The sequence below is a fragment of the Mesoplodon bidens genome (genome assembly GCF_964165515.1).
Source record: "Mesoplodon bidens genome assembly, chromosome: 4".
NCBI classification, from domain to species: Eukaryota; Metazoa; Chordata; class Mammalia; order Artiodactyla; family Ziphiidae; genus Mesoplodon; species Mesoplodon bidens.
The window spans coordinates 100041157-100102104 of NC_138160.1; the positions used below are offsets into that span (position 1 = coordinate 100041157).

A 60948-nucleotide genomic window follows, 5' to 3' on the forward strand; every position below is an offset into this window, starting at 1 on the left:
AAAACTTCAGAAATTATGATAATCAAATGGGTCTGCTTTCATACTCAATTTCACTTTTATATGTCAAAGATTGAGTTTCATCATGATATTTTATTCTAAGGAGAACATTAGAAAGTTATCTGATGTAATAATGCATTGATTGGTGTAGTTGAAATAAAGAGATTATCTGTTGCTAAAATGGGTTAACTAACATCACAACTCAGGAATATATGCAGGCAACTAGTAATAGCTCCCTAGTTTTATGAGCCCCCTTACATACCTAGGCTTAATTTTATTCCCTTTCTGACTTGAAACAGCCAATGACAAGAAAGGGAATAGTTGCCCTTGGCTGAAAACTCAAGTTCATTTGCTGCTGGTAACTTGCATGAAAACCGGGCAAGCATTCTCTAGGCTGGTTTCCTAGTTGTTAAGAGCTTGAACTAGGTCGTCACCAGAAGGTCTTCTGGTTTCAAGATTTTAGGAGTCTATAAACATTAAAGTTCCAGTCTTCCTTTGAAACCAGTTATTTCACTATATCAAGTAGGAATAATACTGTATATAGATGTCCAATGAAAACCAGTGATGAAAAAAGAGAATTGGCATAGTCAAAATGTCAGCAGCCTTGGTGGAAAAAAAGTGGTGGGGGCCCAGGTTTTTCAGCCTCTTTGGTCACCTTTCATTTAATATTTAATTCCAAGAGTCTCCATCCTGCTTACAATGCGAACTCCCATGCCCCTACCAACATGTCCAAGTATTCTTGGGGAGGGGAGCAGTGGTTAACAGTTTTTCTAGTCATCTTTTGATATAATTTTCTGACTCCATTGAATTAGCAGTCTCTCATCTCTCCTTATTCAGTTATTCCCTTCTTTTATCATTGCATTGAATCTAAATGCGGAACAGCATTCATTTTTGCTCATATTTTATCCCAAACCATTTACACAAGGTAGTTATGTGTACTAGACCAGGACTGAAGCATTAGAATTAACACAGAGGGTTTACCTCACAGCTTAGCCCAGTAGGCTACTTGTGGAATATACTAGATGCTCTGGTTCTTAGTAGTGCCTTTGCCACTCCCACTGTTGAAAAGCCCCAAATAGGCTGACTCCTCTCACATCTGCCTTCCTTACCTCCCACATCTCCATGCTTAATAAAGCAAATATACCTAGCAGTTTAGCTCTGTTTCTCAACCAGGCCATTGGAGCTCTTTTCACAGCTAGGGAGGATTTCAGCATATATGCCTAAACAAAGATAATTCTTTCTCTAAAAGGAATTCTGCCTCTCCCTTACAAGTATTTTTTCCTTTGGGGCAAAGTAGGATGGCAAGTTAGGGAGAAGTGAGTAGGGAAACTTGGAGGCAGCTTGGGAAGAGGATGCTGGGAAAGGGAACTAACACCTCTGAGTTGCCCACCAGCTGCAGGACCCAGTGCCAAGGGTTTTACAAGTATTATCCCAGCCAATCATCATGACAAGCCTACGAAGTAGATAATATCATCATCCCTATTATAAAGACAAGGAGACAGGTTTGGGGAGGTTCAATAACTTGCTCAACAGTATATAGCTAAGTGGCAGATCTGGGATTTGGATACAGGCAACCTTTGTAAATCACTATGAAACGCTGCTGCCTTATCCATTTTGCTGGCGCCCCACGTACATGATTGCATTCTAGTCCTGTGAGTTATGTGCAATTTTCATCATTTTTCCCAAAGAGTAAACTTTCCCAAAGTCACAGAGTTAGGATTTAGTGGCGCCAGGAATCAAACCCAGCTCACGTCACTAATCTCCTAAGTCTGTGTGGCATGTTGCCTTGATGGGCTTTCCATTTAAAATATTGATATACCTATACTTTTCCTTGGGTTTGACAAGGAGAATTTATAATGATCCCATTAAAATTTTGCCAGGTTGTATAGTAAACATCACAGAGTTGATGCCTAAGGACATTTATTTTCAAGGTTTACAGTGTGAGCAATAGAAAGAATAGGAGAAAGTGCATCAAAGAAGATTAAAGAAAACACTTTCAGATAGTAAAAATACCATTGGGCAAGAAATACACACACTTAGGATTGTCAGGTATGGGTATTGTTCTAATTTTGGAATTCCAAACCCATGGATTCTGGTAAGAAACATTTTACCGGGTACTTCAACTTGTCAAAAATAAGCGAACTGGCAAGTATGAAGATATGCAGTCATTTATGTTAAACATTGCAGTGAAAATACTGAATTTTCATTGTCTTTTAAAATTACTGTGCCCACAGAAACATTTTACACATAAAAATTATGGACATGGTAATAGGGATGTTGAGTCTGTTTTCAAAAACGAGCTTAATAGAGAAATTAAGAGAATTTAAAATCAATAAAACGAAACATCAGTCAATATCCATCCCACTGGATGCTTGAATTCCTTCTTTGATGTACCTGGCGGGTGTTTGTGCGGCCTTTTCTAGGTTACCTCTAGTGATAGAGAACTCTGTTTTTCCTAAGGCAGGGAGGGACTTCCTTAGGAAAACAGGCTGTGCTAAGTGTCACATAATTGAGTGTAATGATGAAATATGTTTTCTGGTATAATCTGTTGATTTTTGTTTTTGCTTAATGAAGCAGGAGAGATTAAATTTCTCCTGTAGAGTTGGTTCAAATTGTTTTCAACAAACTTATGGTTACTGAACGGGAAAGGGGTGTGGGGGAGAGGGATAAATTAGGAGGTTGGGATGAACATATACACCCCACTATATATAAAATAGATAACCAACAAGGACCTACTGTATAGCACAGGGAACTATACTCAATATTTTGTAATAACTTATAAGGGAAAAAGAATCTGAAAAAAAATAGATATATATGTACGTATAACTGAATCACTGTGCTGTACACCTGAAACCAATACAACATTGTAAATTAACTATATTTCAATTGAAAAAAAAAGATACATTGTACAACACAGAGAATATAACCAGTATTTTGTAGTAACTGTAAATAGAAAGTAACCTTTAAAAATTGTATAAAAATTTAAAAATTAAAAAAAGATTTCACAAGAACTAATAAAAATACATACATAAATACATAAAATCAAGCCACCTCCCCCCAAAAAACCCCCACAAACAAATCCTTTCAAAAGGGAGGGAACATGAACTAAGGGGAACAATGTTAGCCTTGGGGTCAGGAGGCCAATCCCAATTTCACACAATGGTGGGTCTGAGAGCCAGTCCTGTGATTCCTGAGCATCCCTCCTCTTGACTGTTTTCTTGGTGCATCTCTTGGGGTTGTTTTAAGAGTTAGATGAAAATGAATATGAAATATGTTTTTTAAAGTAGATCTTTATTGGAGTATAATTGCTTCACAATACTGTGTTAGTTTCTGTTGTACACCAAAATGAATCAGCCATATGCATACATATGTCCCCATATCCGCTTCCTCTTGAGCCTCCCTCCCACCCTCCCTATCCCACCCCTCTAGGTCATGGCAATGTACCGAGCTGATCTCCCTATGCTATGCTGCTGCTTTCCACTAGCTAACTGTGACATATGTTTTAATAAGACCACTTTATAGCTCTGTGCTTTATGAGTCATTAAATTGGGAGAGACAATGCTCTAAATGTAGTCAGATGAGTGTAGAGTTCAGTGATGCAGGCGCTTTGCTTACTTATACAGGGGTTGTCAGGGCCTGGAGCACTTGCAGGCAAGAGTTTGTCTGTGTGGGGTGTGGGGTGGGTCCTGGTTATCAAAGATCTGATGCCAGGAAAGGGAGCATGTGTTCCAGTCTACCTGCAGACGGGTCAGATCTTTCTTTCGGGTAGGAGATGCTCCCAGCTTCCCTTCCCTGAAGCTCTCTGTCCCAGATTCATTCCATCAGCCCCTGGGGACCTCCTACAACATATTGGCTGGTTCCCTTGAGGGCTGAGGTCCTGATCTGATTTCAGCAGGTTTATCATGGCTATGGGGCCCTACCCGGCTCTGTTCACTTTTCCTAGGGTGAGACTTTACTCCTCATCTGATGGTGAAGGGCCTGCCCTTATGGGGCAGATTTCTGGGACTCACCCATTACCCATCCGCTTTCTATCATTGCTAGCTTAGTTGTCTCAACTGTATCTTCTATGTTTCGGATTGGATTCACCTAATACCAACCATTTCCCAAACATGCCTCTGTTTTCTAAACTTCTGAGACAGTATGTCTTAGACCTGTGGTTTTCAAAATATGGTCTCTGCAGGCTCTTCAATAAGTGGTGCTGGGAAAACTGGACAGCTACATGTAAAAGAATGAAATTAGAACACTCCCTAACACCGTACACAAAAATAAACTCAAAATGGATTAAAGACCTAAATGTAAAACCGGATACTATAAAACTCTTAGAGGAAAACAGGAAGAACACTCTTTGACATAACTCACAGCAAGATGTTTTTGACCCACCTCCTAGAGTAATGGAAATAAAAACAAAAATAAACAAATGCGACTTAATGAAACGTAAAAGCTTTTGCACAGCAAAGGAAACCATAAACAAGACAGCCGTCAGAATGGGAGAAAATATTTGCTAACTAAGCAACCGACAAGGGATTAATCTCCAAAATATACAAACAGCTCATGCAGCTCAATATCAAAAAAACAAACAACCCAATCCAAAAATGGGCAGAAGACCTAAATAGACATTTCTCCAAAGAAGACATACAGATGGCCAACAAATGCATGAAAAGATGCTCAACATCACTAATCATTAGAGAAATGCAAATCAAAACTACAATGAGGTATCACCTCACACCAGTTAGAATGAGCATCATCAGAAAATCTAGAAACAACAAATCCTGGAGAGGGTGTGGAGAAAAGGGAACCCTTTTGCACTGTTGGTGGGAATGTAAATTGATACATCCACTATGGAGAACAGTATGGAGCTTCCTCAAAAAACTAAAAATAGAATTACCATGTGACCCAGCAACCCCATTACTGGGCATATACCCTGAGAAAACCATAATTCAAAAAGAGTCATGTACCACAATGTTCATTGCAGCTCTATTTACAATAGCCAGGTCATGGAAGCAACCTAAATGCCCATTGACAGACAAATGGATAAAGATGTGGTACATATATACAATGGAATATTACTCAGCCATAAAAAGGAACAAAATTGGGTCATTTGTAGAGATGTGGATGGACCTAGAGACTGTCATACAGAGTGAAGTAAGTCAGAAAGAGAAAAACAAATATCGTATATTGACGTATATATGTGGAATCTAGAAAAATGGTACAGATGAACTGGTTTGCAAGGCAGAAATAAAGACACAGATGTAGAGAACAAATGTATGGACACCAAGGGGGAAATGGGGGTGGTGGGATGAATTGGGAGATTGGGATTGACATATATACACAAATATGTATGAAATAGGTAACTGACGAGAACCTGCTGTATAGCACAGGGAACTCCACTTCGCTGTACAGTAGAAACTAACACAACATTGTAAAACAACTATACCCCAATTAAAAACAAAAAACAAACAAAAAGACTAAAAGTAAAAAAAATAAAAACAAAATATGGTCTCTGGACCAGCAGTATTAGTGTCTCCTGGGAATTTGTTAGAGAGGCAAGTTTTGGGGCCCAGCTTCAGACCTACTGTATCGGAAACTCTTAGGATAGGGTCTCGCAATCTCCCTCCAGGGGATTCTGATGCACATTACTGTTTGCTCACCCCATCCTGGACTGTCTGGTTGGCCTCCGTGAAGGCAGATTAGGCCACTTCATCTCCCCCTCCTCCCTGTACTAGTCCGAGAGTAGAATTTCTGCCTGGGGTCAGGTTTCACTCTATCTCTACCATCCTGTTGCTCAAATCCATCAAAAGCATCATGATTATTTCTACATATAAATAGTCCAGGTTAAGTAAGATTACCATGGGAGCATAACGAGCCACATATTCTGGTGCTGTGATTTACAGATATCCATCCTGACCTGAACTAACTGGGTACTAATTCTGCAATGGCAGACAGCATACAATTTTTTAAAAAACAAAAGAAATGCCACAGGAGGGAGTGGTGGGGATGGTGGAGGAGCTCAAGTGTTTGAAGTCGGCTAGGATATTACCCTATATCACACTCAGGATAACTTCCCTGTACTTCCTTTTTCTCTCCTCTTATTTTTTCCTTCTGTTCTAGTTCTGATGTTCTTTCTTACAGGAACAGATGAGTAGTTTGACTACTAGCTAATGAAAAGAAGAGAGCATTACCTTATTTATAGACTTTGGGCATTACTACCTAGTGGCTTAAATGTGAAAGCTGAGGTATGTCTTCATGATTGCTACTTAATTTTCTCAGGAATAACTAAGTGGGAGCTACAACATCTTTGTTTAGCAGCTATGGTTTTCGTTAAATTTAATTAAGTCTCCCAGAAGCTTTAAATTTAGGGTAACCTCAAAATTCTGGTGGCTTCTGCTAAGTATAATTATATTCCCTTTACAGCTGCCATGGTTTGGGAAAGCTGGCCTGTCAGACTTAAAAGTCTTTAACAAGTTCACCAGTATTTTGGTTTCAGAGAGTCCATTTCCAAGCTCAGCCCTCCCTTCCCTCTCTCCTTTCCTCCCTCCCTCACTCCCTCTTTCTTTCTTCCCCTTTTTGCAGAAGGCTGTGGCTAATGTGAACTTAACAACAGCTGCTCAGTTATGCTTACAACCTCAGTAATGAGTTGAGGTCAACGTTTCCGAGGTTACTTTTGCCAGAAGGATTCTAAGACAGTCTTGGTTGACCACTGGGGTAAGTTGGCGTCCCTGAGTTCACTAGATTCTGTGTCCAAAGAACCAAGTGGACACAAGGCCTGGAGAGGATGAGAACAAGGGTCTGAGGCTGCCTTAATGGCAAACACTCACTGCCAGAGGGGAAGGAGACTTAAGTGCCTGGAGCTCCCCCTCACCTTCTGTTTAATCCTTTTTCCTTTGAAATAAGTACATCCTTTTTAAATCTAAATTTAGAACGGACTGTGCAAATTTGCTGTGAAGGTAGTGCAGTAACATTGCAGAAAGCCTTTTGATGTAACCATCAGTGTTTTCCAAATGACAGACTGTGTCATGAGAAGGAATTTGCTCCAGGTCGGTTTTCTAAACCCTCACCTGTGCAGTCCTGCAAACTGAGGTGGGCATAGGGAGAAGGAGAAGGAAGAGGAGTTATTAAACAACTACAGTGTGCGAAACTGGTCCTCCAGGCTCCAAGATTTTCATATGAAAAGAGTTCTTCCTCAGAGGTCCCAGAACGATTGCATTTTCCTACTGGTGCTGTAGTTTCATATCAGCGTTTTTCTCGCCTAGCTAAGAGTATAATGTATCATTGCAAAGGTAATGAGAGAAGGTTGTCAGGAGTTTGATGAAGTTCAAAATTTTTTTTGTACTCTTGGTATCAGCTACACTTCCCTGGGTCTGAACGCAGATTATCCAGGTCAATTCTATTTCTTTCGAAGTAAACATTTTCCAAGTTGCAAGCAGATTCCTGTACTACTTGTGTGCATTCCATTTGATTCCAGCTGTAATCCTGGGCACATTTAATGACATGCATAATTGTTATGATGATCTGTTGTCACTGGGGATAAATATCAAGCAGTTGAATAAATTGCCTTAATTAGTATTGTTTTAATACAGCTAAACAAACCAAATGTTTTTAAGTTTCATTTCCCTTTGATAGTTGTTCAGTATCTATAATCATATTACTATAATCATTTTTTCTATATCATTAGTTTTCCTGCTATCCATACAAAATAAAAATATTTCTCTCCAGTTCAGGATTGAATATGGACTGGATGTTAGATGATATCAAGGAATTTTATCAAGGGTAGCAGTGGTGTTGTGCTTATGTAAGAAAATGTTCTTACGTTATAGAAGTGCACACTGAATCATGTAGGACTGAAGTGATATGCTAGTTGATTATACTATTCTTTTGTGCATATTTGAACATTTTCATGATAAAAAGCTCATGGATTGGAAGAATTAATATTGTTAAAATGACCATACTATCCAAGGTAATCTACAGATTTGATGAAATCCCTATTAAAACGCCACTGGCATTTTTCACATGACTGGAATAAATAATTCTAAATTTTGTATAGAAACACAAAAGACCGTGAATAGCCAAAACAATCTTAAGAAAAAAAGAACAAAACAAGAGGTATCATGCTCCCTGAGTTCAAGCTAAACTACAAAGCTTTAGTTATGAAAACAGTATTGCGCTGGCACAAACACAGGCACATAGATGAATGGAACAGAATGGAGAACCCAGAAATGAACTCACACTTATATGGGCAATTAATCTATGACAAAAGAGGCAAGAAGATAGAAAGGGGAAAAAGACAGCCTCTTCAATAAATGGTGTTGGGAAAACTGGACTACTTTCTCACACCTTATACAAAAATAAACTCAAAATGGATTAAAAACTTAAATGTAAGACCTAAAACAATAGAGCTCCTAGAAGAAAACTTAGGTATATGTTCTTTGACATTGGTCTTAGCAATATTTCTTTGGATATGTCTCCTCAGGCCAGGGAAACAAAAGCAGAAATAAACAAATGGGACTACATCAAACTAAAAAGCTTTTGTACAGTGGAGGAAACTATCAATTAAATGAAAAGACTGCCTATTGAATGGGAGAAGATATTTGCAAACGATAGATCCAATAAGGGGTTAATATCCAAAATATACAAAGAATTCATACAATTCAATATCTAAAAAACAAACCACCCAATTAAAAAAGGGGCGAGGACCTGAACAGAAATTTTTCCAAAGAAGACAAATAGATGGCCAACAGACACATGAAAAGATGCTCAACGTCACTAATCACCAAGGAAATGTAAATCAAAGCCACAATGAGATACCACCACCTCACACCTGCCAGAATGGCTATCAAAAAAACAACAAATAAAAACTGTTGGCGAGGATGTGGAGCAAAGTGAATCCTTGTGCACTGTTGGTGGGGATGGAAATCGGTGCAGCCACTATGGAAAAGAGTATGGAGTTTCCTCAGAAAAATAAAAATAAAAATACTGTATGATCCAGCATTTCCACTTCTAGGTAGTTATTCAAAGAAAATGAAAAATTAGTTCAAAAAGATGTATGTACTTCACTGTTCATTGTAGCATTATATACAATAGCCAAGTTATGGAAGCAACCTAAGTGCCCATGAATAGATGAATGGATAAAGAATATGTGATATATATATATACACACACACACACACACACACACACACACACACACAATGGAATATTACTCAGCCATAAAAAAGAATGAAATCTTGCTATTTGTGACAACATGGATGGACCTAGAGGGTATTATGCTAAGTGAAAAAAGTCCGACAGAGAAAGACAAATACTGTATGATTTCCCTTTATGTGAAACCTAAAAAACAAAACAAATGAACAAACATAGCAAAACAGGAACAGAATCATAGATACAGAGAACAAATGGGTGGTTGCCAGAGAGGAAGGAAGAAGGGGGATGAGAGAAAGAAGGAGATTAAGAAGTATGAACTTCCAGTTACAAAATAAATGAGTCACAAGTATGAAATGTTCAATGTGGGGAATATAGTCAATAGTAATGTAATATCTTTGTATGGTGACAGATGGCAACTAGACTTATTGTGGTGATCATTTTGAACGTATAGAAATATTGAATCACTATGTTGTGTAATGGGAACTAACATAGTGTCGTAGGCCAATAATACTTCAAACCCAAACAAACTCATAGAACAGGAGATCAGATTTGTGGTTACCAGAGGCGGGGGTAGGGAGAGGGGGCATCTGAAGGTGGTAACAAGGTACAAACTTCCAGTTATAAAATAAATAAGTGCTAGGGATGTAATGTTCAACATGATACATATGATTAACACTGCTGTATGTTATATATGAAAGTTGTTAAAGTAAACCCTAAGAGTTCTCATCACAAGGAAAAAAATGTTTCTTTTATTTTCTATCTATATGAGGCGATGGTTGTCACTAAACTTATTGTGGTAATAATTTCATGATGTAGAAGAGGCAGATCTTTACGCTGTACACCTTAAACTTAGATAGTGCTATATGTCAATTATATCTCAATAACATTGGAAGGAAAATAAAATTAGCCCCCTCATACACATGCACGCCATAATGCAAAGCTACCGCCTTTGATCCGCACACATAGAGTGATCCCGACCCCCTGTGCCCAGTCTGGAAAGATGAGCAAGGAAGTCTAGAAAATGCTAGGGTTACTCCGCAGTCCTTGTGACAACGAGAAACACCCCCATGTGTCCAAATGAGCCTAGGAGGCTGGCATCTGAGTACTTGGTGCAGGGCTGGGTGGGGTCAAAGGGTGGGAAAGGAAAGGAAACCCTCTGCATTCAGGCTGAGACTGCACGAGATATTCGTGCTGGGGAAAGAAGGGCTCCAGTCCCCGAGGCTGTGTTTCTGGGGCACTGCTGTCCTGTGGCTCTTGCCTCCTACCCATCACATTCCCCTCCATTTCCAGAAAGTGGTTCTTAGGTGCTCCCTACAAACTCCATCTACTTGCTGATGGCTAAAATCCCCGTAAGGCGAGAAAGCATTTCAATCTCTAACCCATGATAAGCTATATAAAAGTAAACACCTGGTTGAGATGAAGCATTGGCATTCATTTACCCTGAGGTCTCATCAGTCAACAAGTGTTAAGTGTTGAAATGAGAGCTTTGCCTAACGAGAGGGGAAGAAGGTGGTGAGGAAAACGGAAGAGGCCGCTCCTGACTCATTCTGGTCTGTGTGTGGACTGACAAAGGCCTTTCTTGCTTCTGTGGCCTCTGGTGCCTGAGGTAGGGAAGACCCTGAGGGAAACCCCGAGGTGAGCTTTTGAAGCAAGAAGGCTTCCTGTTATATTTGGCCAATGGAAATCAATTTCATTGCTCTACAGTATGAGGTTTTCTTTTTTCCAAATGTGACAGGGGAAGAGGCCTTAGAGGTTCAGAGATGGCAAGTGTAAATTAGGGAGCTAAAACCAGACAATAGCAAGCATGGCTGACACGTGTTCTCCGTCTACTTAGGCGCTAGGATGGCCACATCATTTTGGATATTGTAACAACTGAGTTTTCCTCGCGGACTCTGTTACATGGAGACTGGGCTGCACAAGTGAAACAGGTGATCTCTGATATCTAATACAGTGTGTTTTTACCTTGTATTAACAAGGTGCTTTTAAATCCTTGCTTTTTACCATAAATTAATTGTAGTTGTTAATATGCTTTGTCATTGTCTTAAATCATTGTGTTAGCTGTGAGAAGATCATTCAGAAAGGGTTTGTTTTTTGTTTTTTTGCTTTGATAACGATTACTCATGACTGCTCCCTGAACTATCTCACATACAGTATTAGACATAAGGTAATCAGTACATGATTTTGCTCCATGACCAAAAAAACCGTGCTTTGTGCAAACCTGCTTTGTGCCAGGGACTCTAATAGAGCCTAAGCTATGTTTTAAGTGTATTGTAAATGGCTTGGAGTGCAGAGGAATAAATTAAGATGACTGTAAGGGGATGTGAGTCCAGCCACATTCCCACCTTTCCTGCCCTTATGCTGTCTCTATTGCAGTCGTTAGTCTACTGAGGATGTGTTTTTACCTCTCAGAATTGTTCACAAGCTATTAAAGTGTTTGCAACCAGAGAGGCTAATACCAGGTTGCCCCCTCCCTCTGAGTATGGAGAGATTTTAAAATGAAGAGGGACTTACTGGCTTGCTAATAAGTGTTGAACTCTTAAAAGTGCTTTAGAGAAATCATGACCTGGTGAGCAGTTTGCATCTGCCTTCAGAAAAGGAGCTAAGTTTTTCCTTCACTGGGCTTTTATCCGAATCAGAAGATCAGTAACAGTAATGTGATACTGAGACAAGGGCAACAGTGGTCTAGTAATGAAGCAGAGGGAATGTGAAAAATTCTGAAAATCTTGGCAAGGGAAGAGGATCCAGAATCCAGAAGGCCATAGAATCAGTAGCAGTGACTTTAGCAAGTGATTATGGAATCCAGGATCTCTAGAGTAGGTGAGGGCTGCAAACGAATTCTTGAGGGTTTTCGCTGTTTTTCTAATCTTTTTAACCTTAAAGTTGGTGTGTGTTGAGAAAAGTCAGTATCTTTCCAGATTGGAGGTTAATGCACAGGGATTTTATGCAGCGGTTTTCAGATCATGGTCATGGAATCAGCAGCATCAGCATCATCCAGGAAATTGCTAGAAATGCAAATTCTTGGGCCCAGATCAGACCTACTGAATCAGCAGTTTGTTTTAACAAGTTACCAGGTGATTCTGATGCCTGCTTAAGTAGGAGAGCCACCTGTCTACCTCCTTTCAGTGGATCCCACCCACAGGTATGTGGGATTTCCAGAACTCTTTGTGAATTGGTGAGATTAGAGCTTGGTTTGTAAGCTCTCCTGTAGTGAATGAGTAAATAGGAGGTTGAGTTTTGGCAGCTAAAGTTGGCCACAGATTTAAGAACAAAATTTCTTTTTCTAAAAATCTTGGAGATATTTTGCCTCTTCAGTATAAAATATTCCTGAAGCTAAGAAGGAAAGTACTGACTTGAAAAGGAAAAGGAAAAAAGGGTGATTCTGGGAAACACCAAGACACACACCTGACTGGTTATTAGTTGACAATGTGAAAATCACTGTGCCCCAAAGAAAACTTATTTGATGATATTAAATGAAATTTTATCCAAATGAAAGCAAATAAAAAGGAAATATGGATGGATAATTACCATGAAATTGTTGAATTTCAGTAAAGGCAATTTTTCATTTGTAGAAATTACATTTTTAACTCTGTACCAGCTCAGAGAAACCATCAGCAGGAAGAGTCATGGGAGTTTTAGTCATTTTTAGCCTTGGATCAGTTATATAGCATGTTTGTGATGAGAATCAAATGGTATAAAGAGTAGATATGAAGGCCCTCTAGCAAATCATTATATGTGTAACGTGTTCTTCACGTTAAGGTCAATTCATTTGGTAGTATAAGGAATTCCAATTGGAATATGGAATTTTATGAATATTTTCTTTCATCAGTGTAACCAGAATTTAGGTGGCTACCATGTGGACAGAATAGTAATAGTGTTCTCACCCCTCCTCCAAACAATGTTAGGAAGAGTCAGCCACATTCGGGAGTGGTGGTGGTGGGATGAATTGGGAGATTGGGATTGATATATATACACTAATATGTATAAAATAGATAACTAATAAGAAAAAGCTGTATAAAAAATAAGTAAAATAAAATTCAAAAATTCAAAAAAAAAAAAAAGAGTCAGCCACATTCATATGAAGGGTGAATAAGATTTTTTGACCACAGAGTTACACCGCTATGGAAAAGATACAAAATTAAAAGTAACCGAATTTTACCTCAAGCCAAACCAAGGCTTTTGAAAATGAGAACCCTTATGTGCATAAAAGAGAAACCATATACAAAACTAAAAATATCACCTTAGGAATGCCTTACCTTTGAGATACGGGGCTCTTTTTTTTTAAATTTTTTTATTAGTTTCTGCTTTATAACAAAGTGAATCAGTCATACATATACATCTGTTCCCACATCCCTTCCCTCATGCATCTCCCTCCCTCCCACCCTCCCCATCCCACCCCTCCAGGCGGTCACAAAGCACCAATCTGATCTCCCTGTGCTCTGCGGCTGCTTCCCACTATCTATCTACCTTACGTTTGGTAGTGTATATATGTCCATGCCTCTCTCTCGCTTTGTCACAGCTTACCCTTCCCCCTCCCCATATCCTCAAGTCCATTCTCTAGTAGGTCTGTGTCTTTATTCCCGTTTTACCCCTAGGTTCTTCATGACATTTTTTAAAAAAATTCCATATATATGTGTTAGCATACGGTATTTGTCTTTCTCTTTCTGACTTACTTCACTCTGTATGACAGACTCTAGTTCTATCCACCTCATTACAAATAGCTCAGTTTCGTTTCTTTTTATGGCTGAGTAATATTCCATTGTATATATGTGCCACATCTTCTTTATCCATTCATCCGATGATGGACACTTAGGTTGTTTCCAGCTCCGGGCTATTGTGAATAGAGCTGCAATGAACATTTTGGTACATGTCTCTTTTTGAATTATGGTTTTCTCAGGGTATATGCCTAGTAGTGGGATTGCTGGGTCATATGGTAGTTCTGTTTTTAGTTTTTTAAGGAACCTCCATACTGTTCTCCATAGTGGCTGTACCAATTCACATTCCCACCAGCAGTGCAAGAGTGTTCCCTTTTCTCCACACCCTCTCCAGCATTTATTGTTTCTAGATTTCTTGATGATGGCCATTCTGACTGGTGTGAGATGATATCGCATTGTAGTTTTGATTTGCATTTCTCTAATGATTAATGATGTTGAGCATTCTTTCATGTGTTTGTTGGCAGTCTGTATATCTTCTTTGGAGAAATGCCTATTTAAGTCTTCTGCCCATTTTTGGATTGGGTTGTTTGTTTTTTTGCTATTGAGCTGCATGAGCTGTTTATAAATTTTGGAGATTAATCCTTTGTCAGTTGCTTCATTTGCAAATATTTTCTCCCATTCTGAGGGTTGTCTTTTGGTCTTGTTTATGGTTTCCTTTGCTGTGCAAAAGCTTTGAAGTTTCATTAGGTCCCATTTGTTTATCTTTGTTTTTATTTCCATTTCTCTAGGAGGTGGGTCCGAAAGGATCTTGCTGTGATTTATGTCATAGAGTGTTCTACCTATGTTTTCCTCTAAGAGTTTGATAGTTTCTGGCCTTACATTTAGGTCTTTAATCCATTTTGAGCTTATTTTTGTGTATGGTGTTAGGGAATGATCTAATCTCAAACTTTTACATGTCCCTGTCCAGTTTTCCCAGCACCACTTATTGAAGAGGCTGTCCTTTCTCCACTGTACATTCCTGCCTCCTTTATCAAAGATAAGTTGGCCATATGTGCGTGGGTTTATCTCTGGGCTTTCTATCCTGATCCACTGATCTATCTTTCTGTTTTTATGCCAGTACCACACTGTCTTAATTACTGTAGCTTTGTAGTATAGTCTGAAGTCAGGGAGCCTGATTCCTCCAGCTCCGTTTTTCGTTCTCAAGATTGCTTTGGCTATTCGGGGTCTTTTGTTTTCCAAACAAATTTTGAAATTTTTTGTTCTAGTTCTGTGAAAAATGCCAGTGGTAGTTTGATAGGGATTGCATTGAATCTGTAGATTGCTTTGGGTAGTAGAGTCATTTTCACAATAGTGATTCTTCCAATCCAGGAGCATGGTATATCTCTCCATCTATTTGTATCATCTTTAATTTCTTTCATCAGTGTCTTATAATTTTCTGCATACAGGTCTTTTGTCTCCTTAGGTAGGTTTATTCCTAGATATTTTATTCTTTTTGTTGCAATGGTAAATGGGAGTGTCTTCTTGATTTCATTTTCAGATTTTTCATCATTAGTGTACAGGAATGCCAGAGATTTCTGTACATTAATTTTGTATCCTGCTACTTTACCAAATCCATTGATTAGCTCTAGTAGTTTTCTGGTAGCATCTTTAGGATTCTCTATGTATAGTATCATGTCATCTGCAAACAGTGACAGCTTTACTTCTTCTTTTCCAATTTGGATTGCTTTTATTTCCTTTTCTTCTCTGATTGCTGTGGCTAAAACTTCCAAAACTATGTTGAATAAGAGTGGTGAGAGTGGGCAGCCTTGTCTTGTTCCTGATCTTAGTGGAAATGGTTTCAGTTTTTCACCATTGAGGACAATGTTGGCTGTGGGTTTGTCATATATGGCCTTTATTATGTTGAGGAAAGTTCCCTCTATGCCTACTTTCTGCAGGGTTTTTATCATAAATGGGTGTTGAATTTTGTCGAAAGCTTTCTCTGCATCTATTGAGATGATCATATGGTTTTTCTCCTTCAACTTGTTAACATGGTGTATCACATTGATTGATTTGCATATATTGAAGAATCCTTGCATTCCTGGAATAAACCCCACTTGATCATGGTGTATGATCCTTTTAATGTGCTGTTGGGTTCTGTTTGGTAGTATTTTGTTGAGGATTTTTGCATCTATGTTCATCAATGATATTGGCCTGTAGTTTTCTTTCTTTGTGTCATCCTTGCCTGGTTTTGGTATCAAGGTGTTGGTGGCCTCGTAGAATGAGTTTGGGAGTGTTCCTTCCTCTGATATTGTTTGGAAGAGTTTGAGAAGGATGGGTGTTAGCTCTTCTCTAAATGTTTGATAGAATTCGCCTGTGAAGCCATCTGGCCCTGGGCTTTTGTTTGATGGAAGATTTTTAATCACAGTTTCAATTTCAGTGCTTGTGATTGGTCTATTCATATTTTCTATTTCTTCCTGAGTCAGTCTTGGCAGGTTGTGCATTTCTAAGAATTTGTCCATTTCTTCCAGGTTGTCCATTTTATTGGCATAGAGTTGCTTATAGTAATCTCTCATGATCTTTTGTATTTCTGCAGTGTCAGTTGTTACTTCTCCTTTTTCATTTCTAATTCTATTGATTTGAGTCTTCTCCCTTCTTTTCTTGTTGAGTCTGGCTAATGGTTTGTCAATTTTGTTTATCTTCTCACAGAACCAGCTTTTTTTTTTTTTTTTTTTTTTTTTGGCGGTATGTGGGCCTCTCACTGTTGTGGCCTCTCCCGTTGCGGAGCATAGGCTCCAGACGCGCAGGCTCAGCGGCCATGGCTCACGGGCCCAGCCACTCCTTGGCATGTGGGATCTTGCCGGACCAGGGCACGAACCCGTGTCCCCTGCGTTGGCAGGCGGACTCTCAACCACTGCGCCATCAGGGAAGCCCCAGAACCAGCTTTTAGTTTGGTTGATCTTTGCTATCCTTTCCTTCATTTCTTTTTCATTTATTTCTGATCTGATCTTTATGATTTCTTTCCTTCTGCTAACTTTGGGGGTTTTTTGTTCTTCTTTCTCTAATTGCTTTAGGTGCAGGGTCAGGTTGTTTACTCGAAATGTTTCCTGTTTCTTAAGGTGGGATTGTATTGCTATAAACTTCCCCCTTAGAACTGCTTTTGCTGCGTCCCATAGGTTTTGGGTCGTCGTGTCTCCATTGTCATTTGTTTCTAGGTATTGATTTCCTCTTTGATTTCTTCAGTGATCACTTCGTTATTGAGTAGTGTATTGTTTAGCCTCCATGTGTTTGTATTTTTTACAGCTCTTTTCCTGTAATTGATGTCTAGTCTCATAGCATTGTGGTCGGAAAAGATACTTGATACAATTTCAATTTTCTTAAATTTACCAAGGCTTGATTTGTGACCCAAGATATGATCTATCCTGGAGACTGTTCCATGAGCACTTGAGAAAAATGTGTATTCTGTTGTTTTTGGATGGAATATCCTATAAATATCAACTAAGTCCATCGGGGCTCTTAATTTTCTAAAATTACCCCTTCCCTTGTGTGGATATTATATGCTGAGCTAACGATTCCTTATTGAGCATCCTTTTTGGCTGAATAGCTTCCCTATCAAACTATCCCAGAATGGTCAAGACTGAAATTGATTTTTAGAAGATTGGGTATATCAGACACTGACTAAAAAAGGATTCCCCAGTTCCTCATATGTCCACTCTATGACTTATTTTTCCCACTATAATGTTTAAGAAATCAATTTTGAATCAGGTTTCTGTGAGTCTTTTTTTTTTTTTTTTTTTTGCAGTACACGGGCCTCTCACTGTTGTGTCCTCTCCCGCCGCGGAGCACAGGCTCCGGACGCGCAGGCTCAGCAGCCATGGCTCACGGGCCCAGCCGCTCTGCAGCATGTGGGATCTTCCTGGACCGGGGCATGAACCTGTGTCACCTGCATCGGCAGGCGGACTCTCAACCACTGCGCCACCAGGGAAGCCCTCGTGAGTCATTTTTGTAAACAATAGTCTTTTGAATCTTTTTAATAAAATATGTGCTTTCTGCTACTAGATGTCTAGAAAAAAATGGAGTAATATATCTTCCTCAGAGCTCTAGTGAGGATTCTTTTATGTTAATATTCTTTTAAATAAATGAAGCTTCAGGATAAAAGTTCATTCAGCAATGTCTGGGAAATAAATGATAAGCTACAGGCCATATTCAGAAATGCAATCAGAAAAGAAGGCTAGCTTTTAACTTAGGGCTGGTTTTTAACTTTGTGGGACATAAAGTCATGCTAGAAGGCTGGTGATAGAAAGCTACATACATACATAATATTTATATATCCAACATACATATCTAACTAGGCAAAAGTACTTCTTCCCATGGCAGGCCAAACAAAGTCAGTATGGGAAGAAAACCTTCATTATATTTAAACAGTGAGAATATGTGAGATTAAGAATTTGGAAGGCAGAATGTGGGAATAAACTTTAAAATGAGAGGAGGAGGATCTATTATTTCAACTATAAGCCGAGTGCATTATATCATATAGTCCTCGAAAGAAGCATCAAGGATAGTATCTCCATTTTACGGATGAAGTACGGATGGATCAGGAATATCCTCAAGATCATGGACTAAAAATAGGGGTTTATTGCAGAAATCTTATCGAAGACCCAAATCTTCGGTGCTGGGATGGTAAAATCCAGGCAATGCCAGAGCCCTGATGGGGTAAACAGTTGATAAAAACATACGTAAGCTGACTGGCACTATTCCTCATTTACTGCCTCCTCTAAATGCTGCTATTCCCTGAGTTTACTCATAAAATCTTGGCCAAAGAAATTGTTCAAAGGAAGTGGATAAAAGTCCAGTATCCAGAATATATAAGTAACTCTTACAAATCAACAATAAAGAGACAAATAACCCAAATAAAAACGGGCAAAGAATTTGAATAGACCATTATCCAAAGAAGATATACAAATGCCAATAAGCATGTGAAAAGATGCTCAACATCATTTGTCATTAGGGAAATTCAAATCAAAACCATAATGAGATACCTCTTCATAGCCACTAGGATGTGGAGAAATTGAAACCCTTATTCATTTTGCTGATGGGGATGTAAAATGGTTTTGCCACTGTGGAAAAGTTAGGCAGTTCCTCAAATAGTTAAACATAGATTTATCACATGACCCAACCATTTGACTCCTAGTTATATACTCAGAAGAACTGAGAACATATGTCCACACAAAAACTTGTACATGAATGTTTGTAGCAGTATAATTCATAATAGCCCAAAAGCAGAAACTCAAATGTCCATCAACTAATGAATGGATGAACAAAATATGCTATATGCATGCAATGGAATAATAGTCCACCATAAAAAGGAAGAGGCACTGATAGCTGCTACAACATGGGTGAACCTTTATAACATTACGCTGAGTGAAAGAAGCCAGCCATAAAAGACTACATATTGCATGATTCCATTTATGTGATTGATCCAGGATAGGAAATTTATGGAGACATAAAGCAGATCAGTGAGCAAAAGAAGGAAATGGAAAATGCTGACTAATGTGTATGGGTGCTCTCTTGGGGTAACAAAAATGTTCTGAAATTAAATAGTGATAATAGTTGCACATTCTTGTAACTATACCAAAAGACCAGTGAATTGTACACTTTAAAAAGGATGAGTTTGTTGGTATAAGAATTATATACTAATTAAAAAACCCTTTATAGCTCAATAAAGCAATAGAAAAATTAACAAAGTCAAAGGCTGTTTCTTTGACTAGATAAATGAGATTGACAAACTCTAACAAAAGTGTCGAGGAAAAAGAAGGTTGATAAAATTAAATATGATACAGAAAGAGAATGGTCAGATAAATACAGATACAACAGGAATATTAAAAAATAGTAATAAAAGATTACAGAAACATCTCACAATAGTATGAGCTTGATATATCAGTATTGATGATGTATCCTGCCCATGTTCTCAAATGGCTGTGGGCTTAAGGTTTTATCTTTTCTGGGAGGACCATGTTGGGGGTGTGAGGGTAGGGTTGGGGGGCAACAGCAATCTTTGAAGGGGCCTCAAAGGGAGAAGTCCCATTAGGCCAAATCTGCAACAATGGGCAACCAGCGAACTGGGAAATTCCTAGCATTTCTGCCAGTGACCTGGAAGTTTTGGCTAGCCTGAGTCCTAGCATTGTTACCATCTATAATGAAGCCCTAGTGGACAATTACCACTAGATGGCATCACAATGCAGCTAGCCAGGATGAATTTGAACTGTGCAACTCTGCAACTCTCCGTCCATGGTTATAGAAGCTCGTCCTGGACATTTCATTTAGTCTCACAATTAAACACCTCTTCATTTACATGGCTGATTTCTAACGTTTGCATTCTACTTATCCAATTATGGCTTTTTCTCTACTGTGAATGACTGTATGTGAGTGAACTCAAAATGTAGATGAAATGGATACATTCCTTGAAAAATATAAAATGTCACAACTAGCACAAATATAGAAAACTGAAATAGAGTCATACATATGAAATAAATTGCAATGGCATTTAACAACTTCCCCTCCCTGGAACCCCAAGCTTAGATTGTTTTACAGGTAAATTCTAAGAAACTTTCAAGAAACAGTTGTTTTCTAACCTACACTGGATATTCCAGACAATGGAAGAGAATAAAAACTGCCTGACTCATTTTATGGATCCAGAGTTAAGAACTAAGCTTCACAGTGTGTCTATGAGCGCACCCTCTGCCAGGAGGGGCGGCTCCCTCAGCAGTGGGCAGACATTGGAGCCTGGCCTTTGCCTACTGAGTCCAAAGGTGTGTCACCAAGGTGCCAGGTTCTTCCCGCTCCCTTCTTCCTCAACCTCCCCAGCAGGCGAGAGCTCTGTGTACTCAGGATTGGAGACCTCGGCTGGTATGTGGAGACTCAATGCCACACCAGGACCTCCCGATTAGAGGAAACTGAGGCAGAGAGAAGGGACTGTACTGCTCCCTCCTAGGGCAGTTGGGTGAGAAAGCCCTTCCTTGGTCTGAGTTGAAATCTGCTTCCCTGGGGCACTCCCTGAGAACAGGACCTGCTTGAACCGCTCAACTGGGAAGGTAAACAACTGGCTGGGAAGAAACAGGGTCTTCTGACCTATCTGTGGTGCTAGAGTTGAAGACTGAGGTCTAGGGAGGTACTGGCTACCACACACTGGGGACCTGAAGCAGATGAAGGACAGACCAAGATAGTGAAGGGTCTTGACTGGAGGAGCCAAAGGCAGCTGGGTTAGCTGTTTAGCATACAGCTGCTGTGGCTGGATAGCATAGGATATGAACGGTGTTGGGAAAATCCCATATTAGCCAGAGGCTTCTCTGTTATACTGATATCATTTGTCTATCGGTGCATATGTAGGAATTTCTGCAAGACAGACTGTATCTAGGAGTTAATTTATCCAAGACTATGCACATGCTCTGTGGGGAAAAAATTAAAATGTAAAGAAAAGGCATAGAAGATGATCTGAATAAATGGAGAAACATTTCATGCTCTTGGATGAAATGACTAATAATATAATGAAGATGGCAATTTTCCCTAAATTATCTATAATTTCAATTCAATCCTGATAAAAATTCTATTTGGATTTTTTGATGAATTTGATAGCCTTTACTTGAACATTTATACAGAATAATGAAAGTCCACAAATAGTAAACCAATATCTTTTTAAAAATTGTAAACACATGAGATCTATGCTCCTAACAAATGTACGGTGCAGTATTGCTAACTATAAGCAGAATGTCGTACAGCCGATCTCCCGCACCTTTTCATCGTAAGCCAATCTTGCAAAAGAAAAGTAAACGGAATAACATTCCCTGGCAGATATTAAGACATGCTACAAAGCCATAGTAATGAAAACAGTGTGATATTGGTACAAGGACAGACAAATTGAGCAATGGAACAGAATAGAGAGCTCAGTGTGATTTGTATATTGATTGGAAATTAATATATCGTAAAGGTGGCACCACAAGTCAATTGGGAAAGAAAGGATTGTGTAGTATACTACTGGATGAACCGGCATATTATACAGAACAGAATAAGATTGACCTTGTTATAACACCATATACAAAGGCAGATTCCAGATGAATGAAAGGCCTAAATGTGAAAGTTTAAACTATACAGTTATTAGAAGAAAATGTACAATTTCTTTGTGATCTTAAGGTGGGGAAGGATTTATTAACTAAATCCTCAAATGTGAAATCTTTAAAAAAAAAGTTGTTTTCGATTCCACCTGGGCAATGTTATTGTTGATACAAAGATTAGAATGTTAACAGACATTATAAATAAAGTGCTAATGCCAACAAGGGACTGATATCTGAAAACTATTGCAAATTAACAAGAAAGAGGTACAAACTCTAGTGGAAAATGGTGAAGTATGGGAAGAGAAAATTTACAGAATACATACAAAATTTTACAAGAACATATGCAAATAAAAGAATATACATTGTTTACGAAGAGGCAGAGAAATGCTGGTGGGCCATGGGGATTTACAAATATACATGTGAAGAGACAAAGGAGTTAATGAATAAATAAGAGAGGAGTCTGTGTGGACCAATAAACTGAGTCCCACCAAGTGAGGCGTGTAATCATCTCAGTCTTTGAAGGAGCCCCAAAAAGCAAAGGAAAGCAAAAAAATTGAAGATACCTGTCTTTTTTAGAGCTCCAAACCCACCCCTTCTTTCTAGTTTTATCCCTTGAGGCTCTGTAAATATCTTCTCATTAATTAGGTAACTTCAGAGGCTGTCTTTTTTTTTTAACATCTTTATTGGAGTTTAATTGCTTTACAATGTTGTGTTAGTTTCTGCTGTATAACAAAGTGAATCAGTTATATGTATCAGAGGCTGTCTTGATGATTATCTGAAGTGATGTATGTAGGGCAGCTGGCACAGAGTATATACTCAAATGCTAGTTTCCTCTTCCTCACTTTAATGCTTTCTTTTTCATCGGCCTTCCCCCTACCAGTTCTTTATTTGAACCTTCAAAAATCTTTCACTGTTGGGTTCATTTCTCTCTGTATTTCTCTATCGCTTTTGAAGCGTGGTCACCTATTCTCTCCTACCGGTGTGTCTCCTCATTAACCCTCTTCTGGAGATCTCATGTCTATGGATGCAGCCTGGGAGAGCACGAGGGGTTTCGGCAGCCACATCACCCTGATGACTCAGGTGGAGTTATTGCCCCCCAGCCCTCCATCCCTACCCCAGAAATCCATCATGTAACTCCTGCTGCTAACGCCCTTTCTCTCCCATCCTCTCCTTGTGCTATACTTTCTTAGCCCCAAGGAAAAAAGGTTGTGGATACCTGTTGGATTTCATTTTGTTCAATTTGTCCTCAGCCTGTCAACTGTGCTATCAAAGAAGCTCTCCGGGTTTGTATCATTCCAGAATTTGATATACGGATTGGGTAGATTTCCATGGTGCTTCTGGGCAGAACAAGGACAAATTGAGGGATGGTACAAAATGCAGGTTTAACTTCAACGTAGGAAAAACCTTGAAAAATCAGAATGGTCTTAACATGGAATGGGTTTCCATGGAGGGTAGTGAATTCCTTGTCAGTGGAGATGTTCCAAGTGTGGCTGCTTGATCAAGGCGAGGATGGTGGAGTCTCGTGGATCTCGACCCTCCTGTCACATTAGAATCATCTGGGGAGTTGTTTAAAGCTCCCTGTGCTTGTGCCTTTCCCTCATTTAGTCTTCTTTAATTGGTTCGACATGGGAGCAGACATCAGATTTAAAGCTTAAAACTCCCCAGGTGATTCCAATGTGCCCCCAGAGCTGAGAGAGTCTACTGTAGAAAAAAAATTAAAGTTAAGAAAGTTGGGTCTGACGACTTAAAACTCTTCCTTTCATCTTGGAAATGATGATATTAACTTCCTATTTGGTATCAAGTCGGTGCTTAGGTGCTTTTTGATGCTGAACTCCTTTTCCTCCCCATGTTTTCTTTCAGCTAAGCTCTCCCCTGTGTCCACCCAGAACATCTTTGTGGAAGGCAGGTGGCTGCCTCTCCTGTGGCCGCTCTTCCTCTTGGGTGTTGGTGTGTTTTGCTCCCTTTGAGATCAATTGCCTTAAAGTGCGCTGTTGCCCTCTCACACTGGAAATCACAGCACTTTCTCCAGAGGGACAGTTTTCTGTAGAACTGACTCTTTTAAATAGTAGCACAAGATTGAAGAAAACACATTTAACTGTGGAAAGGCCATTGACAGTAGCCGTAAGTGTAAATTTTCTTTTTTGGGCCCATATGTTGAACTGGTTTAGAAAGTCCCAGATTCTTGGTAACTTCGTTGGAAAATGCATTAAGGAATGATTACAGGGGCCTCCATTTAGGGACGCTTGTTAATTATCTCCTTCCTGCAGAGAAAAATGAGGTTGGGTGGAGGAAGGGCATAAGGGGAGAGAGAGAGAGAGAGACAGAGACAGAGAGACAGAGAGACAGACAGAGAGACAGAGAGACAGAGACAGAGAGACAGAGAGAGAGAGGGAGAGAAATCAACTGCAGGACCCCAGCCTGTAATAGAGGTAATGATCTGAAGTCCCCTCATCACAGAGTCAACATCCTGTTTTTCTGTCAAGTGAACTTATCTTGAAATCTGAGAGGCCCCTTCCCCTCTGTCCTTTTCAGACTTGCTGTCTGCTCTTTCCTTCTTTTTAGCTGCCCTGAGAGCACTGTGACACAGTGCCATTCTATAGAGTTAATTCTTATGTCTCTTGCCTCCTTTCAAGAAAAAGATCAGGGCTTGACATTATGACAGGTCTCCTCAAAGACCTTTGAGAGGGTAAAGTTCTTTAAAATATAATCATTTGCTTCTAGGCGAATAGCAGCAATTCTTGTTCCCAAACTTTAACCTTCCAACCATTAAATGTTAAATTTAAACAAGATAAACCTTTATATTGCCTTAAATTCCTTCCTTTAAAAAATTTCCTCTCAGATAAATTTTCCCACCTAGTTTCATGGATTTCTTTCCTTAACCTGACAGTTGGCCATATTTACTCCTTCCTAAATTCTTTTTTTTTAATTGAAGTATAGTTGATTTACAATGTTGTGTTAGTTTCAGATGTACAGCACAGTGATTCAGCTCTCTATGTTTTCAGATTCTTTTCCCTTATAGGTTATTACAAAATATTGAGTATAGCTCCCTGTGCTGTACAGTAGGTCCTTGTTGGTTATCTATTTTTTAAAATTTTTGTTTATTTTTAAAAATAAATTTCTATATTTTTGGCTGCATTGGGTCTTCGTTGCTGCACCCAGTCTTTCTCTAGTTGCGGCGAGCGGGGGCTACTCTTCGTTGCGGTGCATGGGCTTCTCGTTGCAGTGGCTTCTCTTGTTGCAGAGCACGGGCTGTAGGCACGCGGACTTCAGTAGTTGTGGCATGCAGTGTCAGTAGTTGTGGCTCGCAGGCTCTAGAGTGCAGGCTCAGTAGTTGTGGCGCACGGGTTTTGTTGCTCCTCAGCTTGTGGGATCTTCCCGTACCAATGCTCAAACCCGTGTCCCCTGCATTGGCAGGCGGATTCCTAACCACTGTGCCACTAGGGAAGCCGCTATCTATTTTATATATAGTAGTGTGTACATGTTAATCCCAGACTCCTAATTTATCCCCCCCATCCCCTTTGGTAACCATAAGTTTGCTTTCTATGTCTGTGGGTCTATTTCTATTTTCTAAATAAGTTGATTTGTATCTTTTTTTTTTAGATGGCACATATAAATCCTATGATATTTGTCTTTCCCTCTCTGGCTTGCTTCACTTAGTATGATCATCTCTAGGTCCATTCATGTGGCTGCAAATGGCATTATTTCATTCTTCTTTATGGCTGAGTAATATTCCATTGTACATTGTATATATGTACCACATTTCTTTATCCATTCATCTGTCTATGGACATTTAGGTTGCTTCACTCTTTCCTAAATTCTTAAAATGGGGTGCATGGGAGTATAGTTTTTAAGCCACAAAGAAAATTTTGTTTGTCTGTCACCTCACTGATAAGTGCTTCTGTTTTTGCTGGGTCGACTTTATTGAGCTAAGGCTGAAATGCGATGCTCTCCACTCAGCCATCTCATTGCCCTCCTGGAACCAAAGTTACTACGTCACCCTTGGCTGGAACTCTGGATTCAGAGGAGGAGAATCTGAAGGATGGTAACAGGGGCTTTGTAGTTATGGAATTATACCCTTTCCTTAAGAGAATAGAGAAAAACACAAGCTCGTGTTTATGTTGGTCATTTTTAACTCATATCCTTTTGGGGGGGACATTAAAGTGCTGCTCATGAAACACAGAAGTGCTAGGCTTCAACTGTGTGCCTTCAGCATAGTTGGCTGACATGCAGTGCCCAGCAGGCTTCTAGAGCAGCGGTCCCAACCATTTTGGCACCAGGGACCAGTTTCGTGGAAGACAGTTTTTCTACGGACCGGTGGCGGGGGGTGGGCAGGAATGGTTCAGGCGGTAACGCGAGCGATGGGGAGCGACAGATGAAGCTTTGCTCGCTGGCCCAGCGCTCACCTCCTGCTGTGCGGCTCATTTCCGAACAGGGCGTGGACCAGTTGGGGACCCCTATTCTAGAGAACAAACCAGGATGATGGGGTTGAGGAGTTTCACTTTTGGCTTAGCTTTATTTGACATCCAAAGATTTCATTTTAGAAGTTTGGTGCCCCAAAGGTCTAGAGATGGATAAGTGTTTATGGCTCCAGGAAGTTCTCAGCGGTTCTGAGCTCCCTTATGAATCATTTGTGTGACTGTAAGAACTAGGCTTAAAGAACTTCCTAGGCAAGAGTCAGTACCCCTTGGCCTGGTGGGGGCTGACAATGTTGGCATGACCATGTGACAGATGCACCACCTCCTTAAAGCTTTTGGGAGCCTTTCCTCAGTGGAAGGTGCTCTTACTCTGGAGAAATAGGGACTATTAAATTAGGAGGAATTGAGGTGTCTTGGCCCAGCATCCAGTAAGAGGTCCTCAGAGCAGTGCAGCTACCCCCGCTCTGGGTCCTGGCTGCCTGGAGCTTTTGGTTAACTTAAAATAAATGACCAGGGGCTTCCCTGGTGGCACAGTGGTTGAGAGTCCGCCTGCCGATGCAGGGGACACGGGTTCATGCCCTGGTCTGGGAAGATCCCACGTGCCGCGGAGCAGCTAGGCCCGTGAGCCATGGCCGCTGAGCCTGCACGTCCAGAGCCTGTGCTCCGCAACGGGAGAGGCCACAACAGTGAGAGGCCCGCGTACCACACACACACACACACAAAATGATGAAACAAAATCACACACACAAATTAGCTCATGCTGAATGGGTGGCAGCTAACAGGAATCATGTTAGCAGATATGATGGAAATGAGTTTTATTAATTATATAATTTTGAACTATCTGAATTCAGCTAGTTACACCAGACCCATCTGATGAATCAAGAGATCATGAGTATGAATAATGCCTTGGTATACATTTGCCTTATTTCTGAGTAAAGTCCATGTTTATATGATAATCATTGATCTTCTCTAGCTACCATTATCAACAGTTCAAACAGTCTTCCCAATTATGTTATTTTCTTGTGACCTACTTCTGAAAAAAATGTAGATGCCTTTGATCTAGACTATGATGGTCTTGGACCTGCTCTGCCTGAGTTCCTTTTTTTGTGTGCTTCTGCTGCTGTGTTCTCTATCACGGAGGGGCTGACCCACGAAGGCTGTGGTTTACCAAAGTCTTGTGTTTGCTAGCTTCTCACTGACTTTAGCCAGCGGAGGCACTGGTGAGAGCCCCAAGGGAGGTTGGGAGAAGCCAGGGTGTTTTCCCTCCTCCCTCGGCCTTGGGCTGATGCTCTGGCAGCAGGTGAATTTATCACGTGGCTCCAGCTCCCACTGTACAGGCTCTCCATGCTTCAGGCTTTGTTGGCTTATGGACCGTCCTGAGTTCCAGCAGTACCACCTCTTCTCTTTGTTCTCCACCCTAAAGGTGGTATTGGCTTCCTGTTGTTGCTGATATCTGGGTTATGACATCATCACCTGTTCAACTCTCCGCTTCTCCATCACCTGTGTTACCCATTCCGTGCCTTCAATCCCCTCTGTTTTAAATACTTGCAGTGGTACATAATCAACCTCCTCATTTTGTAAAGAGGAATTTGAAGTCCAGAGAGATAAAAGTGTGCTTCCTAAGGCTATCTGGAAGTCAAACTTCTAGCATTTCAAGCACTGACAATGCGGTTACGAATCCAGAAGTCAGAAAACAGTAATTTCTTTGATGTGAGTATCTATCTGAAAATTCTTACACTAATGCCCAAACATCAGCCCCCCAAGCAGACACTCATTAAGCCTATTATTTCTGTTTTTTGCAAACAATTATTCAAGTTGTTGTCACTAAAATTCTCCCGGGAAACTGGTGCTCATATTTGCCTGGTGAACAGCATTGCACCCAGGCTGTTGTTTCATTGACTAGAGCTCTCATAGCCTGGAATGGTGGTGAATGTATCTCCCCAGGCACCTAATTTACTGTTAACTAGAGACTCGCCCAGTGGAATCTGAGTTGATAATTTATAGAAACACAGAGAACCGAAACCCCCAAACACAGGACTAAATAAATTAGTGGTTTCATTTCCCTGACACAATGGGAAGCCAGAAATGGGGAGTTGCCGGCAGTAATCCCAGCTTAACGATGTCGGGGCTGAGACCTTCACTGTGGTGGTGGCCATGCAGGTCTACTGCTTAGATCTTTCTTCAAGGAAGACTTTGCCGTCTTGAGAGACTCCAAATGCACCGCTTTCAGGATCTGCCTCAGCTTTTGATGGAGGGCCACACTTTTCCCAGGCAGCCCCCAAGTAATGACTGAGCATACCAGAAGACACTTGGGCATGGCCATTCTCTCTGATATAGGATTCATCAAATGGACCCGTCTCTGCTCTGGAGGCTCCTGTTGGCTTTGCTGAAATTTTGTGAGATTTGCATCTTAATTGAAGGCTCCTCTCGTTCAAAACTGCCTTCTTGCCCCTTTCCTCTCAAAAGCGTGGTCAGATTTTCAAGTCAGAAAATCTGAAGGCCTTTGTGGCCCAATCCCCTACCCTCCTCCAATACCACTTTTGGTCTTTACCCTCCCAATAATGCCAGAGTTGCACTCCTAACTCTGATTCAGTGTCTGCTTCCTGGAGGTCCTGACAGCGCTTCTCTTGGCCCTTCCCTACTATTTTTTTAAATTAAATATAGCTGATGTATAATATTATATAAGTTACAGCTGTACAATATAGTGATTCACAATTTTTAAGGGTTATACTCCATTTATAGTTATTATGATATGTTGGCTATATTCCCTATGTTGTATCCTTGTAGCTTATTTTATCTTTTCATTAAAAAATTTTTTTAAATAAATTTATTTAATTTTTGGCTGCATTGGGTCTTTGTTGCTGTGTACGGGCTTTCTCTAGTTGCAGTGAGCGGGGGCTACTCCTTGCTGTGGTGCACGGACTTCTCATTGCGGTGGCTTCTCTTGTTGCAGAGCACGGGCTCTAGGCACGCAGGCTTCAGTAGTTGTGGCACACGGGCTCAGTAGTTGTGGCTCGTAGGCTCTAGAATGCAGGCTCAGTAGTTGTGGTGCACGGGTTTTGTTGCTCCACAGCATGTGGGATCTTCCTGTGCCAGGGCTCAAACCCGTGTCCCCTGCATTGGCAGGTGGATTCTTAACCACTGCGCCACCAGGGAAGTCCCAAAATTTAAAAAAAATTTTATATTGGAGTATAGTTGATTTACAATTTTGTGTTAGTTTCAGGTGTACAGCAGAGTGATTCAGTTATACGTCTACATGTATCTATTCTTTTTCAGATTCTTTTCCCATTTAGGTTATTGCAGAATATTGGGTAGAGTTCCAGATACAGTAGGTCCTTGTTGATTATTTTATATACAGTAGTGTATATATATGTTAACCTCAACCTCCTAATTTATCCCTCCCCGTCCTTTCCCCTTTGGTAACCATAAGTTTGTTTTCAAAGTCTATGAGTCTGTTTCTGTTTTGTAAATAAGTTCATTTGTATCATTTTTTTTAGATTCCACATATAAGTGATATCATATGATATTTGTCTTCCTCTGTCTGACTTACTTCACTTAGTATGATTATATCTAGGTCCTTGTAGCTTATTTTATACATAACAGTTTGTACCCCTTTGTCCCCTACCCCTATATTGCCCCTCCCCCTTCCCTTTCCCCAGTGGTAACCACTAGTTTGTTCTCTGTATTTGTGAATCTGTTGCTTTTTTGTTATATTCACTAGTTCGTTGTATTTTTTAGGTTCCTCCACATATAAGTGATATCATACAGTATTGTCTTTCTCTGTCTGACTTATTTCACTTAGCATAACATGGATCCAAATCCATCCATGTTGTTGCAAATGGCCCTTACCTTCTATTTACTTGAGGTTGTAGAATGGTGCTCCCACCTCCAGCATCTCAGCACTGTGCCCATGCTTCAGCAGAATGCAGCACTACCAACTGATTCTGTTCTTCTGTTAGGAAATTTTACTGCTTTCATTTCTTAGGCCAGAACTGTGTCGTATAACTATAGCAACCACAAGGGAGGTGGGGAAATGTTTTTTGTTTTAGCTGAACATATCACAGTCCCAACAAAATTGAATTCTGCTACTGAGAAAGAAGAAAAGAATAGGTATTTTGTAGGCAACAAGTAGTTTTTGCCCCACTTTATTTTCATTTCTGGAAAACGGTTCTTGTAAATTGAAACATAGTTGATGTATGCTATTATGTTAGTTTCAGGTTACTACATAATAATTTGACATTTGCATACATTATAAAATGATCACCATAACTCTAGTAACCATCTTTTCATGTACAAACTTTTTACAGTATTACTTACCATATTCCTTATGCTGTGTATTATATTCCTGTGGCTTATATATTATATAACTGGAGGTTTGTACCTCTTATCTTCTACACCTGCTTCACCTCCCCACCCCTCCTTCTGGCAACCACCTGTTTGTTCTCTGTGTGTATGATTCTGTTTTCATTTTGTTTTGTTTGTTTTTGTTTTTTAGATTCCACATATAAGTGAGATCAGGTGGTTTTTGTCTTTCTCTTTTTAACTTATTTCACTTAATATAATACCTTCTAGGTCCATCCATGCTGTTGCAAATGACAAGATTTAATTTTTTTATGGCTGAGGAATATTCCATTATAATTTTGTAATATTCCACATCTTCTTTATACAGTTGTCTATGTCTGTCTTAGGTTGCTTCCATACCTTGGCTATTTTAAATAATGCTGCAATGAACATTGGAGTGCATATATCTTTTCAAATCAGTGTTTTTGTTTTCTTTGGATAAATACCCAGAAGTGCAATTGCTGGATTGTATGGTCGTTCTATTTTTAATTTCTTTAGGAACCTCCATACTGTTTTCCATAGTGGCTACACCAATTTACAGTCCCACCAATGAGGCGTGAGGATTCCCTTTCTATATCCTTGCCGTTACATGTTATTTGTTATCTTTTTGATGATAGCCATTCTGACAGGTATGAGGTGGTATTGGGTTGTGGTTTTGATTTGCATTTCCCTGATGATAAGTGGTGTTGAGCATCTTTTCATGTGGCTGTTGGCCATCTGTTTCTCTCCTTTGGGAAAATGTCTATTCAGGTGCTCTGCCCATTTTTTAAATTGGGTTATTTGTTTTTTTGATGTTGAGTTGCATGAGTTCTCTGTATATTTTGGATATTAACCCCTTGTCAGATATATTGTTTGCAAATATATTTTCCTATTCAGTAGGCTGCATTTTTGTTTTGTTGATAGTTTTCTTTGCTGTGCAAAAGCTTTCTAGTTTGATGTAGTCCCATTTGTTTTTTATTTATTTTTGTCTTTGTTTCCCTTGCCTTTGGAGACATAACCAAAAAATTATTGATAAGATCAGTGTCGAAGAGCATATTGTCTATGTTTTCATGGTTTTAGGATTTTTATGGTTTCAGGTCTTCCATTTAAGGCATGAATCCATTTTGAGGTTATTTTTGTATATGGTGTGAGAAAGTAGTCCAGTTTAATTCTTGTTGCATGCAGTTGTCCAGCTTTCCCAGCACCATTTATTTAAGAGGCTATCGTTTCCCATCATCTTTTCTTGCCTCCTTTATTGTAGAATAATTGTTCATATACATGTAGGTTCATTTCTGGACTCTGCATTCAGTTCCACTGATGTATGTGTCTGTTTTTGTGGCAGTACTATACTGTTTTCATTACTATAGTTTTGTAGTACGGCTTGGATTAAGGGAGCATGATACCTCCGGTTTTGTTCTTCTTTCTCAAGATTGTTCTGGCTATTTAGGGTCTTTTGTGCTTTCATACAAATTTTAGAATTATTTGTGCTAGTTCTGTGAGAAATGCCACTGGTATTTTGATAGATATTGCATTGAATCTGTAGATTGCCTTGGGGAGTATGGTCAATTTAATAATATTCATTCTTCCAATCTATAAGCATAGTATATTGTTCCATTTGTTCGTGTTGTCTTCAGTTTCTTTCATCAGTGTTTTACAGTTTTCCAAGTACAGGTCTTTTACCTCTTTGGTTAGATTTATTCCTGGGTATTTATTCTTTTGATGCAATTGTAAATGGGATTGTTTTCTTAATTTCTCTTTTTGATAGTTCATTGTTAGTGTATAGAAGCACAACAGATTTCTGTATATTAATTTTGTATCCTGCAACTTTACTGAATTTATTTATTAGTTCTGATTTTTTTTGGTGGCATCTTTACGATCTTCTATATATAGTTTTATGTCATCTGCAAACAGTGATAGTTTTACTTCTTTCTTTCCATTTTGGATTCCTTTTATTTCTTTTTCTTGTCTGATTTCTGTAGCTAGTGTTTCCAATACTATGTTGAATAAAAGTGGTGAGAGTGGGCATCCTTGTCTTGTTCCTGATAGAGGAAATGGTTTTAGCTTTTCACTGTTGAGTATGGTGTTGGCTGTAGGCTTGTGATATTTGGACTTTATTATATTGAGGATATTCCCTCTCTACCTACTTTCTGGAGAGTTTTTACCCTAAGGGGATGTTGAGTTTTATCAAAAGCCTTTTCTACATCTATTGAGATAATTATATAGTTTTTGTTCTTCAGTTTGTTAATGTGGTGTTCACCTTATTGATTTGTGGATATGGATCCATCCTTGAATCCCTGGAATAAATCGCACTTGATCATGGTGGATGATCCTTTTAATGTATTGTTGAATTTGGTTTGCTAATATTTTGTTGAGGATTTTTGCTTCTATATTCATCAGTGATATTGGCTTGCAGTTTTGTTTTTTTGTGGTGTCTTTGGTACCTGGTTTTGGTATCAGGGTAATGCTGGCCTCACAATGAGTACCTTCCTCTGCAGTTTTAGGGAATAGTTTGAGAAGGATAAGCGTTAACTCTTCTCTAAATGTTTGGTAGAATTCTCCTGTGAAGCCATCTGTTCCTGGACTGTTCTTTGTTTGGAGTTTTGTTTGTTTGTTTGTTTATTACTGATTCAATTTTATTCCTGGTAATTGGTCTGTTCATATTTTTTATTTCTTCCTGATTCAGTCTTGGAGGATTGTGTGTTTCTAGGAATTTATCCATTTCTTCTAGGTTGTCCATATTTTTAGCATATAATTGTTTATAGTAATCTCTTATGATCCTTTTTATTTTGGTGATGTTTGTTGTAACTTTTCTTTCCTTTCTGATTTTAGTCACTTGGGCCCTATCTTTTTTTCTTGGTTAATCTAGCTAAAGGTTTATCAACTTTGTTCATCTTGTCAGAGACCAGCTCTTAGTTTCATTGATCTTTTGGTTTTTTAGTCTCTATATTTCATTTATTTCTGCTCTGAGCTTTATGATTTTTTTCCTTCTATTAATTTTGGCTTTGTTTTATCCTTTTTTAGTTCCTTTAGGTAAAGTTAGGTTGTTTACTTGAGATTTTTCTTGTTTACTGAGGTAGGCTTGTATTGCTATAAACTTCCCTCTTTGAACTGCTTTTGCTGTGTCCCATAGATTTTGGATCATTGTTTCCATTTTCATTTGCCTCTAGGTATTTTTTGATTGCCTCTTTGATTTCTTCAGTGACCCATTGGTTGTTTAGTGGCCTATTGCTTAGCCTCCACATGTTTGTGTTTTTTTGTAGTTTTTTTCTTGTAGTTGATTTCTAGTCTCATAGCATTGTGGTCAGAAAAAATGCTTGATATGATTTCAGTATTCGTAAACTTGTTGAGACTTGTTCTATGCCTAGCATGTGATCTATCCTGGAGAACGTTCCACGTGAACTTGAAAAGATTGTGTATTCTCCTGCTTTTGCATGAAGTGTTCTATAGATATCTATTAAGTCCATGAGGTCTAATGTGTCATTTAAGGCGAGTGTTTCTTTATTGATTTTTCTGTCTGGATGATCTGTCCATTGATGTATGTGGGGTGTTAAAGTCCCCTACTATTATTGTGTTATTGTTGATTTCTCCCTTTATGTCTGTTAATATTTGCCTTATATATTGAGGCACTCCTATTTTGGGTGCATATATATTTACAATTGTTATATCTTCTTCTTGGATTGATCGATGATCATTTTGTAGTGTCCTTGTTTGTCTCTTGTAACAGTCTTTATTTTATTTTTTAACTTTTTATTTTATATTGGAGTATAGTTGATTAACAATGTTGTGTTACTTTCAGGTGTACAGCAAAGTGATTCAGTTATACATATACATGTATCTATTCTTTTTCAAATTCTTTTCGCAATTAGATTGTTATAGAATATTAAGCAGAGCTCCTTGTGCTATACAGTAGGTCCTTGTTGGTTATCCATTTTAAATATAGCAGTGTGTACATGTCAATCCCAAACGCTCTAATATCCCTCCCACCACCCTTCTCCCCTGGTAACCATAAATTCATTCTCTAAGTATGTGAATCTGTTTCTGTTTTGTAAATAAGTTCATTTGTATCATTTTTTAAGATTTCGCATATAAGCAATATCATACGATATTTCTCTTTCTCTGTCTGACTTACTTCACTCAGTATGACGATCTCTAGGTCCGTCCATGTTGCTGCAAGTGGCATTATTTTATTCTTTTTAATGGCTGAGTAATATTCCATTGTATATATGTACCACGTCTTTTTTATCCATTCTTCTGTCGATGGACATTTAGGTTGCTTCCATGTCTTGACTATTGTAAACAGCACTGCAATGAACATTGTATCCTTTTGAACCATGTTTTTCTCCAGGTATATGCCCAGGAGTAGGATTGCAGGATCACATGCTAGCTCTCTTTTTAGTTTCTTAAGGAACCTTCAAACTGTTCTCCATAGTGGCTGCACCAATTTACATTCCCACCAACAGGTTCCCTTCTCTCCACACCCTGTTCAGCATTTATTGTTTGTGGATTTTTAACAGTCTTTATTTTAAAGTCTATTTTGTCAGATTTAAGTATTGTATTTTGGCTTTCTTTCAATTTCCATTTACGTGTAATACCTTTTTCCATCCCCACACATTTATTCTGTGTGTCATTAGATCTGAAGTGAGTTCCTTGTAGGCAGCATATATATGGGTCTTGTTTTGTTTAATCCATTCAGGTACCTTATGTCTTTTGACTAGAACATCTAGTCCATTTATATTTTAAGTAAGAATTGATAGGTATGTACTTTTTGCCATTTTCTTAATTGTTTTGGGGTGGTTTTTGTAGTTCTTTTTTTTCCTTTCTTCTTTTGCTGCCTTCTCTTGTGATTTCATGGCTACCTTTATACTGTGTTTGGACTCCTTTTTCTCTATTTTTGTATCTGTTATGGGTTTTTGTTTGTGGTGGCCATATATATATATATATATGTTTATTTTAAGTTTATGATCTCTTAAGGTTGAATGCATTCTTACAACCCTGCATTTTTACTCACCCTCTGTTGCCCTGTGCATGCTTAATGTTCTTGACATCATATTTTACATCTTTTTATGTATCCCTTAATTACTTATTGTGGATAAAGATGATTTTTACTACTTTTGTCTTCAACCTTCCTACTAGCTTTATAAGTAATTGATCTCCTACCTTTACTGTATGTTTGCCTTTACCAATGGAATTTTTCCTTTTATAATTTTTATATTTCTAATTCTGGTCTTTTCTGCTTAGAGAAGTCCCTTTGACATTTCTTGTAAGGTGAGTTTAGTGATGCTGAGCTCTTTTAGCTTCTGTTTGTCTGTAAAACTCTTTATCTTTCCTTTATATCCAAATGACAACTTTGACAGGTAGAGTATTCTTGGTTGTGTTTTTTCCTTCATCACTTTTTTTTTTTTTGGCTGTGACATGTGGTTTGTGGGGTCTTAGTTCCCCGACCAGGGATTGAACCCAGTCTCTCGGCAGCAAGAGCATGGAGTCCCAGCCACTGGACTGCCAAGGAACTCCCTCCTATCATCACTTTGAATATATCATGCTACTCCCTTCTGGCCTGCAAAATTTCTGCTGAAAAGTCAGCTGATAGTCAGTCATATGGGAGTTCCCTTGTGTGTAACTAGCTGCTTTCCTCTTGCTGCTTTTAAGACTCTCTCTTTATCTTTAATTTTTGCCATTTAAATTACAGTGTATCTTGGTGTGGACCTCTTTGGGTTAATCCTGTTTGGGACTCCCTGTGCTTCTTGGAACTGGATGTCTGTTTCCTTCACTCAGGTTAGGAAAGTTTTCAGCTATTATTTCTTCAGATAAAGTCTCTGTTCCTTTCTCTCTCCTACTTCTAGGACGCTTATAATGTGAATGTTCGTACTCTTGATGTTGTCCCAGAGGTGTCTTAAACTATCCTCATTTAAAAAAAAATTTTTTTTTCTGTTCACCTTCAGTGATTTCCACTACTCTGTCCTCCAATTCACTGAGCTGTTCCTCTGTATCATCTGATCTACTGTTGATTCCTTCTAGTGTATTTTTATTTCAGTTATTGTATTCTTTAGCTCTCTTTGGTTCTTCTTCATATTTTCTAACTTTTTGTTAAATTTATCACTATGTTTCTCTATTCTTCACCTGAGTTCATTAAGCATCTTTATGATCATTACCTTGAACTTTTTATTGGGTAGACTGCTTATCTCCACTTCATTTAGTTCTTTTTCTGATGTTTGCCTTGTTTATTCATTTGGCATATATTTCTCTGTCTCCTCATTTTGCCTAATTCTCTGTTTATTTCTATGTATTCAGTAGATTGGTTATGCTTCCCAATCTTGGAGAAGTGGCCATATTAGAGACATACTATGGGGCCTAGCAGCACGTTCCCCTCTGGTCTTCAGAGATATATGCTTTAGGAGTACTCTTATGTGGGCTGTGTGGGCCCTTCTTTATGGTGGGGCTGACTATTGTGGGTGTGCTAGTAGACAGGGTTTGACTGCCACACCTCCCAGCCAGGTTGGCTGCCAGGCTTACCTTGTGCAGTGGATGCTGACCTGCTGGTGGGTGGGGATAAGTCTCAGCATGGCTGGCTGTGTGGCCTTGTGGGTCCTGGGGCCAGTGTTGGCTCTCTGATGGTCAGGGCTGGGTCCCTATTAGGCTGGCTGTGGGGCTGGGGAGGCTCGGGGCTGGCACTGGGTGGGCCGGTAAGCCCCTGGCACTAATAAGCTAGCAGATGGACTCCAAAGTGGTGCTTACCAGTTCCAGTGTCCTCATGGTAGAACGAGCTCCCCAAAATGGCTGGCACCAGTGTTTCTGTCCCCAGGGGGAGTCCCATTAGCCTCTTGCCTCTTTGGGAGGCTCCCCAAGATCAGCAAGTGGGTCTGACCCAAATTCCTTTCAAATTACTGCTTCTGCACAGGGATTTGGAGTATGTGAAATTGTGCATGTGCCCTTTAGGCTATTTCCCAGAGCCCTCTGGCTCTCCCATATACAAGTTCTGCTGGTCTGCAAAGCCAGTTGTTCTGGGGGCTCATCTTCCCAGTGCAGGACCCCCTGGCTGGGGAGCCCAATGTGGGGTTTGGAGCTCTTGCTCCTTGGAGAGAACCTCTGTAGTTGTGGTTATCCTTCCAGTTGTGGGTCACCTACCCCAGGGGTGTGGCTCCTGAGTTTACTACATATCCACTCCTCCTACCCATCTCATTGTGATTCTTTTTTTTTTTTTTAACTTATTTATTTTTGGCTGTGTTGGGTCTTCATTGCTGCGTGCGGGCTTTCTCTAGCTGCGGTGAGCGGAGGCTACTCTTCGTTGTGGTGCACGGGCTTCTCACTGTGGTGGCTTCTCTTGTTGCAGAGCACAGGCTCTAGGCACGCAGGCATCAGTAGTTGTGGCACGTGGGCTTCAGTAGTTTGTGGCTCACAGGCTCTAGAGTGCAGTCTCAGTAGCTGTGGCTCATGGGCTTAGTTGCTCTGCCGCATGTGGGATCTGCCCAGAGCAGGGATCGAACCCGTGTCCCCTACATTGGCAGGTGGATTCTTAACTACTGCGCCACCAGGGAAGTCCTCACTGTGCTTCTTTATATTTTTAGTTGGGAAATCTTTTCTGCTAGTCTTCAGATCATTCTCATCAATCGTGGCTCTGTAAATAGTTGTAGTATTGGTGTGCCCATGGGAGGAGGTGAGCTCAGGGTGAGCTCACCTCTTCCTACTCCATCATCTTAGCTACACCTCCTCATTTCTGGAAAATCTTGAGTTTATGAAAGCAAAATGTCTGTTGATAATATAGATGGTAGTCAGGCATGAGGAAGAGACAGCTGACCATTGGCTCTTTGGTATAGTTTGGGGAAAGGTTTTTGCCACTGGAAAGCAGAGGAAAGAAAAAATGATGAGTCTCCATTAGTAAGTTCATGATTATGATAGGAATCTCTTGGTCTAAGCTAATATCCTTCTTTAACACATAAGGAAATTGAGGCCTAGTGAGAGTAAGCCTTCTTACTTGAAGTGTTTATTGAGCACCTACGAGTATATATTGTAAATGCTTGGGATTCATTAATGAACAAAACAGAGTTCTCTACCTCAGGTGCTAAGGCCCCACCAGCAGGGGCAGGATGGATGTTGGAAGCCAGGTGTCTTAAATGCCCATTGCTGTATTGCTCAGTGCCAAAAGGACCATAGCTTTGAGGTTATTTAAAATCCATGTAATGTAACTATTAGGACTGGAAACCATCAGAGGTTTGCCTAGTTGCTTTGAGAGGTATTGGGAGATTCTGAAACAATCCTTTTGCCTTGTGAATCTGATTGACTTCCAGGCCATTAATAATATCTGCTGACTACCTCCCATATCCCCACCCCCAATCTTGTCTTGTCTTTTTCTCCTCTCAGGTTTTTTTCTACCCTGTAAAGGGGAGGGAGCCAGAACTGACGGAGTAAGTCTCACTTCTCCTTTCAAACAATCCTTGAAAGGGAAATAACCCATTTGGTAGGTAGGTAGGTATCTTTAGGAATTTGCCTTAAGTTGACAAGTTACTTTTGAACAAAATGAGAAAAAAAGGATTGAGAACTATTTTGAACAACCATATCTAAATGTTCATACAAAAAGTTTAATTTGTCACATTCTTTTTGGAGAAAGATATCTTTTCTAATGATGCTACCATTATTTAAAACACTTTGGAATTCTTCCTATCTTACTGGTTTTGTAACCACTTCATAAGTTACACAAGAAAGTTGGTGTCATTACTTCATAGGAAGATTCCAGGTGATCAAAAGGCCATTTACCTTATTTTCCAGATCTGGCACTGAATGTCTTTGTCTATTCTCCAAATCAAATCTACCCATAAATGATGAAAAGTTGTCACCACTGAGTCTATGTCATAAACTAAAGGAAAATTTAAAAGAGGTGTTCAGAAATATTTTGAATAAAGGCGATATTGTTGGAGTAAAGTTATAGACTCCTGAGGTGTCTAGTTGGAAAAGGTGTACCCTTTATTTTGTCAGGTATTGAATCACCTACTCTATGAGCAGTCCAAATATATATTCAGGTAATCTTCCCTATTCAAATCTAAGTGAATATTTTTTAAAATTAAAAAAATTTTAACTATTAGTTTTATTGAATGAAAGATTCTTTAAATTCTACAATGCTTTACAATTTGCAAAAGTTTCATACACATGATTTCATATAATCTGATAAGAACCCCATATTCAATCCCCTACCCCTATAATGCCCCTTCCCCCTCCCTCTCCTCACTGGCAACCACCAGTCCATTCTCTATATCTGCTAGTCTGCCTGCTTTTTGTTTTATTCACTAGTTTGTTGAATGTTTTAGATTCCACACATAAGTGTGGAAATATTTACTTTGTTCCATTAACATTTCTCATTTTTTAATGAAACACCTGTTAATATCCTTCAGAACATTAGTTTGAGAGATATACCATTAAACTGATTCTTTATTTCTATCACAGATTGAAGGGGCTGTTCTAGAATTTGATGAAGTTAAGAAATGTTATACAGTTAAACATGTCCATTCCCAGCTCGTAAAAATATTCCAGAGAAGCTAATTCTAATGCTAGAATCAGAATCTGGCAAGGATTAAATGATGTAGAAGTTGGCAAGATGTTATGCTATAGTAATTGAAAGGTTTTTCCATGTTAAGCACAGATCATTTTCAGAAAATGCTGAGAAGTATTTGTTTTGAATTCCAAGGAAAATTAAAGAAAATATAATTACTATATACTCAAAATGTGCTTCAATTTTGAATAATTTCTCTAGGGATATTATATAAATGTAGTATTTGATCTATTGCTTCAAGATACTATTTATTGCTGCTGTGAAAAGAGAGAGACTTATAGTAATGATATCAGTGTTATTTTACATTAAATACACTAATGTCAAATTGGTTATTACCAGAGTCAAATTAGCATACCAGGAGCAGATGGAATGGAAACTTCTGGAAATGAAGACTAAAAACAGCCATGGGAGCTGGCACTCCCTTCCGTAATTTCTGTATAGCATCATTCCTCCTTGGAATCCCCACTCTTCCCCAGTCCCACCATGCTGTTCTCCTTGTCTATGTGGATTGACGTATTGTCCAAAGCCTAACTTTCATCACAGTTACCACCTCCTCCATGGAGTCTTTTCTGATCTTCTCCAGGGGCCTGTTACTGCACTGGGGAGTTTTGTATTTCTGTTTGTCTTATGGCATTTCATTCTGCCTTGGTTATGGTATATGTAATCTTGTCAAGAACCTTTCATGCAACCTGCGCGCCACCTTGAAATCCTTGTTTGCATCTCTTATAGTTAGCCAACACACAGCTAGTGTCCAATATTTATGAAGTGAATAGTGAAAAAAAAAAACCCAAACACCCAGCTACTTCCTGTAAGTACTCTCATACCGAGAGCAACTGGTAAAAACAAAATGGGCATCTGAGGACAGTCCCCTCATTGTTCTGTGTTGGCATTAGCATTAATGGTCTCCCCAGGACACCAGTTTGTACTCGAGGAAGAACTTAAAGTCTGTAATTTCATCATTGTGTCTCTAAGAGTCAGTTCTAATTTAGCCAGCAGAATATTTCTCAGTATTTCTGTGGCAGGGAGTGTTTTTTGTTTTTTTTTTAGTGTGTTATTACCTTAAGATGTGTAAATTCTTGGCAGCTGTCTGGATTAAATAAATAAACAAAAACAAAGGTTGATATGAAATAAGAACATTTAAAAGGTCCATTACCTCTTGACTTTGAACAATTGCCTAATTACCTCACGTTCAAAGCTAATTTATGGAATTCCACATAATAATGACTTACATTTGTCTAGCGATAGGAGGTTTCTAAGGTGCTTTCATCTGTGGCATTCATTCAATCAATCAACTAGTCAGTCAATTAACAAATTAATCCTTCAACAGACATTTCTTTAGAGCCTATTACATAACAAACATTGGCAAGCGTGGTTTGGGGATTTCTGAAATAAATAAGACAAAGGTACTGCCCTGTAAAAGTCTTCAGTCTGGTGAGGGTAGACAGAAATACAGACAAGTAAATGAGGGAATTCCCTGCTGGTCCAGTGGTTAGGACTCTGTGCTTCCACTTCAGGGGGCCCAGGTTCCATCCCTGGTCGGGGAACTGATCCCCACAAGGTGCACGGCCCCCCAAAAAAAGCAAGTAAATGACGGAAACGTTGTGATCGAAGCTCGTATATACCTTAGTTGTGGAGGCAAAGGTGGCGAGTGGCCCATTCTCATTAAGGGAGGGGGAAAGTGGACAGAAGAGCATTCATAGAAGAGCAGTCATTGAGTGAAGTCTTATCTGATTCTTACCAGTGTCACTATTATACATGGTTTACAATTGAGAACCTGACTTGGGTGTGAAGCATCTTCTCTGAGGTGACCCTGCTCTTAAGATTTCAGAAGCAACTTGCATCCCACTGCACAGCATCTCTCCTGCACCCCCTGAGATTCCTGGAGTGTGACTTTCATGTTCTAGTAGTGATGAGAAAGGGAAGGTAAAGCCAGAGAGCCTGAAAATCTCTGGCTTTATGCCAGAGAGGATTATGTTTATGCAAAATGAGCTTGGTTCCCAGAGTAAGAAGAAAAACAACTTGATTGAAAATGTTATTCGTCCATAAAGAAGGGGAGAAAGCCAAACCCAAAGGCAGGGTTTAGACCTGGAAACAATGGCTTTGTTAAGATTTACAGGCCTGTGGGATTTCTCAGTTGCATAGGGTATTAAGGAAAGTTATTTGAAAAATATTCACATATTTTCCCTAGGCAATATGGAAACTCACTTTTTGGTGGTTGGGCCTCTATTAACATAAAACTTCGGAGGAAATGAGCTTTAAAAGGATGACCCACTTCTTCTGCTGTCACCACCCACAGACTCCAATTTAAGTTCTTCCTTATTCTGTTCACTAAAAGTCACTAGTTTTTTTCATGGGATGGACGTTTCTCTCTAGTCGTTCTTTTGGTGTGTGTTGTGGCCACATTTCACTAGGTTGGTGGCATATTGATTTGTATAAAGTGCCTTAAGAAGACACCCACATTCATTTAAGACAACAATGGCAAGAATAACTTAATATTAGCACATATTTTCTTTATTCTCTGAAAGAAAGCTTAATATCGGATGTTAGAATGTAACATCATACAGAGATTTCTAATATGAGCCAGAACTGCCCAGATACTGTGATTGAAGGGGATTTGGTCTTTTTCTTTGCTGAAGCTGGTATTTTAACTTACCTGAAAACAAAGTTCCATTACTCCAATGGACTAGGTGGCCCCTTATTTTTATAGTAATTTACAGGTTAGAAAATGTTTCAAACACTCTCTTTTGGCCCTCACAAGAACTCCAAGGGGAGGCATATGAAATCTTTTTAACTGCAAATTTTTTTTTAACTCATGAGGAAACTGAGACCCAGACAGGTTAAGGCTAGGCTTTAGCTAATAATAAGGCTTTTCAGTGTATCTTCTGGACTAGTGTTGCTTAGTTCTGTTAAAAGATAAACTGAGGCATATTCAAATTTTAAGAGTTTATTTCAGCAAAAATTGATTTGAATCGAGCAGCACCGAATGGGAAACGGTTAGGATGCTCCCCATACAGGAGCTGGGAGAAAGACTTCTGTAGAGAAGATGCAGGGGGAGCAAAGCGAGGGAATTATCTGACTGGCTGTAGCATTTGCATTATTTGGAAAAGCTGAATTGGCTGTCTGCGATTGGTTGTCCTTAGGTTTCACTTTCTTAACCTTGAGGCATTACAGGCTTAGGTTTTGGTTTGCTTACGTAGGCTGCTAATGTATTAGAGCTGCCTCAGTCTAATGGTCTCCTTGTTTAATTGATTTAACTGTTCTTTATATTATTATTGCTTCTTTGCAGAGAAATTGTCTCATGGACACACATGGTGACTCTAGTCCTGACCTGCTATTTCTCAAACGTGTGTGATTAGTTGCAAGGGAACCTTCGTGAGAAAATGCATGATTCTTTACCAGCCCATTCCACTTATAAGAAAAGTAATACAAATTATATACCCCAGTGGTACAGTAGTTTGAATTAGTTTAATATACAAAGAGCAGCACATAATTAAATTCTAAGAATCAAGAATCGTATTTCTTTTACTGGGAACACCTGCATCAGAAGAGATTTAGTCTGGATGAATACAGCCCACTAGGGATCCTCGTTACAACACTGTGTGCAGATTAAACTGTAGAGAAATAACAGAAGGAGGTGATATTACCAATGTCAACCCATTTTCTCAGGCCACGCTAGCCTGGAGTTTTAAAAGGGGTCACAGCAATGGTAATAACCCGTATTTTTAGCTTTTTATCTCTTTGGCTATTACAAATCTCCATGTCCTCCCCACCCAGCCCCAGCAGAGTCCCAGGGGTTGTCTCCTACATGTGCTCCCGTTCTGTCCACCTCCTGTGGGTTCCAGGATACGTTTCCTACCTCCTCCACTTCAGCCCCCGTGGTGGTAGGCTGGTTGCCCTCATAGGGGACACAGATTTTGCTCTCAGTTGGCAGCCTTCCCTGGTACCGTTCTTGCCTCTGCCTCTGATTTCTTTCTTGGAGTTCTTTTTTTTTGCGGTACACGGGCCTCTCACTGTTGTGGCCTCTCCCGTTGCGGAGCACAGGCTCCGGACGCGCAGGCTCAGGGCCCTGGCTCACAGGCCCAGCCACTCCACGGCATGTGGGATCTTCCCACACCAGGGCACGAACCCGTGTCCCCTGCACCGGCAGGCGGACTCTCAACAACTGCGCCACCGGGGAAGCCCTTCTTGGAGTTCTTGATGTGAGCCAGGCAGAAGCAGGACATGGAGTCCTCTCCCTTTCGGGATATGCATGGATCTCATAGCAGGGCAGGGTTGTTAGTATGCCTTCTCTTTATTTTTAGATGGACAGCCTTCTCTTTTTAGCACTGAGTCCATGAGGGTAGGTAGGCCACGGACAGAGCTGGGGAACATTAAAACTATATTAAGACCATCACCTTATCCTCCCCTTGGTTCCTCATGAAAATACTTACTAGTGTTTTTTGGCAGACATTAATACCTATTAGCTGCCAGAGGAGCCCAGGATTTAAGCACAAAATAGAGCCTAGACTCAAGCTTAGGGGACCCCATATATCAATACTTGTGTTCACCCTGGGGCTGATTTTTTTTTTCCTTCTATTTTTCTGTGCTCTCTTTCTTGTACTCTTGGCTTCTGTTTCTTTGGTTACTTGAAAAAATTTAAAAAATCTTAGTTATTGAAGTGAAAACTGCTTTGAAAGGCAGAACGCCCTAGGTGAGATCTATCTCCCTGATTGAAGGGAAAGACATGAAGGAGACTCACTGAAATAAAGTGAGTATTTCCAATCAGAAGAGGAATATTCTACCTCCCTCAGTGGTGAGTGACACCAAATCAGCTGGAAAGGGCTCTCATTCCTAGAGCTAAGGAATAAGGAATCTGGAGCTCACTGATACTGTACATACAAAACAAAACAAATCTAAACTGCGATATGAAAGCAGCGTTTAAAATTAACCAAGGGAGGCAGAGCTTCCTGGATTTGGATTTGGGGGTGGCAAGTACCCGGGTGCACTGCCCCTATTTTACTGTCCAGAGTGAGGTAAATAGTCCCTGCTCTGAATTGGGATTTTGGGGGGGAGCCGTTCTCTCCCTTTACGTTCCCAGTATCTTCCTAAACCATCCTGAGTCCATGTCTTTTCCTTATTCTCATTTTATTAGAACCTCAAAGAAGATCAGAGATCACCTGACAATTTGAACTCTGTTTGTAGGAAGGTGTTTCTCAATCAAGACAACACTTAAAAGGCAGCATGACCCGGGGAAAAGAATGTAGTCATCTGGGTATCAGGAGACCTGGAATTTTCTTTTCTGACAACTGTGCCACCTTACCAGGGAAGCTCCCTTCTCCTACCTCTCATCCCTGCTCTCCCCCTCTACCTCCGTCAGTCTGTTTCTTTGTAAACAGTTTTTATCTACGTGATCCCTCCTTCTCTAAAGTTCTGAGTATATAATTTTTTTTTTTTTCGGTACGCGGGCCTCTCACTGTTGTGGCCTCTCCCGTTATGGAGCACAGGCTCCGGACGCGCAGACTCAGCAGCCACGGCTCACTGGCCCAGCTGCTCCGCGGCATGTGGGATCCTCCCGGACCGGGGCACGAACCCGTGTCCCCTGCATCGGCAGGCGGACTCTCAACCACTGCGCCACCAGGGAAGCCCTGAGTATATAATTTTGAAAAGCTCCTCCCACCCAAGGAGTTTCTTCAGACCCCGAGGAAAAGTCTCTAGTTGGGAGGGGAGATGTTTTCCCGTACATGTATTGAGCACCTCATATGTAACAGGTGCAAGTCACCATTCAAAGCGTCCTTTATGTGTGTCATTTAATCCTTAATGATGATAACACACGCTTGTATAGAACTTCCTCTGTGCCAGACTCTGTTCTAATTAGTTTACATACATTCACCCATTTAAATCCTCATCACGAAGTGTATGAAGTTGGTAATATAATGATCTTCCTTTTGCAGGTGACCACTGAACCTTAAAGGAGAAACAAACATAGTGCCCTAGGGCCTAGGGCTGATCTCAATATTCATAAACCAGGACAGGACAATCATCTTCTCTTGACAGATGAGGAAGATGGGGTTCTAACAGGCTAAGGAAAACTGCCCACAGTCACAGAACAAGTAAGTAGCACACTTGGAAATCAAACTCACGTCTGACTTGTTCCAGAGCCCCCATTCTTTCCATTTTGCTGCTTTGCCTCCCAGAGACGTTTTTGCTTTGTCATAGATCACAGAGCAGAGCGTGGCACTTTTAACGAAGGAAGAGTTTGCCAAATGAAAAGCAGATTAATGAGATATTTGGGATGCTTTGCAGTAAATAAATCTCTTTCAGAATTCTCATGTTCTCCCACTCACATTGTTAAAGCCATAACAGTAACAATTACCTCAGCCTGGTTGAGGCCGTGTGGGAGTGTCTGTCGCCCTGGGAAGACACTGGGGACCCACAAAAGTTTCCTTGAGCTGACTGAGCCATAGGTCAGAAATTGGATATATCAGAGGTTGGCTTTCCCCGTCAGAGCCTCGTCTTGCCCCTCCTGTTTCTGGCTGTGTCTTGAAACGCGGTTACCTGAGGAAAGGAATAGAGCTTAAAATTGGGTCAACATTAAGAATATTAGAAATGCCAATGTCAACCTGTTCTCCGAGACTTAGAGCACCATTTGAACACGATTGCCCGAGACTTGAGTAGAGTCTATCTTTTTTCTTTTTAATAATAGGTAATCTTAGCTATTCCCTGGGAATTAAAAAATACCCCTTTGAAACTGAGAGGCCAGAGCAGAAATGTAATTATTTCTATATGATACACAACTGAATTTAAAGCCAAATGCTCACATTTATATTCAAGAGGAATGTGTGTCTACTTAACGCTGGTGTTGAGGGTCTGGGGGATGTGAAGACAAGCAAGTCCTGGGCCCTTTGTCTAAGAGCTAGGAATCTACTAAGGGAAATGGGGTGTAAGCTGTAATAATCTGTGCTGCGAGGGGAAACATAGCATTTACTGCCCATCTGCCACAGGCCAGGCATTGTGTCAAGTACTTTATACAAGGCCATGGCAAGATGGATGTATTAGCCCCATTTCTAGGGGAGGAAAGCAAGACTCAGAATAAGTTGTCCTGGGCCAACAGCACTTTATGAATACGGCTGAGATTCAGACTCAGGTGACTCTAATGACAGACTTGCACTCTTTCCCCTAGGATTTACTGTTAATTAGGCAGGATCCACTTAATGGTCTAACGTATTAGGTATCCTTCATGGGATTTAAAGATTCATGAAATTAGCTCACCGAGTTGCATAACGTTTTGAGATGACAATTTTTGACCTCGGGTATTTTTTTGTGTGTGTGGTATGCGGGCCTCTCACTGTTGTGACCTCTCCCGTTGCGGAGCACAGGCTCCGGACGTGCAAGCTCAGCGGCCATGGCTCACGGGCCCAGCCGCTCCGCGGCATGTGGGATCTTCCCGGGCCGGGGCACGAACCCGTGTCCCCTGCATCGGCAGGCGTACTCTCAACCACTGCGCCACCGGGGAAGCCCCTGACCTGGGGTATTTTCAAGAGCCTTGGGCGAATCAAATAATTTTCAGCTTTTTCCAAGGAATGTACAAAACAGAAAACTTTACCCATTTCTTGTGCTTTTATGTTGGTGGGGTGAGGTTTATGGATGGTCTTTGGGTGAGGGATAGAAGAGGTCTGGATAACCCAGATAGCTCCATTACTTGGTGAGAAATAATGGTTTTGAAGTATGACTTGGCTACTTTAAAGTGGCTGTATCAGCTCAGTAGGAGTTAGCAGTTTGATGTGGCTACCAAAAAGCCAGTCTTAAGAGAAGTATCTCTGGTGGGGGAGGTAAGAACCCCACTCTGCTTTGCCTTGGTCAGACCTTAGTTGGAATACTGTGTTAAGTTCTGGGGACTGTAGACTAAGATAAATATAAAGCAACCAGGACACACATTCAGGAGAAAGTTTGGATCACAATGTGGAAATGAAATCTGGACGTTTAGGGAAATAGGGCTGTGCAGCTGCAGAAAAGACTTGAAGGGCTGAGATAACAGTCTTCAAATATTAGAAGGATTGTCTTGTGGAAGAGGAATGTTGATTTTTTTTTCCTCTGCGGCCCTAAAAGATGCAACCAGAAGCCACAGGCTCTGGGGAAGTGGATTTGTCCTTACAAGGAAGAATTTTTTGTTCTATCTGCCTAAATATGTTTTATCTGCCTAAATATGTTGAGTTTTTTGTTGTTGTTGTTTTAGAAAGTGGTGGATTCCCAGTCCCTGAAGGTCCTAGGACATGTGCCAAGTAATTACTTGGTGGAGCCATGGCAGAGGAAATTCAAAGGTACCATGGATTGGATTTCACAAGCATCAAAGTCCTTCCCAACCCTGAGCATCTCAGTACCTGTGGACTGTCCTTCCAGGCTTTGCCTCCACCTTTGTCACTAGGGTTGTGGTATGTTTTGGGGGGATGGATAGATGGATGGGTGACGGGGAATAGGAAGAATGTACAATGGCAAAGCAGTTACTTGGTCCATTCAAATTTGGTCTGCCATTTTAAAATTTTGCCTTTCCTATATACTCATTTGCTTGCCCTAAACTCTGGGCACCTGGAGGCCTTTGCTGTAACTGCTTGTGATCCTCAACATCGTACCCCATCTCATGCAATTGGGTTCTTATAAATGTTATTTGACAGTGATTTTTATCAGGTATCAAGTATTGTCAGGCTCCAATAGTAAGCGAATCTAACTTCGCTGTATGTACAAACTCTAGGTTTGTAAAGCTTGTGGCTGCCTCCCCTCTCTGGGGAAAGACAGAACCTGAATTCTTTTCCAAATTTCAGTGAGATGGAAATTTTGGGACACCCATGAGACAGAGAACCAGTCAAAGGGCTTCACACTTAAAAGTAGCCTTAAAAATTACCCATATGCCAGTTGCACTACTCCCAGCTCCCTGTCAGGTAGCAATCTTCAACTGTTTTGAAAGACCTCTAGCTCTTTTTATCCAATTAAGGACTGAAAGTGATTGACAGAAGGTTTTTGCTCATAGTCTACAGCTGAACTCTTGTGTCAACAGTAAATATTCCAGCAGAAGGAGTGGGGGTTTGATCATTTTACTGCTTTCTGCAGGGCAGACTCTGTGGGCTCATGGCAACATCTAATCTTCAGTGACCCCAGTTGTCACACCCAGGAGTAGGTTTCTCTCTAATCCTTTTCAGAGCTATGAAGAGCAGGGAAACATGATTTATAGACCAAGAGGCATTTTCATCATGGGATTTGTGAGCATTTCATATCCCTTTCCTCATTATGGGTACACTGCCCATCCTTTGGAAGAGACACTAAGGTGTTGGTCAGATCCTGTTAACCTCATTTACTTCCATGAATTCATGTCAAGTGTATTATGTTCATGGAAGAGACTTTCAAAACCCTACCGAATGGGTTTAGAGGAAGATGGGGCTAACTTCAGATGACTTCTTTAGGCCAGAGGTTTTCCTAGGCACCAGTAATCATCTGATTCTGCTTTCTAAGGCTGCTTCCCTTACTTACAATTCATACCCAGAAGCTAAGTCCTTGATGCAAAGGTGTTCTTTACAGCTGTGGGTTTTACCTCAATCTCTGGGCTCCTTTAAAAATAAACTTCGAATATTCTTCTCAACCCTAGTTATTTGAACTCTGTGAGTCTCAGCTCAGTTTATTAACATGATTAATTTGCAGTGGATCTCTATGTCTTATGTCCTTAATACATTGCTTCACACAGGGACACCAGCTCAGGAAGATTTTGTCTGTTGCAAATTTATGAGGAAGTTGAATATTTATTTTTGGTACTTTTTCACCACCTCCCCAACATCTGCCTCCTGATCAGATACCATTTCTTCTTCTTCCTGTCTCTACATTTCCAATGCCATTAAAAAATGGCCCAATTCTCAGCCTGTTTTCCCCTAGTCCTTGCTAAAACAGTGGCTGATGATGGTTTAAGTTAAGGCACCACTTCTCATGAGGTTACTTGTATTTTAATAAAAATCTTGGAAGGGTAAACATTCAAAGTCCTGATTCTCTATGGTTAAATTTTAGGCAGTGTAAAAAATAGTTTTAGATGGAGACGAAGGGAGTTGGGTGGATTACACAGGACATGGGATGAACAGGGCTGTGACTTTTTTTTTTTTTTTTTTTGCGGTACGTGGGCCTCTCACTGTTGTGGCCTCTCCCGTTGCGGAGCACAGGCTCCGGACGTGCAGGCCCAGCGGCCATGGCTCACGGGCCCAGCGGCTCCGCGGCATGCGGGATGCTCCCGGACCGGGGCACGAACCCGTGTCCCCTGCATCGGCAGGCGGACTCCCAACCACTGCGCCACCAGGGAAGCCCGAGGGCTGTCACTTTTGTTCAGTTACATGAACATGGTGACAGGCAAGCATAAATGCAGAGATGGCATTCCTGTGCTGGTATGGGGAAAAGGAAGAGAGGCCACTGGTCAGGACATTGTTTTGCCTAGGGAGGAAGAAGATCCAGTACTTTGGTGATTTATTTAAGCTTTTGTTTTTTTTTGCGGGATAGAGGAGCAAGTAGGGGAGCTCATACTTGAAGCCGAATCCGGCCTCCGTACCCTGACACTGAATTAAATCTCAAGACAGAGTTGTGGGTGAAGTAGAAAAGAATAGCTTTATTGCTTTGCCAGGCAAAGGGGGCTAGAGCAGGCGATTGCCCTCAAAACTCTGTGTCCCTGACCTGGAGAGGGTAGTGAGGAGTTTTATAGTAATCGTTCAAAGAGGAGAGCATGATCAGCTCATGGACATTTCTCTGATTGGTTGGTGGTGAGGTAAGTGGGTGTCAGCATCATCAACCTTACGGTTCCAACTGGTTCTGGGGTCTGCGTGTTTGTGGGTAGCACACCATTAACTTCTCCCACCTAGTGGGGGTTTCAGTATCTGCAAAACAGCTCAAAGATATTGTTATGTGTATCCCTTAAGGGGGAACCAAGACCCTGCCCCAAGGCTGCACTAGTGTTTCTTTTGACTATTCCTCCCTTGTCTCGCATCCCCTCCCTTCTCTAATTAGCAACTGTTTGAACCTGCTCCTTGGAACTCAGGGAAGGTCATGGAGGCTGAATGAAGCCTATTTCCTGTAATCAAGAAATGGGGGACACCGATACAGGCTTTGTGCCCAGGAGCCCACAGGGTCCTGCTAGGGATCATACTCAGTGCAAGGAGATGTGGAAAATCCAGAGATAAGGAATCATGGCCTCTACTTTCCAAGGGCTCCTACTCTATGTTGTGGGGGAAATCAGACACATTCATTAAGAGTCTGCCCGACTGAAGGATGTGAAAAGAGTTATCACAGAGGTACAACTAACATGCTGGGAAAATGTGTGGTCCATTCTCACTGGGATATCTGGAAGGGCTTCCTGTAGAAAGTGGGATTTTAATTGAACTTAAAAACAATTTGTACTTTGAAAAATCATACTCTTGAAAGAAATGAGTTGAGCAAGCGCCTGTCCTCTGATGGAGGGAGGGAAGTCTGGCCTAGTTGAGTGGAGGCGGGAAGGTGAGTGTTACGCTTAGTCTGGAAAACTCGGCAGGGTCTTCAACCCTACGGGGCTTTGAACGTTCGGTTGACTATTTTCGGTTTTCTTCTTCTCGCATTGGGAAGCCATTTAAGATTTAAGCAGGGGAATAATATTCTTAAAGAAAATAACTATGACCAGGATGAATTGAAGGGAGGGAGAAACGACATACTCATTTATCTACAATTTGGGGAAGAGAGGAAGATTATCTCTAATTCATTAGATGTGCGTTGTATCAGCAGGAGGGAAATAAGCAGCATATCTTGATACATAAATCCTCCTCCCATATATGCATTCTTTTTCACCAGGGAGCAAGTATTTGGCAGCCAAGTTATCTTTAAAGTAATAAGAAAGCTATTTGGAATAAATGTTTCAGAACCATTTGTTACTTTGCACAGACCTATGAGCAAATAGGATTGAGCTAAAGCATTTACAGTGGTATGTGGTTCTGCAGGGGCCGCCACCCTATTATATATACTTTTATCTTGGCTAAACTCCAGCTGTTGCCACTGCTATTAGTCAAAGAACTGAAGTGTCAACGAGCTAATCAAAATAGCAAAGTGGGAGTCAAGAGTTTTTCCGCCTGTTTCCTAAAGTCTTAGGAAGATTGTTTCCTTTTTATTCCTTATATTCAGAACATAAAAGCCTCCCAGACATCTAATCTTTACTAGGTCAAACATTTCAAAAGGCAGTGGGATTATTTTCCAGTTGCTTTTCAGTTTAAGGCAAGTGTTTTAGGGGCTTCCAAAGCCTCCCTCCTGAATCAATTTATGAAAAAAAAAAAAAACAAAAACAAAAAATGAAGGAAAGGCATTATTAACCCAACTACATTGTCTTGGTGTAAAAATCCTAACATATAGCATAGTGGGAAAAGGTTCTGAATCATGACCTAAGAGATGTGAGTTCTAGACCCAGTTTTGTGAATGCATAGCTTGGTGGTTTTGTCAAGTCTCCTATTTAACAGGGAGGGATTAGAATTTTTCTGTATGTTTTCTGTACTATTCAGTAGTATTGTTCACAATTACTTTTGCCTAAGGAGTTTAGAAAATGGAGAGACACATGATAATGTTGCAGGAAGAGGGACCTCTTCCAGGGCCCAAGGGTGGGCTCTTGTCTACCACTCAGAAAAGAATTTTCTGAGGAGACACACGTGCTGACAAAGCAACAGACTTTATTGGGAAGGGGTGTCCGGGTGCAGAGCAGCAGGGGAAGGGAAGCCAGGAGAACTGCTCTGCCATGTGGCTCGCAGTCTCAGGTTTTATGGTAATGGGGTTAGTTTCTGGGTTGTCTCCGGCCAGTCATTCTGACTCAGGATCCTTTCTGGTGGTGCACACATTGCTCAGCTAAGATAGGTTCCAGCGAGAAGGATTCTGGGAGGTTGGTAGGACATATGGACAGGAGTCTCCTCTCTCCTTTTGACCTTTCCCGAATTCTTCCGGTTGGTGGTAGTTGGTTAGTGCCGCGTTCCTTAGCAGGACCTCCTGTTTTAAGATAACTCGTGCAAGTGGTTACTATCGGGCCTGGTCAGGGCAGGCAGTTTTGGGCAGTGGTTTCCCTAAAAATAAGATTGTGGTCAACAATTTTGGGTGGAAGTGATGTGTGTTACTTTTGGGCCAGAACTCACACTGCCAGTGTGAGGCTCCAGAATTCTTTCTGTCTACAAAGATGACTGAGAGAGGTGGCTTTGTCCTGCTGGGGGCAGGAATAAGGAAAATGAAGAGCAGAACTCCTAGGCAGCCCATGATGGGCATGTACAAGGAGCGGGAAATGAACCTTTGTTGTTTTAAACCACTGAGATTTGGAGGAATTATTCAAGCTTATTCCTTTTTGTTAGTTTGTTTTGCAATATGCGGGCCTCTCACTGCTGTGAGAGGAAGATAATAACAATGACAAGTAGCAAAAGATCTAACATGGAGAATACACTCCATTATAGCCAATTAATGGGAGTGGGAAACTCGGGTTCACTGTCCAGGACATAGAAATAAAAGCTGAGGATGCTCTGAGGCATCACTTGGATCTCTATAAGCCTCCATCATTTCTGATGAGTAGGGTTGACAGATAAAATATAGGCTGTTTAGTTAAATATGAATGTCAGAAAAACAACGAGTACATTTTGAAGATAAGTATGCCCCAAATAGTACATAGGATCTACTTATACTAAAAGTGATGACTTACTATTCATGTGAAGTTCAAGTTTAACTGTGTATCCTGTATTTTTATTTAGTAAATCTGACAGCCCTACTGATGATCCACAATGGAGGCAGTTCAGGAACGGTACATGCTGGCTCTCGGACAGTCAGAAATGGCTTCAGCAGATCCAGGTACAGTATGAAATTCTTTTTGGAGGTAGCTCAGAAGCCATGGCCAGCCCTTGACTGCAAGTACTGCCTCGGGTTTCCCTGAGGTGGGGTAAACCGTCCTCTTAATGGCCTTTTGGTAAGTCTGGAAGACCATATCCAAGGGGAGCCCCAAAGTCAGTTTCATCCTCACAACCATGTTTCCACTTCCTGGAATTGGCTGCATGTGACTCACAAGAGATGAGGAGGTTTGTGAAAATTGGGAGTGTCATAGCTTGAACCCTTTGTAGGTAAAGTTTTGGTGTTCTGAGAGTTTTAACAGGAGCAATGTGAAAGACTCCAGATCCCCAGGTAGTTAGAAATAATCCTGTTCTACTTCTGTGTATGTGACAAGTCTCTAATAGTTCACAGAGCAAATATCTGGTCTTAGAAAGACTGATCCAAGCTTGGATGTTTCTGGTGACAAGGCAAGGTCGTGAGTTTGAAGTTCACCTTTTATGGTTGAGGAGACAGTAAGGTTGTCAGAAGGGCAGTCATGGAGGAGACGTTGGCTTCATCCATTGTGCAGGCTTGTATATGTGGTTCTATGTAGATTGTGTTTCAGAGGTGGAGCTTGTTTACAAGTATGAACATTAGCTGACGTGCTTTTTGGACCTTCATTCCCAGAGCAAGAGCAGTGCCGAGGCTCTAGAAATGCCATGGATATTCTGAGCTGTCAGTGGCATTTCCCAGGTACTGTTCCCTTGGTGCTGCTCCTTGAAATGTGCAAAGGGATTATCATCTGTTTTGTGGCCGGTCCTAGCATTGTGAAAGGAAGCTGCTGCACCGGGCTCAGAGGATTTCGGCTGTGGTGGGAGGAGTAGTAGTAGTACGACGACTATAAATTGTATCACACCATATCTATTACATCTTGAGAGTGGGGTTGGGGGGTTATGAAGCGGGACTTTTATTGTACTTTTATACATTGTCCCCTTGAAAATAATTCAATTTTTAAAAATTAATTAATTTATTTTGGGCTGCATTGGGTCTTTGTTGCTGCTAGAGGGCGTTCTCTAGTTGCCGTGAGCGGGGGCTACTCTTGGCTGTGGTGCACGGGCTTCTCATTGCAGTGGCTTCTCTTGTTGCGGAGCACGGGCTCTAGGCACGCAGGCTTCCGTAGTTGTGGCACGTGGGCTCAGTAGTTGTGACACACGGGCTCTAGAGCAAAGGCTCAGTAGTTGTGGCGCACGGGCTTAGTTACTCCGTGGCACGTGGGATCTTCCCAGAACAGGGCTCGAACCCATGTCCCCTGCATTCGCAGGCATATTCATAACCACCGCGCCAGCAGGGAAGCCCAATGATTCAGTTTTTTATAAAGAGAATATTCCTAATATTCTTCCAAAAGTTTCAAAGTATATAGTTGGATAACACTATGAAAAATTAACTGATATATTTTTTTATTATTTCTCTTTGCTCCCTGGATTTTTTCCCCCTCCAGTCAGCTAGGCACTCTGAGTTCACTGCATTAGGAAGGTAAAGACTCAGCAGAAATGAGGGAGAAAAAAAGAAAATTCTCAGCTTTGGAATGTTCAAAACAGAGGCCACAGTAGAACAGGTGAGAATTCGGTGCACAAAAAATAAATCTCGTCTCAAATGTAAAAAAGAATTCTCTGCACTGGGAGGCAGGAGAGGGAGGGAGGGAAGGACTGAAGGAGAGAGATCAGTGTGGCCAGGGACATGGAGACTGTGCTTGAGGACGATAGGCCCAGGAAGAGAATCAGAATCTGGAGAAGATTCAGCCTGCACGCGATCATTGCCTCCAGCCAGCACCCTCATCTCAGACCTTGGGAAATTCAGAGAGAGAGTGGGAGTACGTCAGGAGGGCCACGCGCATAGTCTGTGTGGCAGGGGTTGTGGCCATTCCCTATTTGTGAGGAGTCCCCAGCAATTTCCAGGCCTCCTTCTGGAAAATGCTGGCGGACGTCTCTAGTGCTTATGTGAAAGCTTGTTCACAAACCTTGAAAGATACAGATGTAGATGACAGATGGATGCATAGATAGAAAAATGTAATTAACTAAAACCTCCAGGAAAGGTTTGGAAAATGCCCTTTATTGCATAGGATGTTCATATTGTCATATGATGTTAGACTGAGTGCCGGTCCCTTCATCCTCCTTCAGACCATGGCATTCTGTCTGCTACTATCCCGAGGGTCCTTTCTTCTCCCTGGAAGGGATAAAACAAATGAGGTAGAACAGGAAGAGACAAGCAGCACTCCAAGCTCTGCTGGTCAGGGTTACCCTCCAGCGTTGCCTTAATGCTCAGAGCCACACACACCACAGTGAGCTTGGCTCCAGATCAACTACCACGCGACGAAGGTTCTGGAACATTTCCATATCTCGGGGGACCTCATTTCCACGTGACTCTCTTTCATATTCCCCTTTGTCACAAAAGGCTAGGTCCAGTGGTCAGGGTGAGATCTCAGCTCAGGCCCAAGGCTCTCAGACCTCAAAGTTCCTGTCCTGCAAGGGCCCCTGTCCTCTCTTCAGACCAGTCCTGGCTCTCTCTGCCGACAAGGAGCTGCTGGTGGTACGTCCTCTAAGAGTTGAGGCCCATCGTGCAGACCCTGAGAAAACTCCTAGGAAAAGGCTCCACCTTCTTGTTGAAGTCAACAGAGCTCAGTTCCTTTGGAAGTGCTGGGTGTGTCCCAAGTTGATGCAACTGCACAGCCATTAGGTAAACCAGCACATGTGTGCGGCCCCTTCCCTTAGACCCCTCTGGGCCCTCGTGACATAGGCTCAGAAGACTGCCAGCCTCAAGCCTTACCTCTTCCAAGGCCACACCGTCTCCAGGATCTTCTGTCCCATGAATCTCAGTTGCTGTGTGGAACTCAAAAGAGAGAAAAGACCCTGCCTGCAGGGTCTCTTCGGGCTGGGGCCTTCTAGCTTTTCTTCCTCGTCCTCCTCGTCCTCCTCGTCCTCAGAGGTGGTCTTGGGTTCCACACTGCCCTCCTCCTCAGGGGTGCTCTCGGATTCCACATAGCCCTCCTCCTCAGCGGTGCTCTCGGATTCCACATTGCCCATCCACTGGGCCATGGTGAGATGAAAGACACGGCAGCTGAAGCCCTCCAGGACGCCGAACTTCACGTGCTGCTGGAGGATCTCCAAGGTGGGGAAGACCCGGCAGCAGGCCATGCACCTGAAGCCGGTCTCCATGGTCACCATCCAGTCCGGTGTCTTGGCCCTGGGTGTCTCCTGGACTGCAGGTGACCCTGATGGGCTGCCTGGCTCTGCCCTTTCCTCATACTCTTTCTCCTCCCCAGTGGGCTCACTGTCAGACAGGAGGCTTTCCGTGCACACATCAGAAGAGGGGTCAGTGGCTACTGTGCACACATCCTCAGGAAGGATCACTTCTTCTATCGACAGCTGCTTTTCAGGCAACTCCAAGGGTTTCTTTGTCTTCCAGGAGACAGCTACACCCTTGTTCAATTGTACCTGCATGTAGTGTATTTTCATGCCCCTTTCCTCTTTGTCTGGGTGCAGATTGTTCTTACAGGGTGAAGAGGGTGAGGAGGAGACACAGTGTGATGGGGGAGCGGTCTCTCCTTCTTCCTGATCCTGGGCTAGGGGTGCTGTAGGCTGGGCAGTGTCTCGATGTGATCTCCGGATTCCTGAAAAAGGAAATTAAAACCATAATAACATGCATGGGCCATGCCGGAAGCTGAGGGAGCACGTGTGGTAGACGAGAGAGGGACATTTGCATGACGTAGCTATGTCGTGAGCTTGATGTCTGTTGGCCGTAGGACGGAGCGGTGTATCTGGTGTCATCTGTGGGCTTTTCATGTGCGTGTGGGGGGATACTGGAGCGGTGTCTGTATACAGGGTTGTGGAGTATGGTGGTGAGGGCTGTGGTATGTGAGGGATGCGGCTGGATGCGTGTACGACGAGCAGTGTGAGTTTGGGAATATCGGTGGTGCATTACTTGTGGAATGGGGCTGTGGTGCTTGGGGTTTCTGTGTGCACTGAGAAGGGCTGTGCCTGGAGGGCGGATGTATGTGTGAGCTGTGTGGACCTGAGCTGGAGGGTGCTGCTCTCAGGCTGGAGGTCTATGATGCAGAACTCTGTCCTTCTCTGGAAGCAAAGGCAAGATAAACCCTAAATATTCCTCTGAAGATGCTTAATCTGGTCCCTCTTCCCTCCACCTCAAGCCCAGACCTTTCCGGCCCCCGCTCCTTGACTTCCCCACCATGGTAGTACCAAGATTCACACACACCCCCAGACTCAGCTGGGATCCAGGCCCTCGTAACAGCTCAGCCATCCTGCCCAGGCTCCTCCACAGAGCCCTCATCACCTCTGATGACCCTGGGTTTCCTCTCAGCCTCACTGGGATCTGTGTGCCTCCTGCCTCACAGCCAAGCACACCCTCACCTGAGGAGCCCCGCGCCCTTACCAGCGTAGATGAGCTTGCACGGAGAAGAAGCACAGGAGAAGTATGTAGAGGCAGAGGAGACCTCCCCTGCCCCTGGGCTGCAGCCTTTGGCCACCACAGTGGATCCAAGCTGAGGGGGATCCTCTTGTGACCTCGAGATTCCTGAGGGAGGAATGAAAGGCTCAGGGTGAGTTCATCAGTCCTCTGTCCACAAATATTTACCGAGTGTCTGGCACGTGTCAGGTGCAGTGAATACACACAGTTGACAGTGTAGTTCCCAGTGGATACTGCAGTATTTAATTCAAATCAGTACTTACTCTGTCACTGTCTTGTTGGTAATGTAGGCCTCGGTGGTGACTGTGAGTATGTGGGAAGAGTGAGTGATGTGTATCAGTTAAGTCTGTGGTAAGTGTGGGATTGGCATGGGGAGCACGGTGGAGATGTGTCTTATCTGTGTCTGTGGCCTTTGTGTGCATGGTTTCTGTTCACAAGTCAGGAATTCTGGGACATGTAACTTTTCCTCATTACATGGTGTGGCTTGTATTTATGGTGTGTGTTCATTCATTCATTCACTAAGATTCAGTAAGCAGCTACTCCTGTGTATCCGGCACTCTTCCATTGTTGTAGTCTCTGGTAACGCTGCACATTCTAGTAGGGGAAGACATAGACTAAACAAAACTACAATAAATATATAATACCTGAGCTGGTGGTAAGTATATAAGGGTTGCGAGACTTAGCGAAGAAAAATACAGGGCACCCAGTTAAATTTCAGTTTCAGGGGCTTCCCTGGTGGCGCAGTGGTTGAGAGTCTGCCTGCTAATGCAGGGGACACAGGTTCGAGCCCTGGTCTGGGAGGATCCCACATGCCACGGAGCAACTAGGCCCGTGAGCCACAGCTACTGAGCCTGCGCGTCTGGAGCCTGTGCTCCGCAACAAGAGAGGCCGCGATACTGAAAGGCCCGCGCACCGCGATGAAGAGTGGCCCCCGCTTGCCACAACTAGAGAAAGCCCTCGCACAGAAACGAAGACCCAACACAGCAAAAATAAATAAATAAATTACTAAAAAAAAAATAAAGAGCCCTTTAAAAAAAAAAAAAAAATTTCAGTTTCAGATAAACCCAGAATAATTTTTTAGTGTAAATATTCCCATGCAGTATTTGGTCTTACTTAGTTTTAGTGTAAGTATGGCCCATACAATATTTGGGACATACTGATACTGAAAAATTACTTGTTGTTTATCTGGAATTCAAATTGAACTGGATAGCCCATATTTTATCTGGCAACCCTGACATGGGTTAGTGAGACTGTGGTTCACTGTGGTTTGTATAAAGCGGGTCTGGCATTACTCAAGAATGTGTTACAAGTGTGGTGTGTATGACACGTGACTGGTTCTTATAGAGGTATTTAGCGATGGCTGCAGTTAGCTGTGTTTGTGCCAGAGTTGAGGAGATATATATATATAGTGTGTGTGTGTGTGTGTGTGTGTCCTATATATATAGTGTGTGTCTCTATATACATATCTCATCTCCAGCGTTTGGTGTTGGAGGAGAGGATTGTGATACAGGTGGGTTGTGTGAGAACGTAGTAGAGGAGGGATGCGTGTATATACCTCCATGTGCTGTGTGTGGTTTAATACGGAAGTTATATGTGGGGTGTGTGATATTTTTGCTGTATCAGAGTGTCCATGGGTGTATGAGTTACTGTCTCATAAAACACCGCTACCAAGAGTTCTATATACACTCTTACATACACCGAGTGTCAGCCAGGTCCAGGCAGGGTGACAAGAACTGTACCACGCAGACTTTATATCTGATAAGCACTCTCCCCCCATTCATCCTGCTCTTCTCTGCACTACGACACACACACACACACACACTCACACACACACACACACACTCACACACACAGGAACATAGAGAAAAATATTCTGAATGGTCAGGGGCAGTCATTGCCTTCCCCAGCCTGTCCCAGCCACTGCCTGAAAATCTGCCTGCTGTCTAGAGCTCCATTCCCAGGGCCCATCCTACAGTCTCCAGGGCCCTGGGCCTGGTAGGAGCTACTGGGCTCTAATCTGGGGCAGAGACCTCTAGCTGGAACTCTGGGGTGACCACCCCCTCCCAGGGCAAGCTACTCGCCTACATTTAATGCACGCAGGCACCACGTGGCCCGTGGCCCTCAGAACTCCCTGCGGGACCCTGAGGACATTTCTCACCCCCGTCCACACGGTCTCAGTCTCTGGAAAACCCTTCCCTTCCCTTGGTCTCCTTTGGGAAATTGTTCCTGTTGAAGGAATAAAACCTCCTTGCTTTCAATATGACATCATCCCTAGACAAACAATCTTCTTTTGAACTGTATTCCACTTGTGAAGATATTTTTCAACAGGGCCTTCAGCTCATGGGGCTTCTCTTTCCACTTTGGTAAAAGAGGCCAAGCAACTCATGGGTCTCTCTCAGCATCCTTGCATCCTTCACATCCCCCACCTCATGACCCCAGGGAAAGATCCAAGAGAATAAGAGAGAAATCGGGGACTGAGAAAAGCTGCACCTCTAGGTCTGTGCAAGCAGGATGCAGCCTGCTGTGAGTCCGACAAAGCT

The 60948-nt window shown here is 41.4% G+C and overlaps 1 protein-coding gene and 1 long non-coding RNA gene across 3 annotated transcripts; one reads left to right on the forward strand and one right to left on the reverse strand.

Moving 5' to 3' along the window:
* Nucleotides 1–6484: 6484 nt before the first annotated feature.
* Nucleotides 6485–54512, forward strand: LOC308615727. Of its 2 annotated transcripts, XR_014015625.1 has the most exons (5): nt 6485–6699; nt 10970–11063; nt 46075–46233; nt 48357–48441; nt 53878–54512. It is a non-coding gene; the product is annotated as an uncharacterized lncRNA (long non-coding RNA). The 2 variants fall into 2 exon arrangements; XR_014015626.1 differs by lacking the exons at nt 6485–6699; nt 10970–11063 and having other exon boundaries at nt 45494–46233.
* A 1960-nt stretch (nt 54513–56472) lies between these two features.
* Nucleotides 56473–57650, reverse strand: LOC308615707 (protein FAM170A-like). Its single transcript, XM_081231343.1, has one exon. It carries the CDS (start codon nt 57439–57441, stop codon nt 56749–56751), a length of 693 nt encoding a protein of 230 aa, XP_081087469.1. The 5' UTR covers nt 57442–57650; the 3' UTR covers nt 56473–56748.
* Nucleotides 57651–60948: the final 3298 nt, after the last annotated feature.

Bases quoted from the DNA above. Each gene is read 5' to 3' on its own strand.
- LOC308615707 (XM_081231343.1), bottom strand. From the start codon at position 57,441: ATGAAAATACACTACATGCAGGTACAATTGAACAAGGGTGTAGCTGTC.